A 72,089-nucleotide genomic window follows, 5' to 3' on the forward strand; every position below is an offset into this window, starting at 1 on the left:
GAGTGACAGGCATGCTAATTTCCACATTGTTTATACTGTGCCGTCCCGTCATGTCTAATGTCAAAATAAGTAAATAACTAAAAGACAAAGTCAAAAATAATAAAACGGTCCCACTCACACGTTTGACTGTAACATAATAAGCATCAGCATATGAAAACGGCACTAATCACACCAGTTTCATACACCCCTCAGTGCTACAACAAAAGAAAAAATGCTGCCGGTTTAATTCTAACATGCCCATCAACAGAATAGTAAGGTGCACATGTCTGAATAGACAATTTGTGTGACTGCTGCTCTTTTCTGAGTTGATATTTGGAATGGTTGAAATATTGATGGCTTGAATAAAATTACTATGAATTTTACTATTTTTATGACTTCTGTGCTTTGACTATTCATACTTTGGAGATTAAACTGTGTGAATTAGAATAGTTTTTCTGACTTAAACGGTATGACTCAACTAAACATTTGTGTGCCTTGGTATGCTTTGATTATTAATACCGATGCTGCCTTGCCATGGCAGGAGCCATGTGAATATTCATGCAGGTGCAGGGTCATGTGAATATTCATGCAGGTGCAGGATCCGTGTGGCTGGAGGCATGTTTGGGGTGGGATTTGCTACTGCGCATCCTGCAAGGTACATTTGGGGATTACCGGAAAGTGGGTCCAACACAACAATGACACCAAAAGAGAAGCACTTGAGGAACATTAAAAAAAAAAAAAAAGGGGGGGGGGATGACAAAGTAGAAAAGGGCAGGCACTGTGGTGGTCAGGTAACCCTACAGTACAAGACCCACTCACCCATCTTTCTTACTCATCTTACATAAAAAGCAGCAGAAGCAAGCATTAGCAAACCAGAAAGTTAGATACTAATTCTTACTGACCCCCCCCCCCCTCAATTAAGTTTCATATTTCTACATTTCACAACAAGGAAAGCAGTCCTGTGTGGGGAGAAAGTATTTTTTTAGAGGTTCCTGGCCATTTGACCCCCTAAAAAGCAAACTGGCTCTTGCCTCCACCCACCATCTGCGTGTGGAAATTGCCCAAGGGCATTGCCAGGCATGTGCACACCTATGCATTAATTTTACACAATAAGATTTGTTAGCATTTAAAATGAACAGACACTTCTGACATAAATGTCACCGTTTATTAAGTTAATACTTTATCCTTAAACCAAGTGTTTGCTTAAGCTTCTCAGTAAAAGTAAGTCCAGAGGCATCCACTGCTCAGAATGGTATGTGAAGTCTTATCTGAACGTTTTGGTATAACTTCAAAAATCATGATCCAAATACTGAAATGATAACTCTACAAGACAGTACAATCTTAGTAATTAATGAAATTGTTGGAGTACTAGGCATGTGAGAACAAATAGAAGCTTTACTGCTGGGAAAAGGCCACCGATCAGTTGATGTTGGAAAATTTTACATCACTGAAGTGTTTACCGTCACAGATAAATATGACAAACATCCTGATGTAACCGCTCTACCAATTTCAAAATACCAATCAACAACTACAGTAAGCAAAAGCTAACCTCATTGATAAAGGGTAATCTACTCATACATATGCAAGACAGAATGACACTGCTATCTCACCCAGCATATTTCAGCCATCTGATGCACAAGCTGTTGAAATCGCTGTTTCTGCGTCTCTACCTCTATAAACTGCTGCAGTTGTGGGTCGGTAGTTAAACCCTGTGTATCCATTTTCTTGCTACAGTCAGACTTACTCAAACAGAACCTACAAGGACTACCAAGCGCTATTCTTCCTAGTTGAGAAGTTATAACAGCCACCGACCTTCACGTGTTCCTCTGCGGCTACATAACACCGGAACCGGAAACAACTCAATAACTTTTCGGAACGACGAGATATGGAGTGGTAATCTAGTACATGCTCAGTAGCAAACATCGCGCTTTACCGTAATTTGATTGCTGTAGTAATATCCCACTTAGTACCCTACACGCCCACGTTATAAGCATTATTACCCAGGAGAGAGATGTTCAAAGTCTGCAAAACACAGTGGCATCTTTGGAGAAAACGGGGGAAAGTAAACAAGTACCCACCAGATGTGCTTTAGCAAAGCCCGCATACACAATATTAAACCAGTGGCAGCTACATTCCCATGACAGAAAGGACCCCGTTTATGTCACTACTAACATTACGGGACGGGCAAAAGGGCTGGGTTAAGGCTCTCGCGCTTGAGTTAACTTATCTACTGGCTGTGCTTTGCTCTCTTCTTTATGAAAAACTAATGGCTTTATTTTACAACAGTACCCCACTGGCCGTTTCGCGCATAAATGGGCGTGACCAGAGTCATTGACATGCCTAGTGGCTGTGATGTGGAGCATGCAAATGATCCATGATTGACATGCCAAGCAGCTTCGCTGGTGACATCACGCCTCTTGATTGAAACCTGGTGAAGCCACCTCTTGCTGGCTGAACTAACCCGGAAGAAGAAGTTTCACCAATACGAAATAATCAGATCAATAATCAATCAAAATCAGAGACACTTGAGAGTATACTTCTTAACCTCTTAGTGCAAGAAAACTGTATAAAGATTGACAAAATGGGGGGGGGGGGGGATTGCTATAGTAACATGGTTTGTGTTAACATGCATTTTCTGAAGGATTTGAAGTTTGAAACTCAAAAAACAAGTAATCTCTGTGGTATCCCCAAAGTCTCAAACAACCCAGTACACAGTTATAGTTTGTCCAAAAACAAAACAGTGTTAAGAAACTTCTCTGTGTGGAACATACCTCTCAAGTGTACCTCATTACGAAGAACATTCCTCATTTTGGGTCTCAAAAAACAAGTATAATGCGGTGAAGTCCCAGGGCTATAGATTAGCTAGAATTATCACCGAGATGGAACCAAGTTTGAGAAACCTGAACAACTTAGAGAATGATTTCCTAGTGAGAGGCTACAAAAGTCAGATGTTAAAAAAACATCCTGGAACCCATTACAGAACTGAAAAGGACTGACCCACCTTCACTCACCCTCCCCAGTAGGAGAATGTTAAGAAATTCCATGAGAATAGCAAATGCAAAAATAGCTGCATCCTGACATACACTTTGGATTATCACAGTATAAAAAATGCTGTTAAAGAAAACTGGGTGTATAAACAAACACCTGCACGTACGGATGTGCACGGACCAAACCAACAACAATGACTGTGAAAAAAAAAAAGGTCCAGCACAAAAAGGGTGATAACTTAAAACTCCTTTATTGGGGTTTCTCCAAAAACAAACAGCCTACCGGTTTCGGCAACAGCCTTCCTCAGTGCTTAATAACAGCATAATATCACCAGTCCCTTAAATAGAGAGCATCATTAGCATACAGAAATACCATTGGTTGGTTAAACAATCTAGGACAACTCATTAAGGCCAGGTTTAAACAAACCCCCCAGCCGAATAATCCAACCTGATTCTTTATTATTTAATAACGTGTGCCAACCAATTTTAGAAATACATTGACCCTGTCAATAACAGTAAATATAAACCTGGCCATTTTGTGAATTAAAGGTGCTTATATAAAGCGTTTGTAGGCCTCCTATTCCTGATCTCACTGAGGTGGCCTTAATGAGTTGTCAAGGAGTTATCTGTGTATGCATTTTTCAAGAATCTTGGCTATGGGAAGGATGAGAGCAATTGGCCTGTAGTTTGAGAACTCAGTAGAGGAGCTGCCTTTTTGAATAGGGCTGATGTAAGATACTTTCCAGAGTTTGGGGATGTACTGCTCATCTATGGAATGGTTCATTTGGATAGATATAGGATAAGATATGGCATCTGCTGGTAGCTTTAGAAATTCATTAGGGAGTTGGTCAGCTGTGAGGGAGGAGGGCTTAAGTTTGGAAAAATGTTTTTTGATGGTATTAGTTTGAACTGGTTTGATTGAAAAGGAATTGAGGGTTCTGTCTAATTCATTAGGAATAAGATAGGGGGTATTGCTGTTGTTTTTTGCTAGGGGGAGTATAGAGTTGATAAAGTGTGAATTAAATTTTGATGCAATGTTATCTGTGGAATTTGTTGTGGTTGGAGCTGGGGTTGCAATCTGTCCAGACTTTTGTAGTTGTTTGATGGCTCCCCAAAATTTCTGGGGATTGTGTTGGTATTTTTTTGCATTGTTGTATAGTATAGCTTTTTGTCATGCCTGACTTGTTATTTAGCAAGGTTGTATAATTGATGGTAGGTAAGAAGGGAGTCCTGATTTTTGGTCTTGTGGTATAGAGACCAGACTCTGTTTCTCTGGTTGAGAAGCTGCATGGTGTCATTGGTAAACCATGGCATGTGCTTGGAGTTAGAATGGGTCTTTCTTAGGGGAGCTAGGCTTTTTAGGATAATAAGGAATTTGTCAGTGAAATATTGAACAGCTGAGTCAAGGTGCAGATATTTTAAAGGGGACCAGTCACATTGTTGCAGGAGGGATTTGAAGACTTCAGGTGGAAATGTCTTTTGTTGTGGTCAAGTCTGTGAATGATATTTTTGGTAGGGCACATGCAGTGCCTAAGAGGGTAAGTGTGTAAGTGATCACTTATACTGTCAGGGAGACAGCCAGATTTATCGCAGAGAGAGGTTTTGTTTGTAAGTGTCTGGTATAAGATTGATTCTTTTTTGCTATGTTTATCAAATTTGGTAGGGGATTGTATAATTTGACAGAAACCATGCAGGTTAATAAAATATGAGTGATTTTCCAAGGCGCAGGTGTACCAGTCCATGTTGAAATTAAAAGTTGAGGCACACCAACAAAGAAGGTCTTCAATAATGTCTGGGTTGTTACCTGGGAGTATATAAATAGGTATTATAATGATGTTTTTGTTGGAGTTTATTTGAAGGAGGGTGATTAGAGTTTCAGAATTCAATTTTGATTTGGTTGATTTGAAGCCTTTCTAGTTTGATGGTATTTTTATGTATTACAGCTATGCCCCCACCTCGTTTATGAGTCCTGTCATGTCTATGGATGTTATAACCATGGGTTAGAATTTCACTATCCGGTATGTGGGGTTTTAGACACATTTCTGTTAGGTCTGCTAATTCAGGAGAGTATTGGGTGATAGTTGCATGAAATTCATGACTTTTATTTAGGATGCTTCTTAGGTTCATGTTTAATATTAAGAGATCAGAGCTACCTCATGGGAGATTAGTGATGTTTGGGGAGTAAGGGGTGTTTGGAGTGAGAGGGGCTTGATTAAGGGGTTGTGGTCCTGTATTAGGATGTCTGTCACCACTTAGTTAGATCAGGTAGAATTGAATAGAAATAGGTATGTGAGTTGGTAACCAGTTTCATAGGTTCATAGGTAGATACTAGGCTATCTGCCCTAGGGCATTCATAAGCCTAGTCAGAGTGTAATTGGCTTCTGCCTCCCCATTAGATTAGCCCACTGTGCCTCTGTAAAGTAGGTCACAGAAGGTACCCTTTTAAGATTAGTTTACTGTGCCTCTGTCTAGCAGGGACACAGGAGAGATCCCAGGGGTGAATTTGCGATTTCCCATCCATGCATCCAAATTTCGCTTGAAGAGGGTCAGCAAGGGGCTATGTCTAACATGAGTGGGATTCTATTCCAGAGTGAGGGGAGCCTCTGGGAAATGAATCTGTCCCTCCAGCATGTCCTATTTATTTTTGTGTTGAGGTTTAGGTCCCTGGAGCGTGTAGCTCTAAGGGACTTGGATTTTTTGAGGTGGAGCATGTCCATTAATTCTGGGTTTGACATGGCTTTGTACGTCAGGCATAGATTGCCTCTGAGTAGGCGGTAAGCAACTGAGTAGAGCTGGAGTTTCTTTAGTCGAGCTGCATAGGACATCTGTTTGTAGCCCATGATCCTCTTGGTGAGGTACTTTTGGGGTCTCTCCAGTTGCTGCAGGTGTCGGGTAAGGTACATCCCAAAAGGGGCATTGTATTCAATTATGGGCCTGATGAGTGATGAGTAGAGGGGCACAATGACCTCTCTTGATCTAGATGCGAACCCTTTCGTGATAAGGTGGGCTATATAGAAGGTCTTTCTAACCACTTTGGCAACGTGATTATCAAAGGAGAGATTACTATCTACGTTGCTCCCCAAGTCTCTAATTACTTCTTCCATACTTAATGGATTACCACCTATGTGGTAATTTGTGGGTACCTTGTTTTTCCCAAAGGGGATGACTATGCACTTTTTAGCATTTAGCATGAGGCCGTGGCTCTGGCACCAAGCATCCGTCTCTGTGAGACCCTTTTGGAGGATGCTTGTGTGAGCTGGAGATTCGATTATGGCCCCAGTTTGCAGTCATCTGCGAACTTTGTCAGCCATAATCCCCCCGTGTTAGCCTGAACCTCAGAGAAGTATATACCAAACAAGAGAGGTCCCAGAACTGAGCCCTGTGGGACGCCACTTGTAACTGGTTTGGATTCAGACATGGCACCTGTGATTCTGACCATGTGGGTTCTATCTCTGAGCCAGTTTGCAACCCATCTTGTGATATAGGGGTTGATATTTAAGCTGGTACGCTTATTTATGATGCCTGAGTGGAGTATTGTGTCGAAGGCTTTTGCGAGGTCCAGGTAGACTGTGTGGACTACCTTGCCCTCATCTATGGCTTTGGTAACTGTTTCAAAGAAATCAACTAGGTTTAAGAGGCAAGATCTGCCCTTAACAAAGCCGAATTGGGTAGGGTCCAGTGTCTGGAGGCTCCCAATGTCTTTGTTTATGAGCTCCATGATAATATGCTCCATAGCTTTACAGACCAGACTAGTCAGGCTTATGGGGCAATAGTTTCTGGGGTCCGTTGTGGCACCACCTTTGTGGAGTGGGACCACTGTAGCTGTACGCCATTCTTTGGGTACATATCCTGTAGTAAGGCTAAGTTTGAACAGTGACTTAATGTGAGGGTTCAGTTCTTCTTGGAGCTCATGTAAGACACAGCCTGGGACACCGTCCGGTCCCATAGATGCTGTGTTTTTTGCTTTGGAGAGGGCAGCTTTCACCTGTGCATCTGTGATGTCAGGGAGGTTACATTCAGTTGTGACAGGCATTTGCTCCTTTGGGGGGGAAGGGGGGGAGAAGTTTGCGCTGAATCTGTCTGCCAGGATGTTGGCTATGTCTGTAGGTTTGGTATATTTTGTGCCATTATGCAACAATTCAGAGCATATCTGGGAGTTTCCACCCATGTTTCTGACATAACTAAAGAAGGCCTAGTGATTATCTTTAGTGTCTAGGGCAATTTTTCTTTCGAAACTGGCCTTTGATGATTTTATGAGGGATCAAAGTTTCTTGCTAATACTGATCAGAGATGCCTTCCCTTTTTGGGATTTTGCTCTGTCATGTAGTAGCTTTCTCCTTCTGTTGTATAGCTTATTTATGGCCGGGGTCCAGCAGACTGGTCTCCTGTTTTTGGAGGAGTGAGTCTTGGTTTTATTTGGGATAGCACGATCCATGCATTCCTGCAGGTGCTCATAGAATGCATTTGTAAAGGATTCTGCGGATTGGGTTGTATTATCCTCTAGCCCAGGGGCTTTGAAGGATTCCACCTCAGTCTTGAGAAGTGCAAAGTTGGCTTTTGAGAAATTCTTTACAGTGATTTCCTTGGCTGGGGGTGGGGACGGGATATGGATGTCCAGGGAAATTTGTTTATGGTCTGATCTTACCAATGAGGGGTTTACCTCTGGTGTGGAACATAGAGTCTCCATGTTGGTGATGACCAGGTCCAATATGTTGTTCCCTCTTGTGGGAGTGGTGACCAGTTGTTCCATTGTGTTAGAGTTCATAAATTCAAGGAACCATTGGGCGAGGGTGTTTGGGCTTGAGTAGTTTTCCCAGTCAATGTTTGGGTAGTTGAAGTCACCCAATAACATAGTGTTTGGAGAGACCTTCATATTCTCCAGTGTTCTCAGGAATGCCAAGTGGGGTTCCTGTAATAGGGAGGGTGTTCTGTAGCAGGCTACAAACTGAAAGGCAGTTTTGCTTGTGTTAGTTGCACATGGATGGCTTCCGATGCTTCGTGCAGTGCCACTAACCTGGAGGTGTAGGTATCTTTGATGAATATAGATACTCCCCCTCCTTTTGTGCTTTGGACCGAGTTTTGGGGCCGAAATGCATGGTATGAGTTATAACCTGGTAGTGCTGGGGTGCTCTCAGGAGCCTTGAACCAGGTTTCTGTTACTGCACAGACATCGATATTCTCCATACTGAGGAGAGCCTCGAGTGCGTGCATCTTGAGGTTTAGACGTCTGGCATTGAGTAGCATTACCTTTAGTTTTTTATCCTTGGGTTGTCTATGGAGGTGGGTTTGTCCTTTGAGCCTTGCCTAAAAAAGGCACTATGGGGGTGGCAAGAGCCTCGGCCAGTATACGAAAGCCTAAGGGTGCCAGAAAACCGCACATTTTATGAGGAATAGACCAAAAATATGAGACAAAAATCTGGACAAATGAAGTGCACGCATGAGAGACATGGGCAGGATACATAATTTTGCCTCCTGTAGCAAATATTGGGAAACATATATTTTTTAAAACTTAGTTACTGGTTCTTCAGTGAAGAAAAAAGTATATAAAAATGCATTGTTTGCCATATGGGTTGCTTAATTGTGCCTTGATTTTGTTACCACATATGTTTCATTTGAATAATAAGACATGAGTTTTGTTTTTAAATTAAAATTGCATGTTTTATTATAGATAAGGATAAAGATATTAAATTTGGTTACAGTGAGTTAGTACTAAAACTAAAATTGTTATGTTGCAGAACCCATTTAGCAATTAGGTAAAGGAAAGTGTTTAAATCTTTTTTCTTTAATTTGTGGGAAAGTGAGTGTAGTGACAGAAATATATATTTTTCCTGTGTGGTGATCTGTAAAGTTGAATTGAGATTAAGTAAGGAATTAATCCAGAAATCAATTTTTGTCTTTTTTGAGGGAGGCATTATCACATTTTTACTTACAGGTTCATAGTTTCATAGTTTCTTACTAGGTTGTCAATCTGTGGGGATTGTATGAAGCCTATATATATAGTCCTTGTACAGTATACATACTGGTGGCCATAGGTGTTTATAACTTGTGAATTTTTGAATGTTTACATGTTTCCACTGTCCATAAGGGGCAAGGATGCTAAATCAGGGTGAATTTGCAATTTCCTAACTAGTTATCTAAGTTGTGTTTGAACAGAGTAAGACACTTGCTTTGCTTAGCTTGGAGTGGAAGGCAATTTTGCAGAAGCAGGATTCTTTGTGATACATACCTAGCCTTCCTACATAGTTTATATCATTCGGGCTGCTGTTTCTAACACTAGTAGACTTAACAAATGTTTAGTAAGACTGGCAGGATAGACTCATTTGAAGCTCTATTTGCTAGGTAGATGTCACCTCACAAAATCCTGTAAGATACCAGGAAGAGAGATAGGGCCATGAAGCAGGCAGCATAGCTTTTATGATTTATGCCCCTGATTTCTTTTTTTTTTTTGAGAAAGTGTTGTGGGCATTCTAAGTGTGATAGGTGTCTGGATAAATACACACCAAAATGGATATTGTACTTATTGATCAATGTAATGTGTACTGAATACAGTGGATCTATGACATGTCTGGACCTGGACACTACACCTTTTGATATAACCTGTGCAATGAATGATACCGCAGTACAAGGACAAAATGATTGAGTTCAACAATTGGCTAAGCTTCTGGTGTCATTCTAAGGGGATCCAGTATCTGTCTGCTTGGGATGACATGGTCGACAGACCACGATGCTTTGCCACAGATGGCCTGCACCTGTTGCCCCTGGGATTCCGGATACTGGCTAAGGCTCTTGCTGCCCCTATAGTGCCTTTTTTAGGCAGGGTTTGAATAACAAATTCACCACCATAACAGAAACAGCCAAGCAAAAACTGAGGGTAATGCTACTCAATGCTAGAAGTCTAAATCTCAAAATGCACTCACTCAAGGCACTCCTTAAAATGGAAAACATTGATATCTGTGCAGTGATTGAGACCTGGTTCAAGGCTCCAGAGAGCACCCCTGCACTACCAGGCTATAACTCATACCACACTTTTCGGCCATGTAACTTGGACCGAAACACCAAAGGCAGAGGTGTGTCCATATTCATTAAGGATATCCACACCTCCAGGCTAGTTGCCCAGCATAATGCATCCGAGGTTATCCAAGTGCAACTAACTCTGGGCAAAACTGCAATCCAAATTGTAGCTTGCTACAGATCCCCCACCATGCCCCAGGATTCCCACTCCTCTTTTCTTGATGTACTGGAAAATATTAGGGTTCAACCAAACACCCTAATAATGGGTGACTTCAACTACCTCATCATTAACTGGGAAAACGACTCATGTACCAACTCCTTAGCTCAACGCTTTCTGGAATTCATAAACTCCAATGCCCTAGATTAATTTATCCACACCCCCACCAGGGGCAACAATATCCTAGACCTAGTCATTACCAACATGAGTGACCGGTGTTCCACACCTGAAGTCAACTCCTCGTTGGTCTGATCCAGCCATAAGCTTATCACCCTTGATATCCACATCCTGCCCCCACCCCCCCATTAAGGAAACCACAGTAAAAAATTTCTCCAAAGCCAACTTCATGCTTATTAAGACAGAAGTGGTGAACTTCATGACACCCATGCAAATGGACAATACAGTTACAACTGCTGAATCCTACACAAATGCACTCTATAAGCACTTACACGAGTGCATGGATTGTGCTATCCCAAACAGAACCAAGACGCTATCCTCCAAAAAAAGGAATCGAATCTGGTGTTCCCCTGCCATAAACAAACTGTACAACAGAAGGAAGAAACATTTGCAAAAGAGAGTAAAATCCCATGAGTGGAGGAGCTCCCTGGTCAGCCTCAGTAAGAAGCTGAGATCCCTTATAAGATCCTCCAAAGCTAGCTATGAAAACAAAATCGCCACTAAATCCAAGGACAACCACAAAGCATTCTATAGCTATGCCAAGAATCTAGATGACAACACATAGATCTGCTCTGAGTTACAGCACAAAGGCACGAAAATTACAGAACCAACTGATATTGCCAACATTCTGGCAGATAGGTTCAGTGCTAACTTTACCCCCCTCTCACCCCCTAAAGGGCCCATATTTATACAGGAAGAATGCAGAGTCCCTGTAATCACAACTGCGCAGGTAAAAGCTGCACTCTCTAAAGCCAAAAACACTGCATCCATGGGACCGGACAACATCCCGGGCTGTGTTTTACACGAACTTCAGAACAAACTGGCTCCCCACTTAAGCACCATGTTCAATAATAGCCTCGCATCAGGCTTTGTGCCCACTGAATGGTGCACAGCAACAGTTATCCCACTCCACAAAGGGGGAGCCACCACTGATCCCGGGAACTATCAACCTATTAGCCTGACAAGCCTGATCTGCAAGGCCATGGAACGCATCATCATGGAACTCATAAACAAAGACATTGGTAACCTCCAAGCTCTGGATCCCACCCAGTTCGGGTTTGTGAAAGGCAGATCATGCCTCCTGAACCTGATCGACTTCTTTGAGGCAGTCACCAAAGCCATGGATGAGGGTAAGGTGGTTCACACAGACACAGCCTATCTTGACCTTGCCAAGGCTTTCAACACCATCCAAGTAGGTGCAGAAATACGAAGATGTAAACCACAGATGTATGTCCAAGCGTTTAATGTAACCACAAAAATGGAAAAAAATACAAAACTGCCAGACATGAATGCTTTTAAAATCCTTCATGCGTTTTCGTCTATTCATTGACTTCATCAGATAAATACAAATGCAAACTTCCTCTACTCCACATATATATAGTTTAAATCATTAATATTACAGCCAATAGAATTCATTATCTGATCAATTTCCCGCTTTTTTGTTTAAAACAATTAAATTAATACATACAAATATTATGTTGAAATTTAATGTTTTGTGTCACTTGTTAATAAATTTAAAATAATCTTAATAGTTAAAAACATTTGTATTCACTTTAATAAAAAACCTTTGTTTATTTAAAAACACTCGTTTTCCTAATTATATGAAATTGATCAGATAATGAATTCTATTGGCTGTAATATTAATGATTTAAACTATATATGTGGAGTAGAGGAAGTTTGCATTTGTATTTATCCGATGAAGTCAATGAATAGACGAAAATGCATGAAGGATTTTAAAAGCGTTCATGTCTGGCAGTTTTGTATTTTTTCCGTTTTTGTGGTTACATTAAATGCTTGGACATACATCTGTGGTTTACATCTTCATATTTCTGCACCTACTTGGATTTTTATTAGTAACTTTTGTGCAGGTTCCTTTGGTTTAGTTCTTTCAACACCATCCCCTATTCTGGAATTATAGCTAAACTAGGTATAAATCCCTACGTCACAAGATGGGTTGCCAACTGGCTCACAGACAGAACCCACACTGTAAAAGTTGCAGACTCCAAATCTGACCTCAAAGCAGTGACAAGTGGAGTACCACAGGGTTCCTTCCTGGGACTTCTCCTGTTTGGTATCTACTTCTCTGAAGTACAGGCTAACACAAAAGGCCTCTGGTAATGAAGTTCGCAGATGACTGCAAACTAGGAGCCATAGTCAAGTCCCCAAATGATGTGGACATCCTACAGAAGGGCCTCACTGAGACAGATGCCTGGTGTCAAAGCCATGGCTTCAAGCTCAATGCCAAAAAGTGCAGTGTCATCCCCTTTGGTAAAAACTCTGTACCCATGAACTACTACATAGGCAGGAATCTACTTAATACCGAATGTGTGAGAAGAGACCTTGGGACCCAGGTGGAGAGTAGTCTCTCCTTTGATAGTCACATCGCCACAGTAGTCAGGAAGTCCTTCTGCATGGCACACCTCATCATTAAAGAGTTCTCATCCAGGAAAAAAGATGTCATTGTTCCCCTCTATTCATCACTCATTAGACCCATTATAGAGTACAACACCCCTTTTGGAATGTACCTCAAGACATCTGCAGCAGCTGGAAAGGCCACAGAAGTACCTCACAAAGAGGATTACTGGCCTCAAACAAATGCCCTACACTGACTGCCTCAAAAAACTCCAGCTTTACTCCATAGCATATCGCCTACTCTGAGGTTATCTCTGCCTAAAATATAAAGCTATGTCAAACCCAGTGCTGTTGGACATGCTACACCTAAAGAAATCCCAATCCCTCCGAGCTACACGCTCTAGGGACCTAAACCTTGTCACCACAATAAACAGGACACATTGGAGGGATAGACTCCTGTCCCAGAGACTTCCTATACTCTGGAACAAGTTACCCATCTATGTCAAGCAAAGTTTTTCATTAGCACTCTTCAAGAAAAATCCTGATGAGCGGATGAGAAATAGGAAATAAACCCGGGGATCACTTCTGTGTCTCTGCTCGACAGCGGCACAGGAAAATAACTTTTTCAGGTGGTGTAAGCTATGGAACCTTGCTGGCTAGGCTTACGTAGGCCCTTGGGCCGATAACCTAGTACCTACCTATGAACCTATGAACCTATGAAAAAGGACTTGATTCCAATAGTGAATACATGGTGATCAAAACAGGTACCCAGATCCCTAACTACATGATCAGCTTTCAGAGGTAAGTTGCCAATGTGATAGTTACTCAGAGTGTGTTGTTTGCTGAAGGCTATGATTATATGTTTCTTGGTATTCGGTTTTTAGCCCTTGGATCTGGCACCAGCTGCCAGTCTAAGACAGGCCTTCTTGGAGGATTTTTGTGTCTTCAGAGGAGTAAACTTTGTAAGGCATAAGCTGTTTGCAATGGCTGTGACCTCTGAGAAATGGATGCCAAAGAGGAGTGGCCCAAGGACTGAACCTTGGGTACTCTGTTGGTTCAGATATTTTTTAAGTTGATGGAGTTGCCCATGCATATTTTCTGTGTTCTGTTTGTGAGGCAGTTTGCTATCCATAGCTTTACATCAGATCTAGTTGTGAGAGTTTATCTGTGATACATGAGTGTGGAATAGTATTAAACACCTTTGTGAGGCCTAGATGTGCACTGTGCATGGGTTTGCCCTCGTTCATGGCATTAGTTACTTTTTCAAAGAAGTCTGCTAGGTTAAATAGGTAGAATCTGCCATTAACAAATGGATACTGGCATGGTTCAAATGTCTGTAGGATATCCATTAATTCTATAACAATTCCTTCCATGGCCTTGCAGATGAGGCTGGTCAGGCTTATGGTTCCATAATTAATTTGGGTCTGTTGAAGCCCAGCCTTTGTGCAAGCAGATAACTGGAGGGTCCTCTATTTATTCATCACAAAGCATGACTTGAGGCTTATACTGAATAGCTTTTGCAAGAGCTCTGATTGGTCATATTTCAGACTCACCAGAAGATGAACGGTATGTTATCTGGCTCAATAAAAATAGTGTTCTTGGCCTTCGATGGTGCCTTAATAACTTGCTCTTGGAAGATTTGGTGGGCTAGTTACAGTTAATAGATTAGGAAAATTAGTGGGAGAATGAGGCTGAAGTTTACATTAAAATTATTGGCTAGTAGATCTGTTATGTTCTCTGGATTTGAGTAAGTAATATTTACTATTAGTTCTGAACAGTGCTGGGCATCTTGGGAGCTGAACTTGTTTTTGCATCTAATGAGTGTTTTGTTTTATATTATTTTGTTGTAGAACTTATTAATTTTAGGATTACTTCATAGGTTCACATATGTATACTAGGCTAACTACGACTAGGACCCTTATAAGCTTGCCATCCAGCCTAAATGTGAGCCACAAATTTGATTTATGTAGGGGTGATTTACTGACTGCCTATGTCCATCAGACATAGGCACCAGACCAGGGATGAATTTCCAGTTAGCCATACATAGGGAGGAACTCTGCTTGGAATGGATGGGGAGCCATTTACACAGAATGGGAATTCTCTGAGAACCATATCTGACTCTCCACCATGACTATTTATATTTTTAGCAAAATGTAGGTCTTTTAATCTAGTAGTTCTGATGCTATTTATTTTGCAGATGTGTAAAAGGTTCATCAAAACAGGGTCCAGGGATGCCTTGTATATTAGGCAGAGAGCAACACTCAGCAGTCTGCATGATACAGAGTAAAGAGACAGGGTTTGAGGCAATCAGCATAGAACATTGTATTTACTCCTTGTATTCTTTTCATAAGGAACCTTTGTGGACATTCCAGTTGCTGCATGTGTTTGGTCAGGTACATACTGAAGGTGCCATTATACTCTATGATGGGTCTGATGAAGGCTGAGTACATAATATGATGACCTCTCTAGACCTGGATGGCATGCTCTTGCTTATAAGTTGAGCAACATGGTAGGATTTTCTTACTACCATGGACACATGTTGGTTTAAGGCTAGGATACTATCTACACGAGTTCCCAGATCCATGACTAATGAATCAACATTTAGGGGTGTTTTATTGATGACATAGTTATTGAGGATGGCCGACTTCCCAAAAGTTCCTATAATGCATTTCTTGACATTGAGTTTTAAGCCATGGCTTTAGTTCCAAGCATGTGTCTGTGTTAGACTTTCTTGAAGGGTGTTCTCATCTTGGTGATTCAGTGACTGCTCCCACTTTTTAGTCATCTGCAAACCTGGTTAGCCTGATGCCTTTGACATTGGCTTTGACATCTGAGAAATAGATGCCAAAGAGGAGTTGGCCTAGCAGAGAGCAGTGGGGGGTTCCACTAGTAACTGGCCTCTTTATGGAAGTGACCTCACTGATTCTAACCTACTGGGTCCTATCAGTGAGCCAGCTGGCTGTCCAGCATACTATAAAGGGGTTTGTACCAAGTTACATAAGTTTGTTGACAATGCATCAGTGGACTATCGTATCAAATGCTTTAGCCAAATGTAAGCAGGTAGTGTGCAGCATTTACCCAATTCTTTTTCTTAGTGACCTTTTTAAAGAGGTCCACCAGATTCAGTAAACATGACCTTCCTTTGACAAAGCCAAATTGGCATGGATCTAATGTCTGAAGGTTTTCTACATCTTTGCTGATAATGTCTATGATAATTCTTTCCATGGCTTTGCAAATAAAAATAGTCAGACTAATAGGTCTATAGTCTCTAGGATATGATGAAGATCCTCACTTATGAAGGGGGGAGTAACATCTCAGTCCTCTATTCACATGGCACAATTTATTTATTTTTTTATTTATTTATTTTATTTATTTGCAGTTGGTTAACCAGGATAGTCCTTTGGGCCAAAATAACCCGTTTTCAATGGAGTCCTGGGGAGAAAAGCTCCAACATAAAGATTACACAAAAGATAGCAACAATTTACAGTTTAACTATTTCTCGTTCTAAGAGATAACAAAAGTTACTGTGATTAAATAGACAAAGGTGTATATATATATATATATATATATATATATATATATATATATATATATATATATATATTTATTTTTTTTTTTTAAGAACAATGCACTAGTAAGTTTGTGTTTTCATAAGATAAAAAATAGTAGGATTAGGTGAAAATAGGAGGTTGGTTGAAGTAAGTTGGAAGTAGATAGTTGAGAATAAGATGTTGATTGCTAGATGTGAAAAATGGAGTTGGTATTTGAAGTATGTGAAGTGGAAGACAGTACGGGATGGAGAATAAGTTAAGAGGGGTGGGAGCAGGAACATTCCCATGTGGATGTTAGATGGGAGTAAAGTGATTTTTTAAAGGATGGGAGGCTAGTGATGGTTCGAATGGAAGGAGGGAGGGAGTTCCATAGGCGTGCTAGGAAAAAAGATAGTAGGTTTTGTCCTGGGGGGGGTGAAGGGGTTTATATACTTCGATTAGGTTTTGATTGCTAGATCTTAGGAGTCGTTGTGGGTGGTGCATTTTAAAGGTAGAGGAGAGGGAGGGACAAAGGGAAGGTTGGTAAATGAGTTTGTGTACATAGGTTAGCTGAATATAGGAGAGGTAGTTGGGAAGTTCTAGCCAGTTGAGTATGTGGAGAGGTACACAGTGATGGGTTGATGGTCTGTTGTTAGTGGCGAATTTGGCTATTTTGTAATAACAAGAGGACAGTTTTGTTTCAAGATTAGATTGTAGGTGTGTAAGGAGAGGGGCACCATAAAGAAGGGAGGGTAAGAGAAATGTAGTAGAGAGAGTGAGCTTAGTAGCTAAAGTGAGGTATCGGTTGTGTCGGTAGTGCATACCGAGTTTTTGGTGGGGTTTTTTTTATGTTTAGTAGGAGATGGGAATTGAATTTAAGCTTGTCATCAATCTGGACTCCTAATAGTTTGGTTTCGGATACCAGCTCAAGAGGTGTATTATTTTGGCTGGTGATAGAGAATATTTTTTTGTCAATGGTGCTAGTTTTGGAGGGGGTGAATATCATAAGTTTTGTTTTTGCTGCATTGAGTGCTAGATGATTGTCTTTCATCCATTGTTCAGTGGCGGAGAAAGCGTTTTGAGTTAGTTATAAGAGAGTTGGGATGGATGAGGCAGAACAGACAATTGTAGAATCATCTGCGTATTGAATAATGTTAGCATAAGGAATGGATCGGAAAAAATCATTGATGAATATATTAAAGAGCAGAGGACCTAGTATGGAACCTTGCGGGACACCAGTAGGGGTGTTGAGGAAACAGGAGGTAGCTTTTTTCCATTTGACAGCTTGTTGCCTGTTGGAGAGGTAGCTGGTGAACCAATTGAGAGATGAAGGTGATAGGTTTAGGCTAGATAATTTAGTAAGTAGTAGGTAATGGGAGATGGTATCGAAGGCCTTAGAGAGGTCAAGTAGGATGGTAGATACCATAAGACCAGAATCTCTAGCTTTATTAACTATTTTGAGGAAAGAAAGGAGGGCGGTCATAGTGCTGTGATTGGGTCTGAAGCCGTGTTGGGTGGGAGTTAATAAATTGTTGTCCAAGAGATAGGGAAGGAGTTGAAGATGGATACATTTCTTGTGGAGTTTTGAGATGGGAGAGAGAATGGCGATGGACCGAAAGTTGGTGATGTTAGTATCAATGCCTCCTTTGTGAAGGGGAATGATGAAAGCCTTTTTCCAGAGTCGCGGAACAAGACCTTCTTGGATAGAGCTGTTGATTAGGATGCTTATTGGGAAGGCAATGGCTTTGGCAGCTATACTGAGGAAGTATGAGGGAATGTTGTTGGGGGCATTGGTGCTAGGTCTTAGTTTTTGCAAGAGTTCTTTTATGGTAGAAGTAGGGATGGGTTTTATGGGGAATGGTGGTGTTTGAGAGGAAGGGAGATTAGAGACTGGAGATGGAGGGGGTGGTGGAGGAGGAGAAGTGGAGGTAGGAGGTGCAGTATTATTGGAGAAGGAAGAAGTTAGTTTGGAAATAGAGTTTATGAAGAAAGAGTTAAACTGAGTGGCAAGATCTATGTCTTGAACATTTGGGTCTGGACTTGGGTTAGCAATTGTGCCAGGTTTAAGTAGGTTAGAGACCCCTTTCCAGAACTTTTGTGGATTGGTTTTATGGTTGCTTTGGAGTAGGGAGAAGTAGTTTTGGCGGTCTGCTTTGATAAGTTTTTTTACTGAGTTGCGAAGAGTTTTGTACTCATTAAGGGTAGAGGGGGTTTTATTCCTTCGGTAACGTGCCCAAGCTTTGTCTCTAAGTTGCATGTCAGTTAGTGTGTTTTTTGTTAGCTAAGGGGCGGTTTTGTTTTTAATTCTTTTGTTTTTTGTGGGCTCATGACTATCTAAAAGGTTTAGGAAAATTGTGTTGAAGTGTTGAATAGCATTTTCCAGGGGAAGAGTTTTTAAAGGGTGCCAACTGAGTGATTTTAGTGAGTCAGAGAAGGCTTTTGGGTTGAAGTTTTTTAGGCATCAGGTACTGATATAATTATGAGTTATTTGTAAGAGAGAAGGAAAACGCTGAGCAAAGGTGGGAAGGTGGTCGCTGAGGGAGTCGGGAAGAGTACCACTGTCAGGGTAGTAGTGGGGGTGAGAGACTAGGATTCAGTCTAGGATGCTGCCATTGGTAAAGTCTTTAGTGGGTCATGTAATGGAGTTGATGAGTTGAGAGTAATTATATAGGTTGATGTTTAGGGAGTGTGCAGGGGACTGAATGGAGGCCCAATTAATGTTTGTGTCTCCCAAGATTATAGTTTCATTACTGATATTAGTAGAAAGCCAGGAGAGGATATCTTCGAGTACTGAGATGTTGTCTCCAGGGGGAATGTAAAGGGAGGCTATGCATATCTGTTTGTGTTTATTTAACTGAAATAGAGCTAGTATTAATTCAGTGCTAGCAAATTGGGGGATGGGTTTATTGTAGGGAGTTATGCAAAGAGAGGATGAGTAGAGTATGGCTACACCACCACCCTTTTTGTGGGTTCTATCTTTTCTGATGATGGAGTAATTAGGTGGTACTATTTATGCATCTTATATGTGGGGTTTTATCCAGGTTTCAGATATGGCTAAGATGTCGGGCTTATTGTAGAGTAGCCAGGCCTGTAGGTTGGGGATTTTGTTAGTTATGCTTTGGGCATTAAAAGCTGTTAGTAGGATGGAATGAGATGTAAAGGTAGGGGTGGTTGGGCCAGGGTTGGGATGTGTATCTCCGGATAAAAGTATGTATGATAGAAGTTGGATTATGTATTGAAGGTGTTTGGATTGATTTGTTTGTGTGTTGTGAGTTATGAGATTTCTGAGGGATATAGGAAGCAGAGTGGGAAATGAGGTTGTATGGGGAGTAATGAGTTTGTAGTGAAAGCAAAGGTTGTTGTTGATGGGATATAGGGAAGGATGTATTGAGATAAGTGAGTGTGACTGAGATGTGAGCAGTGATGTTGTTGTGTGACAGGGTGGTATGTGAGTTAAGGGGTTGGGCTGGGTTAGGTAGTGGATATAGGTGAGGTTCAGAAGAAGTAATAGTGTAGTCGAAAGGGGTGTATAGTTTGTAATCATGGTAAGAGTATGAGGAAGCTGTATATGGTGGTGATTCATGTGGGTGGAAGATATGGGATGTAAGGATGGTGGGCGGGGGAGGGAGTAGGAAGAGGAGGGGTGTAAGGGGGTGGAGTTAAGTGAAGGATAGGAAGTGGGAGTGCTTGTGTGGGTATAAATGTAGATGTAGTGGGGGTGGGTGAGATTTGGGGGTAGGGTAGGGGAGCGGAGTGAGCCCACAGAGCGAACGGAGCGGGGAAGAAAAAGACAAGAAAAAACAGCGTAACAAATCCTGTTTTAAGACTATAATTAAACAATGACACCACATGTCTTGATAAGTCATATTCTAAACTGTTCAAGACTAATCTTGGGATGTTATTGGGGCCCACTGAGGCTGTGGTCTTGATTTTATAGAACACAGACAGTACATGCTCCCTAGTTATAGTTGGATGGGTTATGTTTGAGGGTATTTTTGGGGGAGATGGTTGGTGGTGATAGGAGGTAAAGTTGTAACAGAGTTTGTCTGCTAACAGGTTCACTATATCACCAGGCTCAGTAAATGTGGCACCATTAAGCACCACTTCAGCACATTGCTGTGTGCTATGCTTTAGGTTACTGACATAAATGTAAAAAAAAAACAGCGGCACAAAGCCTGTTTTAAGACTATAGTTAAACAATGACACCACATGTCTTGATAAGTCATATTCTAAACTATTCAAGAGGAAACTTGGGATGTTATTGGGGCCCACTGAGGCTGTGGTCTTGACTTTAGAGAACACAGACAGTACATGCTCCCTAGTTATAGTTGGATGGGTTATGTCTGAGGATATTTTGGGGGGAGATGGTTTGTGGTGAGAGGAGGTAAAGTTGTAACGGAGTTTGTCTGCTAACAGGTTCACTATATTGCCAGGCTCAGTGAATGTGGCACCATTAAGCACCACTTCAGCACATTGCTGTGTGCTACCCTTTAGGTTACTGACATAAATGTAAAGCTTTATGCTTATCTTTCACCTGGGAGCGTATCCTAACCTTAGAGTTGCCTTTGCTTAACCTAATTACTCCTTTTAATTGCCTATTTGCTTTGATGGGAGAGTTTTTGTTTTTATGGAAATTATCCTGCCTGATTTTTGCCATATTTTTTTCCCTTTTGTTGTATATCCTGTTTAATTTGGGATACCACCAGGATGGCTTGTTTCTGGGGCAAGTCCTGGGATTGCTTCTGATACATACAGCAGCCTCTATGCAGCCATTGACATGGTTGTACCAAATTCCCTGAGAGCAATTCAGCATAGGCTGCTGTGTTCTTGAGGTTTGGAGTGGCATTGACTTATGACAAAGTATCACTTAATAAAAGCTTGTTTGCCTTGGAATTGATTGATAACTGTTACTAGTTTTAATGTGATTACTGTATTGATTTTAATTTCAAGGGAGACAGCGTTATGGTCAGAGCTTACTAGGGAGGGCAAGGCATTGGGGATGTGCAGCGTTCTCCCATATTTGTGAGCACAAGGTCCAGTATGATGGGGCCCCCTAGTGAGCGTATTCACTATTTGGTAAAGAGTGTTTGTATTTACAAAGTCTGGGAATCTCTTTGCATATAGATTTGAGGCCATTTAGTATTCCCAATCTATAGAGGGCTGATTAAAGTCTCGCATGAGTAGGGTGTTAGGTTGGATGGTAAGTGTCTCCAGTAGGTTCAAGTATACATTGAACTTCTTAGGACATGGCAGGTTACCTATAGCTGGCTAGGATATCATATGGGATTTTTTCTATGGAAATCTGCATGTAGAGAAACTCCAGGATGGCATACTGTTTGACCACCCAAGAGGTATGCTTGTTACTGATGTATATTGAGACAGCTCCACATTTAACCCTTGTCTCTGCAGCTACTGGTCTAAACATGTGAAAGGCACTGAAACTTTGCACTGCTGGGGTACTCTACTGCTTTGAAACCTTGTCTCAGTAAAGTACAGTTGTGCAAAATCTTACCATAACAGTAAATGCCCTTCTCTTTACTGTTACAGTATTCTTAACAGAAGGCATCTCTTACCAGGATAACCCAATGTCCAGCCAGTATACCAAAGCTTTTGGATTTTATATGTGCCATACGTCACATGTATGCTCCCCACACAAGACTTAAAGCAAAAAGGTGATGTATGGACACAATTACCCAGAATCTAACTGCCCCAGGAGAGAAGGCATCCTCCTAAAGACAAAGGGGCACATGCACATCCTGAAGAAAAAATGTAGATGGAAAAAGGAAAGGGAACCCCCTTGGCCAGGAGGGCAGCCAAAGAGAGGAACTAAAAAGGAAAGAAGGGAAGGGCCAAATATGCACAGTCAAAAGAAGGACATCTACTGTTATGGTAACATTTTACACAGCTGTACTTTGTCTTTCCATATCTCTGTTGCAGTATTCTTAACAGAAGGGAGAGTACAAAAGCTTAGGAAGCTGACTGGGAGGAGAAAGGCTGAGAAGAGCCCTCAACAAACCCATGCAGGATGGCCTTAGCAAAACCTGCCCTGGGCCTAGAAACAACATCCAACTTATAATGTTTAGTAATGTTTAGTAATAGTTTAACTATGAACAGAAGACCAAGTACCAGCCTCAAGGATGGAATTGGTGTCCAAGCCCTTGAAGAAAGCAACTGAAGAGGCAACTGCCCTGGTAGAATGTATCTTTACAGAGATAGAAAGATATTTTCCTTGAAAAGACTAACAAAAGGAAATGGCCTTAGAAATCCAGGAGAAGATAGCTTACTTGGAGACAGCCAAACCCAATGTCCTGGGATGAAAAGAAACAAAAAGCTGCTCAGACTTGTGAAAGACCTTAGTTTTATCTAAATAATATCCAAACAGTCTGCGTAAATCTAAGGTGTGAAAAACCTTCTTACTAGCAAACTGTGGGGGGGGGTTGAATTGACTGATTAAGAGACAGCTCATTTAACATCCTGGGCATAAAAGAGGGATTGGTCTGAAGAGACACAATGTCTCTATGAAAGACTAAAAAAGGAGGAACAACTATAAGGGCCTGCAGCTCTGAGACCCTTTTGACTGAAGTAAGAGCCAACAACAAAACAGTCTTCCAAGTGCAATGTTGCAGGGAACCTGAATCAGTTTTTGCAAAACAAAATTAAGGTCCCATGTGGGAGGAATGTGCTTTCTAGGGGATGTGATATGTAGGACACCATTAAAGAATTGTTTATCTTAAAACAAGCAGCCAATGAGGATTCAAGGGCAGACAGGCAGAAATTGCAGACAGATAGGTCTTGACATAAGAATAGGCCAAACAAGCCTGGAGCAGCTCACACAGATAAGAGAGAACCAAAGGGACCCCCATTAGAAAAGGATCTGGGTGATGAAAGAGGCACCAAACAGAAAATCTCTTCCATTTGGACAAATATTATTTTCTGGTAGTGGGTTTTCTGGCTTTCTGGAAAACCCAAAGCACATCCTCAGAAAAAAAAGGTGCCTAAAGGGGATCAAACTCCTATAGCCTACAAACTTGCTTGAGGAGTGTCAAGTGAGGATGGATAAGAGATCCCTTGTGTTGTGACAGTAGATCCACCCACTGAGGTAACTTGTGGTGATTGCCTTTGGCCAGATGGAACAAGAGGGGGAATTAGTGCTGTCTGGGCCAAAAGGGAGTTACTAACACGATTTTTGAGGAGTCTTTCAGGATCTTGTGCAGGACCATTGACAGCAGAAGAAGAGGAGGAAAAGCATGTAAAACCATCCTCCTGTATGAAAAGGATAGAGTGACCACCTTCTAAATCAGGGGACTTGATGCTCTTAAACATAAAACAGGAAGTTGCCTATTGATAGGGGAGGCACAAAGATGAGGAATCCCCCACCAAGTCACCTGATAGCTGATAGCCAGATCCTAGGCCCGAAGAGCTAATCTGCAAATAAGATAAGACCTTGTGCCCTACTGCTTGTTGACATACCACATCACAGTGGTGGTGTCTGTGAAAACCTTTAGAGGGCTAGGAAGAAATAAGGTGTGAAATGTGTTGACGTGATCTGACTTCTGGTGAGGGGACCAGAGACCCTGAACTTTCATATGGCTGCAAGAAGCCCTTCATCCCAGGTCTGAGGCATTTGTAAACAACTCTTGAGAAGGAACCAGAGCCTGAAAGGACAGACCTAGATTGAGAACAATCTGCTAAATCTACCACTAGAGTTCAAGATTGAGACAAGGAAGGAGGGTTACACAGAATTCCAGAGGACGACAGTTTTGAAGCCAAACTGACTTCAGGTATTATTGAAACTTTCTTATGAGGTGTGATGAGAGGAAACATGAAGATGGTGGAAGCCATGAACCCCAGAGCATGAAGAAATTCCCTGGCAGAAATAGAGGATGGGAAAGAATAGACTGGAAGAAAACTATCAAGGACGGGACCTTTGGAGAGGGAAGGGAAGCCAGCATTGGAGTGGTCTGAATACTGCAACCAAGAAACGTGATCTTAAAAGGGTGAGAGGACAGATTTTTTTTTAGCTTGATACTGAACCGCAAGCTCTGCAGGAGAAGAGTGGTGAAATGGAGGGCCTGTAAGAAGCTGCTAGGAGAAGGATCCAGAATCAACAGCTCATCTAGATAGGGAAAAATCTGAATGCCTTGAAGCCTGCAAAAAGCAATCTGAGAAGTGAGGCATTTGGTGAATACCCTTTGGACAGTAGAGAGGCCAAAGGGCAAAGCAGAGAACTGAAAATGAGAGGGAAAAACAGAGAAGCATAAATATGTCCTGAAAAGAGAATGAATGAGAATATGGAAATAGGCATTCTTGAGATCCGGAGACACAAGAAAAAGCCTGAAGGAGCAACAGAGGAAATGTCTGAAGATTCAGCATCTGGAAAGAAGGCAACTTGAGAAAGGTATTGAAAAAAGAAAGAGATATCCAAAATACATCTCCAAGTGCCCTCTTTTCAGGGAACTAAGAAAATTCTAGAGTAAAAGCCCCTTCCCAGTCAGAAGAGGGGAACTGCTGAATGGTGGTTCCCTGGTCCAGAAGAGACAGACGAACCTCTGGAAAATGAGGAAGTTGATCCAGAGGAGGCTGAGGAATGCCTTAGAAACAAGGGAGAGATTTTCACACCATGAAGTAGCCCTGAAAGGTGTGAAAATCTCTCCCTTGCTTCTAAGGCATTCCTCAGCCTCCTCTGGATCAACTTTCTAATTTTCCAGAGGTTCTTCTGTCTCTTCTGGATCAGGGAACCACCAGGTAACCCAGCCACTGGGGATGCACAAGCCAGTGCATTTCTTTGTGCTGGTCCCAAGCCCGGATAAATGGGGAGGGTTGCGTCAGGAAGGGCATCTGGAGTAAAATTTTGCCAAATCATACATGCAGACAACAGTACAGATATACATACCAGATTGATCAAGGCCTGGGTTAACAACGACCACCACCAATACTGTTGGCCAACAGAGTGGTGTCGGAAACTGGGCTACTGTTGGCCGAAGGAGGAGAAAAGGGGGAAGGCATGCCCGAAGGCAGGTAAAGGCTAGGACTGTGGTAGTGAGGTTAGGAACTTTGAATGTAGGCAGTATGACTGGTATAGGGAGAGAGCTAGCTGATAATGATGGACAGAAGGAAGGTTGGTATATTGTGTGCGCAAGAGACCAGATGGAAGGGGAGCAAGGCTAGGTGCATCGGAGGTGGGTTCAAATTGTTTTATCATGGTGTGGGTGGGAGGAGAAATGGTGTAGGGGTTATCCTGATGGAACAGTATGCTAAGAGTGTTTTGGAGGTGAAATGAGTGTCGGATAGAGTGATGTTTATGAAGCTGAAAATTGATGGTGTAATGATGAATGGTGTTAGTGCATATGCTCCTCAAGTTGGGTGTGCTATGGATGAGAAAGAAAATTTTGGGGTGAGTTGGATGAAATGGTGATAACTGTACCCAAGGGTGAGAGAGTGGTGATTGGAGCAAATTTCAGTGGGCATGTTGGTGAAAGGAACAGAGGGGATGAGGAAGTGATGGTATGTATGGTGTTAAGCAAAGGAATGCAGAAGGTCAGATGGTAGTGGATTTTGCAAAAAGGATGGACATGGCTGTGGTGAATACATATTTTTAACAAGAGGGAAGAGTATAGGGTGACATTCAAGAGTGGAGGGAGATGCACACAGGTGGATTATATCTTATGTAGAAGGGCCAGTCTGAAAAAAGATTGGAGACTGTAAAGTGGTGGCAGGGGAAATTGTAGTTAGGCAGCATAGGATGGTGGTTTGTAGGATGACATTGGTGATCAAGAAGAGGAGGAGGGGTGTGAGGGCAGCACCAAGGATCAAATGGTGGAAATTGAAAAAGGGTAATTGTGAGGAGGAGTTCAGGGATATGTGGCAGTGTAGAGTTACCAAATAGCTGGGTAACTACAGCAGAGCTAGTGGGGGAGATGGCTAGAAAGGTGCTTGGTATGACATCTGACCAGAGGAAGGATGACAAGGAAACATGGTGGTGGAATGAGGAAGTACAGAAGAGTATACAGAGAAAGAGGTTGGCAAAGAAGAAGTGGGATTGTCAGGGAGATGAAGAAAGTAGACAGGAGTATAAGGAGATGAGATGCATGGCAAAGACAGAGGTGGCGAAGGCTAAGAATAAGGCATATGAAGAGCTGTATGAAAGGTTGGACACTAAGGAGGCAGAAAAGGACCTGTACCGATTGGCTAGACAGGGGGACCGAGCTAGGAAAGATGTGCAGCAGGTAAGAGTGATAAAGGATAATGAGGGAAATGTACTCACAAACGAGGAGAGTGTGTTGAGCAAATGGAAAGAGTACTCTGAGGGACCGATGAATGAAGAGAATGAGAGAGAAAGAAGGTTGGATGATGTGCGGATAGTGAATCATGAAGTGCAGTGGATTAGCAAGGAGGAAGTAAGGACAGCTATGAAGAGGATGAAGAATGGAAAGGCTGTTGGTCCAGATGGCATACCTGTGGAAGCATGGAGGTGTTTAGGTGAAATGGCAGTGGAGATTTTAACTAGATTGTTTAATGAAATCTTGGAAAGTGAGAGGATGCCTGAGGAATGGAGAAAAATTGTTTTCTTACCGATTTTTAAGAATAAGGGTGATGTGCAGAACTGTAGTAACCACAGTGGGATTAAATTGATCAGTCACAGCATGACGTTATGGGAAAGAGTAGTGGAAGCTAGGTTAAGAAGGGATGTGATGATTAGTGATCAGCAGTATGGTTTCATGCCAGGAAAGAGCACTACAGATGCGATGTTTACTCTGAGAGTGTTGATGGGAAAGTACAGAGAAGGTCAGAAGGAGTTGCATTGTGTCTTTGTGGACTTAGAGAAAGCATATGACAGGGTGCCTAGAGAGGAGTTGTGGTATTGTATGAGGAAGATGGGAGTGTCAGAACCGTATGTAAGAGTGGTACAGGATATGTACAAGGGTAGTGTGACAGCAGTGAGGTCTGCGGTGGGAGTGACAGATGCATTTAAGGTGGAGGTGGGATTATATCAAGGATCAGCTCTGAGCCCTTTCTTATTTGCAATGGTGATGGACAGGTTGACAGACGAGATCAGACAGGAGTCCCCATTGACTATGATGTTTGCAGATTACTTTGTGATCTGTAGTGAGAGTAGGGAACAGGTGGAGGAGACCCTGGAGAGGTGGAGATATGCCCTAGAGAGAAGAGGAATGAAGGTCAGCAGGACTAAGACAGAATATATGTGTGTGAATGAGAGGGAGGATAGAGGAATGGTGAGGATGCAGGGAGTAGAGGTGGTGAAGGTGGATGAGTTTAAATACTTGGGATCAACAGTTCAGAGTAATGGTGAGTGTGAAAGAGAGGTGAAGAAGAGAGTACAGGCACGATGGAGTGGGTGGAGAAGAGTGTCAGGAGTGATTTGTGACAGACAAGTACCAGTAAGAATGAAAGGGAAGGTCTACAAGAGGGTAGTGAGACCAGCTATGTTATATGGGTTGGAGACAGTGGCATTGACAAAAAGGCAGGAGTCAGAGCTGGATGTGGCACTGGGTGTGATGAGGGTGGACAGGATTAGGAATAAGTATATTAGAGGGTCAGCCCAGGTTGGAAGGTTTGGAAACAAAGCCAGAGAGGCAAGATTACATTGGTTTGGACATGTGCTGAGGAGGGATGCAGAGTATATTGGGAAAAAGATGTTAAGGATGAAGCTGCCAGGTAACAGGAAAAGAGGAAGGCCTAAGATAAGGTTCAAGGATGTGGTGAGAGAGGACATGCAAGTGGTTGGTGTGACAGAGCAAGATGCAGAGGACAAGAAAAAATGGAAACAGATAATCCACTGTGGCAAACCCTAACAGGAGCAGCCGAAAGAAGAAGTAGCCCTGACAGGTAATGGACAGAACCTAAGAATCTGAGGTAGTTAGTTGCCAAGTTGGAAGGGATAGGGAAAGCCTGAGGGATAAGGAAACCTGGTTGAAGGGAAGGGATGAAAAAATGTCAGATTGATTTGTCTTGAAAGGAAGATTTCTGGGCAGAAGGAGTCTGAGTAGACATAGCAGGAGGAACCCTCCTGGATCCCTTTCTGCCTTTAGTGGGCTGATGAGGCTGCTTATGGACAAATGCAGACTTAGAAGGATAGTTAATCTGGAACTTGGGGATAGGAGAGACAAAAATATGCTTAAGATCCTGTATAGCCTTGCTGTTATCCTGAAGGGATTTAAACAATGAGCAGCAGCAGCCCCCCAAAAATGTTTATTACCCAGAGGGGTCTCCATCAACTTGGCCTTAATGTCCTCAGCAAAGCCTACAGGTGAAGCCAAGAATACTGCCTCATAACGAACCTGAAGGCAGCAGACCTAGAAGAGGCATCAGCAGCATTATAGGTGCATTTAATGGATTGGCAAGCAACTAGAGAAGTGGACTCAATCATGGAGAGCACAGAAACTTTACCCTCATTATCAGGGAGGTCAGAAACAACCTTAAAAATCTGAGTCAAGAGGGCCAAAACATCCCTGATCATATGTGTTTGGTAATTAATGGAACAAAAAGTCAAAATAGAACCAGTATACACTTTTTTACCTATTCTTTTCATAGCCATACTATCCTTATCTGAAAGAAGGAGCTTGGAAGAGAGCAAGAGCTTAAAAGGCTTGTTCAGTAGAGACAGAGGCCACAGAAGGGTCAGCAGAGGGACACTTAAATACTTGCAGTCATCCAACATCTTGTATAACTCATCAGGTTTCTTAGGGGTATGTGACTGGGAATCAGAAGCCACTGAGACAGCTGAAAAGGCATCCAGAAGAGCTGCTAAAACAGGAGGAACAGCAGGAAGTTTAGGAGATAACATCTCCAACAGTTCATAGTACCTTTTTTGAACGTCATAAACTTGGGTAGGGTCTCATTTGAAATACTCCTTCATCCAAAAAACTGTTTCCCCAAAAGATAATTTCTCTAAGGGTGACTCAGGTCTCGGAGAATCCTCCTCCTCAGATCCATTATCCAGGGGTGAAGGAATTTGAGAAGAATAAGCAAGGGACTCCTCTCTTGAATCCGAATCCTCTGTAGATGAATCAGTTTCCCTTGCCCTCTTGACTGGAGTAGAGGACTGGAAGAGCAGGGAATGAAACACCTTGATGAGGTTTTAAGGTCATTAGGGCATTGAATAAACCTTGAGTAAAGTCTTGTCATACCCTTTGAAGATCCTTAAAACCAGCAGAGGTGTTCTTAGATGTCCTTCTTTATCACTGTTGCAGTATTTTTACTATGGGGATCTCCAGTCCAGGGCAGCCCAACGTTCAGCCAGTATACCAAAGCCTTATGATCTTGTATGTGCCGTAGGTCACACATACTGTATGCTCCCCAAACAGGACATAGGGGATAAAAGTGACACATGGATGCAGTTACTCAGAACTTCTTTGCCACCAGTCCAAACACCATTATTGCTTGTTGGTCTGAACATCTTATTGTTGTGCTGAATACCAAGCTGTCAGATATGTGTCCGGTTGGGGTTGTTTTTCTTTTTTTTTTCTTTTCTTTGGTCTTGTATTTATTTTACTTACCTGGAGTTCATGTCATCCAAGAAGGGAAAATGTCAGTGTTTGTGGAAAATTCCCCATAACGATCATCACAAACAGTGTCGCTTTTTGTTTGGGTGCTTCCCACAACCATACCCCTTGTAGTATCTGTAAGGCATTTGTGCCCAAGACACTCAGAAGCCATTTGTCTTCTCTGGCTATTTATCTTGAAAACCAATGGCTTAAACAATTAGCTCAGGGTAACATGGTGAAATCCATTAACCCTGAGATACTTGCATTAGGTAAGAAGAAGGCAGAGAAGTCTTGACCATATTCTTCAGTTATTCAGCCTCCACTGGATATCCCTCTAGAAGCAGGTAATAGCTCTGTAGGCTGTTCAGTATCCACATTGAATTAATCTGTCATGACCCTGAAGGTGACAGTTATGGGTCCATCTTTTTGCACATCCTCTGAGACTTTGCACGCATCTGTTCCAGACGTTGACGGGAGAACCATGGTTGATTTATCTTGGAGGGTCCTAGAGGGATTCTGCAGATACTGATCAGGGAGGAGGTTCTAGGTACTCTTATTAAATTTTGCTAAGGGCAGAACCTTTAGTATTTGTTAGGGCTGACATCCCTTCCAAGAAATGACAAAAGATGAAGCATGTTTTGGTACATCCTAAGGATCCTCAAAGGGAATAGCAAAAGTTTACTTAGGGCTTGTTTTCTGCCTTAATGACCCTGAATCCTCCTTAAAGGGTTTGAATGTCTGCTTCTCTTTGGATCTCTACCCCTTTTAAATGGCCTAGGGAACCAGATTTCTCAGATGAGACTGATGAGGGATCCTTGTCCTATTCTTCTTAGATGCCTTTGGCTTATGGTTCTGATGAGGAGGAATCTATTATCCCCGAGTCTCCTTTTGAGGGATTGTCCTTTGGGGACCCAGTTGCTAAGATGATGGAATACTTTAAGTGGGATTCTTCTGAAGTGTCTGACATTCAGAGAAGATATTATGAATTGCTTCAGGTGGATACTCATAAACCATCTATAATTCCTTCTGTGTTGGCTGCCTTCTTAGTCACTTTCATTGCTGCTTCCAAGTCTCCTGATTCTCAGCCTCCTGCTCTTAAGAGATCTTCTAAAAGGTCCCTGAAGATTGTAATTTTTTGTTTAAGTGTCCTGCTTTAGGGTCAGTCTCTTCTGACAAACCTTCCAAGCTTTTGCCTTCTGATAAGGTTAGTAGGGCAATGGAAAGGATTGTTAAGAAGATTTACACTGCTTCTACTTTGACCTTTTGGGCTATTAATTACCAGACCCAGTTCTACTTTGATCTTTTGGGGTATTAATTACCGGACTCACAAGACCAGATATGCTCTGGCATTGATTGCTCAGGCTTGTCAGGTTATTTCTGACCTTCCTAATTTTGAAGACAAATCTTCTGCCTTATCTATTTTAGGTTCTACTTCTCAAGTGGCTAGCCACTCTAACAAGTGTAGCTATAATGATGCTGCTGATGCCTCTTCCAGCACTACAGCTTTTGGATCTGTCATGAGGCAATATTCTTGGCTTCGCCTCCAGTCTTTGCCTGATGGCATTAAGACCTGCCGCTGCTGACATGTTTAAGACTCTTTAAGAGAAAGGCAAAGCTTTGCAAGACTTTTTTATTTATTTTTTTTATTTTATTTTTATTTTACATTTGTTTACCAGGGAGGTCCGACTGGACAAAGCTGTCCATTTTCAGTGGAGGCCTGGGGAGAAAAGCTCCAGAACAATTGCTAAATACTATACATAAGATATTTACGTGAACATAGTGGTTTAGACATACAATTAAAAGTATAGCAGGTTGTAACATATGATTGTTGTTCATACAGTATGCTTAGTAGAGATAATCTTGAAGATGTAGTGAAGATAAGACAAGAAAGGAAAAACTAAAAAATACTAACCAGATAATCTTGAAGATGTAATAAAGATAAGAGCAGAAAGGAAAAACTAAAAATACTAGCCAGTTTTTCAAAGGAAGAGAATATAGACAAGTTCATATGAGGTTCATTGACATTTTAAGGGAAAGCTTTTCAACTTAGTCTAGGGGAGAGTTAGTGGTTATAGATGGAGCAGTGGGGAGTAGGCGGCAGTGAGCTGGTAAGTAATGTGTGATAATATATAGTGCATCTGTGGGAGTTTTAAAGAGGAGGTTGGATAGTGGGTAGGGGAAAGGAGTTAGAATATGTCAGCCAGGTGCTAGGCAGTTACAAGTAAAGTGATAATATATAGTGCATCTGTGGGAGTTTTAAAGAGGAGGTTGGATAGTGGGTAGGGGAAAGGAGTTAGAACATGTCAGCCAGGTGCTAGGCAGTTACAAGTAACGTGTAATAATGTATAGTGCATCTGTGGGAGTTTTAAAGAGGAGGTTGGATAGTGGGTAGGGAAAGGAGTTAGAATATGTCAGCCAGGTGCTAGGCAGTTACATGTAATGTGTGATAATATATAGTGCATCTGTGGGAGTTTTAAAGAGGAGGTTAGATAGTGGGTAGGGGAAAGAGTTAGAATATGTCAGCCAGGTGCTAGGCAGTTACAAGTAACATGTGATAATATATAGTGCATTTGTGGGAGTTTTAAAGAGGCGGTTGGATAGTGGGTAGGGGAAAAGAGTTAGAATATGTCAGCCAGGTGCTAGGCAGTTACAAGTAATGTGTGATAATATATAGTGCATCTGTGGGACTTTTAAAGAAGAAGTTGGATAGTGGGTTGGGGAAAGGAGTTAGAATATGTCAGCCAGGTGCTAGGTAGTTGCATGTCCAGAGTTGTTTACGTGGGAAATAAGCTGTTTTTTGAAGATGGTTTTGTTATGTTGTACCCTGATTTGTAGTGGTAGGGAGTTCCAAGTCTTGGCAATGTTGCTAGAATACAAGGAGTCACCAGAGCTGTAATTGCTTTTGGAGATTGCGACTAGTGCCTTGTTAGTGGATCTAAGTTCTCGGTTATTGGAGTAGAGGGTGATCAGGTCTTGTAAAGCTGGAGTTTTGTCAGGTTGATACAGTATTTGGTGAGCTAGAAGAAGTCAGTTTAGAGCTAAAGTGTTTGGGAGTTCCATCCAGGAAAGCTGCTTTAGGGCTAGACAGTGGTGGGTGCGGTAGGGGGGTTTGTGGCAAATGTTGCTATTTTGTTGTAGCATACTGATAGCTTGCTTAAATTGCTCTTGTTTAGATTAATTTGGACAGGAGAAGCATACAGTAAGGTAGAGAGAAGATGGGTATGAGCTAGGGTAACTTTACTGTTGCTGGTTAGGAAAGTTTTACATCTGTAAAGAGTACCTAGTTTTTTGTTGACTTTGGTTATTGTATGAGCTATGTGTTTGTCAAATTTCATATTATTGTCAATAATGATCCCTAATAATTTGGTTTGTATGACAGGGGAAGATAGAGGTATTATCTGATCCAGAAATAGAGAATGGGGGAGTAGGTACTGCTACTTTGTAAGGATGGATGAGCATAACTTGGGTCTTTTTAGGATTTAGTATTAACTGGGAGTTTGTTAGCCAGGTTTCGATGGATGTAAAGGTTTCTTGGGTCTTAATGTGAAGTTGTTGGAGGGTGGGGGCAAAGCAGATTAAGGTGGAGTCATCAGCATATTGAACCAGGTTTGCTAGTGGGGTGGCTTTGTGAAGAATATTTGTAAATATAGTGAAAAGTAAGGGTCCTAGGATTGATCCTAGTTTTACAGGACGTGGGGAGTTTTTCCACTGAACAGCTTGTTGGCATTGGGAGAGGTAGTCCTGAAACCATAATAGAGTGGGGATAGTTAGTTTTAATTCTGAGAGTGATGTTAGAAGCTTTGTATGGAAGACTATATGAAACGCCTTTGATAAGTCAAGGAAAACTGCAGACACTAGTTGGCCGTTGTTGCATTGCATATTTACTAGGTTACTAAAATGGATGAGTGCAGTGGTAGTGCTATGGTTGGGGTGGAATCTATGTTGAGTTTCAGCAAGAAGATTGTTGGAGAGGAGATGTGTTAGGATCTGGGTGTGGATACATTTTCCAGTATTTTAGCCAGTGGAGAAAGTATAGCTATATGGCAATAGTTTCTTAGGTCAGTGGAGGTGCCCCCTTTGTGTATTGGTATAATATGGGAGATTTTCCAGAGAAGTGGCACTTTTTGTTCTGAGACTGATCTGTTAATGATTATAGAGATTGGAAACTTTAAGCATATTTTTGACTTTCATATCCATAAGTTTCAGAGGAAATTTTTTTTTTAACATTTGCTATCCAGGAAAGTCCGACTTGGAACAAAGCCAATTTTCAGCGGAGGCCCAGGGAGAAATGGTCCAGATGCGTGTCTTTGTAATGTGGGAGGAAACTGGAGCACCAAAGGAAACTGACATGAACACAAGGGGGACAAGCAGACTCCAAACAGAAGGCACCCCAGCTGAGAATTGCACCATAGAAACTCTTGCTGTGAGGTGACAATGCTACCACTGCACCACTATGCCATCCTTATTCATCTACATTTGTTCACAGGCAACCTTGCCAGGCCTCCAAGGGCAGGAAAGGTGGTAGGCAAGCTTCCACTGCTAAGGCTTATCACACTTCTTTGGCCCATAAGCTTTCTTTATCTGATAAGCCTGCTTCTCTTTGACAGTTTGCCCCCCTTTCTCCTTAGACCAGGTTCCTTTGTCCCTTCAGCTTTCCATTTGTCTTCCAAATTGGCTTCTTATCACTTCAGACTCTTGGGTTCATTCTATCATCCACCAGGATTACTTCATATTATGGAGGTCTCTCCCTCCTTTTTTGAGGGATTCCTCAATCTCCTTTAGAGCAACTTCATTATTTCCTGGACATCCTAGGGTCCCTGGTGAACCAAGGAATCATTCATTTTGTTCCTCCTTCCCAAGTTCATAGGTTCATAGGTTCATAGGTTTATACTAGGCTATCTGCCCTAAAGCATTTATAAGCCTAGCCCAAATTTTTGTGGCTTACGCCACCCCTTATATGAAAAAATACTGTGCCCATTAGTTTGTTGTGCCTCTGTCCAGCAGTGACACAGAGATGATTCCCGGGATAAACCTACGATCTCCCATCCACAGGTCAAGATTTCTCTTGAACAGAGCCAGCGAGGTGCTCTGCCTCACATGGATCAGGATTTTATTCCACAGCATAGGAGTCTCTGAGTGATAAATCTATCCCTCCAGCACATCCTATTTATATCCGTGCTAAGGTTTAAGTCGCTTGCTCTAGTGGTTTTGGTGGATTTGGATTTTTTGAGGTGGAGCATGTCCATTAATTCCAGGTTGGACATGGCCTTGTATGTCAGGCACATGTCACCTCTGAGCAGATGGTATGCAACTGAATAGAGCTGGAGTTTCTTCAATCTGGCAGCATATGACAGATTTTGGAGTCCCTTTATCCTTTTGGTGAGGAACTTTTGGGGTCTCTCCAATTGCTGCAGATGTCGGGTGAGATACATCCCGAATGGGGCATTTACTCGATCATTGGTCTGATAAGTGAAGAGTACAGGGGAACAATGACCTCACTAGATCTGGATGTGAATCCTTTCATGATCAGGTGGGCAATGTAGAAGGTCTTTCTAACCACTTTAGCAATGTGAGTGTCAAAAGAAAGGCCACTGTCAACCTGGGTCCCCAGGTCCCTGATAACCTCTTCTGTGCTTAGTGGATTGCCACCTATATGGTAGCTTGGGGTTACCTTGTTTTTCCCGAAGGGTATGACTATACATTTTTTGGCGTTTAACTTCAGGCCATGGCTCTGGCACCAGCTATCTGTTTCCGTGAGTCCCTTCTGAAGGATATCCGTGTCCGATGCACTTTCCACTATGGCCCAGTTTGCAGTCGTCTGCAAACTTTGTCAGCCAAAGTCCTCCCATGTTGGCCTGTACTTCTGAGAAGCAGATGCCGAACAATAGGGGGCCAAGGACCGAGCCCTGTGGGACACCACTTGTGACCGGCTTGGAGTCTGACATAGCGCCAGCAACTCTAACCCTGTGGGTTCTGTCCTTAAGCCAGTTTGCAACCCATCTTGTGACATATGGGTTTACATTTAAGCTGGTAAGTTTTTCTACAATACCCGAGTGGGGTATTGTGTCGAAAGCCTTTGCAAGGTCAAGGTAGGCTGTATGGACTGCCTTTCCCTCATCAATGGCCTTGGTGACTGTTCGAAGTCGTCGACCAAGTTCAAAAGGCATGATCTGCCCTTGACAAAGCCAAACTGGGTCGGGTCCAATGTCTGCAAGTCCCCTATATCTTTGTTTATGAGCTCCATTATGATCCTCTCCATAGCTTTGCAGACTAGACTTGTTAAGCTTATGGGGCGGTAATTACCAGGGTCCGTAGAGGCACCACCTTTGTGGAGTGGGACCACAGTTGCTGTACGCCACTCCTTGGGCACGTATCCTGTGGTAAGGCTGAGATTAAACAGCTGCCTTATGTGTGGGTTTAATTCCTCATTTAGCTCGTGTAGCACACAGCTGGGGACACCATCCAGTCCCATTGATGCTGTGTTTTTAGCTTTAGAGAGAGCAGCTTTCACCTGCGCATTTGAGATGTCTGGGAGGCTACACTCTACTGGGATAGTTATCTCTCCTTTAGGGGAGGGGGGTGAAGTTTGCACTGAACCTGTCTGCCAGTATGTTGGCAATGTCTGTGGGTTCAGTGATTTTTGTATCATTTTGGACTAATTCTGAGCATATCTGGGAGTTTCCACCCAGGTTCCTAACATAGCTGAAAAAGGCCTTATGATTGTCCTTTGAATCCATGGCAATTTTTCTCTCAAAATTGGCCTTAGTTGATTTTATGAGTGCTCGTATTTTTTACTAATAATGATCAGGGTGACTTCCCTTTTATGGATTTTGTTCTATCATGTAATAGCTTTCTCCTCTTATTGTAAAGTTTGTTAATGGCTGGGGTCCACCAGACTGGACGTTTGCCCTTTGTGGAAAGAGTCTTGGTTTTATTTGGGATTGCCTGATCCATGCAGTCCTGGAGGTGTTCATAGAAGGCATTTGTAAGGGCTTCCGCAGCTTGTGTTGTGGTTTCCACTGGCTCAGGGGCCTTGAAGGATACCACACCAGTCTTGAGTAGTGTGAAGTTTGCTTTAGAGAAGTTCTTCGCTGTGGTCTTTTTTGTTTGGGGTGGGGGCGGGATGTGGATTTCCAGTGAGATTAGTTTATGATCAGATCTCACCAATGAGGGATATGCTTCTGGTGTGGAGCATTTTGTCCCCATGTTTGTGATAATGAGATCTAGTATATTTTCTCCTCTCGTGGGAACAGTGACTAGCTGTTCCATGGCATTTGAATTTATGAACTCCAGGAACCATTGGGCTAGAAAGTTAGGGCTTGAGTAATGTTCCCAGTCTATATTCGGGTAGTTGAAGTCACCCAATATGATGGTGTTTGGAGATACATTTATACCCTCCAGTGTCTTCAGGAAGGCTGTGTGGGGTTCCTGAGTTTGAGAGGGTGGCCTGTAGCATGCTACAATTTGTAGAGCAGTTTTGCCTATGGTTAGTTGCACCTGGATGGTTTCGAAGCTTGTGCGTTGCCACCAACCTGGAGGTGTGGGTATCCTTTATGAATAAGGATACACCCCCTCCTTTTGTGGTGTGGTCCGGGTTTTGGGGACGGAATGCATGATATGAGGTAAAACCTAATAGTGCCGGGGTGCTCTCAGGAGCCTTGAACCAGGTTTCAGTTACAGCACAGACATCGATGTTCTCCATACTGAGAAGGGCCTCGAGTGCGTGCATTTTGAGATTTAGACTTCTGGCATTGAGCAGCATTACCCTCAGTTTCTTCCCATTTTTGTTTTCTAGGGTGGTAGGTTTAGAATTTGAGCCTTGCCTAAAAAAGGCACTATGGGTGTGGCAAGAGCCTTAGCCAATATCCGGAATCCCAGGGGTGACAGGTGCAAGCTGTCCCTTGGCAGCGTGGCTTGTCAAGCATGTCATCCCAGGCAGACAGACACTGGATCCCCTTTGAATGACACCAGACATTAAGCCAATTGTTAAAGCTGATCATCTTGTCTTTATATTGTGGCATCATTCTTGGTGAAGGAAGGATACTGCTCAGGGTCAGGGTCATACCTGCCTGGGCTACATAATCAGGGAGCTCCTCTATGTCTCTTTTCATGTAGTCCAGGGAGGTATGTCTCAGGTCGTTCACACCAGCATGGACAATGACTGTGTCATATTTGTACTTGCCGTGGAGTGACCAGAGTGCTTGTGTTATGTGGTGGATTCTAGCGCCCGATAGGCAGCTTACTGTGACCCTCTCCTTGTTCAGCCTGGTGAGTGGGACGTCAGTGTGTCTGACTATGGAGTCACCTATGACAAGTATGTTTGGTGTTGTATTTGGCCTTAAGGGCTGTGACTGCTTTGCACACTGCTTTTGTGGTTTATGTGTTGCTTGTGGGGTGTCTTGAGGTAGCAGTTGTTTGGGTGTCTGCTTTGAAGGCCTCTGCTGTTTAGGTAAATTTTTACTCAGAGCCTCTGAGTATGTCTTTGTGTGTTTATGTGTTTGATTCAGTGGTGTGGTAGCATTATGTGAGGCTGGTTTTGTGGTGTGTGTAGTTAAGAGTTTTTAGATGTTCCTTGTTTGTTGAAAGTAGAGTACTTGGAGACCTATTCTAGATCTCTCCCTGGTCAACACCTTTCTCAAGATCCCCTCTTTTTGGATGCTTACTCTTCAAACCTTGTTTCTTCTTTTACTAACCTAGGCTTTTCTGGTGTCTTTCAATCTAAAAGATGCTTACCTTCATATCCCATTCACCCTCTTTTCAGGAAATGTTTACATTTTTCTGCTTCTTCCTTTCAATTTCAGTTCTTTGCTTTGACCTTTGGCCTCCATACTGTCCCAAGGGTATTCACAAAATGCATAGCTCCTGTGACTGCTTTCTGCAGGCTCAAAGGCATCCAGATTTTTCCTTATCCAGATGACCTGTTACTTTAGGCACCTTTTCCCAGTTGACCGTTACAGTTCACCATCCCTCTTCTTCAAAGTCTGGGGTTCACTATCAACTTCCAGAAGTCTGCACTGACTCCCTGTCAGGATCATGTGTATCTGGGATACAGGCTTCAGACAGTGCCAATGTTGGTCTCTCTTCCACCTTCAAAAGTTTTGCCATTGACAGCCTTCTTTCATCCTCGTCTTCCTCTGACTGCCATTCCAGTCAGAAAGATATTTCTGGCCCTGGGATTCATAGGCTCTTCTATTCCAATGCTCCCTCTCACCAGACTGCATATGCAGTATCTTCAGTGGCACCTCAAGTCAGTTTGACTGCAACATTGCCACTCTGTATTTCAGTGTACCTCACCTTTCTTGTCTAAAGAAGGAATTTGAGTGGTGGATTTAACCGTTTTCTCTCAACCCCAGCCTGCCCTTTCAGCCTCCAGTCCATTCTCGAGAACTGTTCACTGATTTTTCAAACTTGGGATGGGGGGTTCCAGTGTTCAACTGAAATTTCAGGGTCTCTAGCACCCCCATTTCAACATCAAAGAGATGAGAACTCTGATTCTCTCGTCAACCTTTTCACCCCATATTATTTCCATGCCTCTTGAAAGTGTACACAGACAACACTACAATGATGTGGTATGTCAACAAGCAGGGAGGTACAAAATCTTACCCACTCTGCAGGATGGCTGTTCAGGCTTGGGAGGTGGCTCTCAGTTATCAGTTAACTCTTCAGTCAGCTTACATTCCTTCAGAGCACAATCTAGTGGCAGACTCTCTGAGCAGGTCCAAAATATAGGTTCACAAATGGATGCTTCACAGTGACATGTTTTTGGACATTGTCCATCAGTAGGGTATTCCACAAGTAGATCCTTTTACCTCCCCTCTGAAAAGGCAACTCCCTCTCTTCTGTTCCAGAGTGCCGTGCCATCTGGTACGGAAGTCTTTTCCTTGGAAGAGGATGTTTCTCTATGCTTTCCCTCCTCTTCCCCTACTTCCAAGAGTCCTGCAGAATATTCAGATGGACTCCCCAAAAATCTTGTGACTCCCTTTTGGCCAAGAGAACACTGGTTCTACCTCTTAATGCATCAGGATATGGATAGTCACCACAAGTTACCTCACCTGTTGAACCTCCTCACACAGGACAAGGAGTCTTTCATCCATTCTCACTTGTTCACTCTTCAACTGACACTTTGGGCAATAGGATTTTGTTACCTCTGATGCACCTTTTTTCTGAGGATGTGCTCAGTGTTTTACAGGAGGCAAGGTAATCCTCAACCAGAAAATCTTAAATGTTCAAATGTATAAGATTTTCTGTCTGGTGCCATGCTCGTAACCAGGACCCTTTTTCAGTGAGGGTCCCTTTGGTTCTCTCTTATTTGTGTGAGTTGTTGCACTCTGGCTTGGCCTGTTCTTCTGTGAAGGCCCATTTGTTAGCCATTTCTGCTTGTATACTCTTGAATCCTCCTACTTCACTCCTAAATGTTATGCCTAACACATACATTTCATTCACTGTAAAATATATACTCCTACCTTTACCACATCACATAATCCTTTACTTTTCTCTGTACTTAAAGCCATCCCTATCACTTCTAGACACTCATTTGTAGAAATCATTACTTCTTTAATCAAATTTTTTTGCAATTATAATGTCATCTGCATATGTTAACAGAACTGGAATTTTTAAGCCTTCAGGTGTTATATACCCAGTCTCCTTATTTTGCAATTTATTTCACATACTATCCCATCAATAACTAATGCAAAGAGTATACAATTCATTGGACATATCTGTCTTACACCACTCTTTATATTTATCTTTTGGCTTAACCAACCATTTTTACTTTATTATTACTATATCCTGACATACATAATTTCCTAACTTCTCACCTGTATTACATTCTTTCATTATTACCCATAAGATTTCATGTCCAGTTGTGTCAAATGCCTTACTAAGGTCTCCTATGATAATTTCACCTCTTCTTTTCTATTCATGTCATCATACACAATATCTCATAACCCTTCCCCTTAATAATAATAATATATATATATATATATATATATAAATATATATATATATATATATATATATATATATATATATATATATATATAATGTCTATATATATAATGTCTATATATATATATATATATATATATATATATATATATATATATATATATACCTTCCATAATATTTTGCATTTTAGCTTCAAATCTCTTGATTATTTTCACAGAGGTCTTATAATCATTACTCAGTACTATCAGTCTCCAGTGTTTTAATTGTCTTCTATCTTCCTTCTTCCATACAAATTTAAATATTCCACTACATAATTCTTTCTACATAAACCCTCATTTAATCATTCATTCAAAATCTTTAAAAAATTTTTTTTCTGCCAATTCCTTAAATTTTTATATAATTCATACCATATTCTATTGGTCATGAAGACAAATCTATATTTATTTGTCCTAATACTTTTTCTAGTTTATTTAAAGAAATTCCCTTTTCCAACTCTTTATTCTCTTTTGCTATTAACTTTTTTACTTTACATGCTTTTTCTCACTACCTGCTTTTTCTTTAAACATTTCTTGCACATATTGTACTACACTATTCATAATATTTTCGGAGTCCTTCCTATTTCTCCTTTTACATTTTTTTTTATTTCTGTTATTACATTACCATCTTCATTTACTAATTTGCTTAAGTCTTTCCTTCTTTGGTCTATGCTTTCTCATTTATCCTTTTTATTTCTTTGCCTGTTTTTATATTCCTTGTTTTCCTTTATTTCTAGCCATATTGCAAGATGATGAGAAAATCCTGTTTCAACTACCTTACCTTGTCCTATAACTAAACCTTCTGAAACTACAAATCTATTTCAGTTCTATAGATACCCCTTTTGAAAGTCCATGAATTTTTGTCCCATAGTTTTAACTTGCACATCTTATGATTTCTAACATTTTTAAATCATTTCCTTTCTTTTTATGCTTGTCTCTTAAATCAAAATTAAAGTCTGTTGTTGCTATAGTATTCATAGTTATCACTACATAGTCTAAAATATGATTAAATAAACTTTCATTTTCTTTACAATTAGTTCAGGCATATAATAATGCTTTATACCTGTTCTTTCCATTTTAAATCTACAATGGTTAATCTTCCCATTTTTCCTAAAGTAACATCTGATATCTTTATTGTATTTCTATAGAGTACAGCTAATCCAGAATCTCTCTAATTTCCCAAATTCCAAATTATCTTTCCACCCCATAGTTTCTGTTTGTAAGCTTTCTTCATTTGTTCAAAATATTGTGTCTTCTGATATACAAAAGAAATCCAGAGACAGCGCACACAATCCGCACTTTATTCAAAGAATAAAACGTCCAAAACTAGATCACTGAGTTCGTAAACGCTATTACACATCCAGTACATGCGTTTTCGTCAGCCTGTAGCTTAGACTTCATCAGACAAAATGAATTAACTAATTAAGCATTATATAAGCAAGTACATTTAAAAAGACCAATAAAATTCAAGCATCTAAGTTAAAACCAATGAAAATGGTGACAGTCTGAGGAGCTCATTATAATAAAATGTAAGTGATTTAAAATCATCTAATAAATATGTTAAAAACTTTTTCCTTTAAGATAATTACAATGTTTGGAAGCAGAGGTGTTGATTAAAAAATATTGTAATTAATGAGGTTTCTAGAACCCACAATATAATGAAGCTATTTGGTTAAAAACTGATGAAATGTATTTATGTGCACAGTAATTGTAGTAGGTACATAAAAAGCAGAAGCTTAGACAACAGTGCCCTCTACTGTTCATAGAACTACTTAATGAGTTTCAAACTTGAATTGATCTCAGTTTGAGAGCTGGAATAATTGAGATACATTCATTTAAGCCTGGTGATTTGTTGGCCTCTAATAAAATTTGCCAATACAGTTCCCTGTATTCAAGCCATTCTTCCCAGGGACCTCCTCTTATTTCTTTTTTAACTTGTTCTAAAACAAAAAAAGAGAATGTGGCTTCTTTACAGTTCTTTGTATGTTTGTACAATGCATTGGTGTCCTTTGCTTTTTGTATCTCATATAAATGTTCATAAATCCGCCTCTTCAATACTCTTTCTGTTTTCCCAACATAATACGAACTGCATTTTGTACACATTGCAAGGTAAACCACTCCCTGGGACTCGCAGTTGAATGAACCAGTGCTATATATATTAATGTCCCTTGTTTCAATGTAAATTTCTCTTTTGTTGGAAATGTAGGGACATTGTTTACAGTGCCCACAATGAAATGTTCCATGTGAGGTGTTATTAAGGCATGCCCTCTCCAAGTAGTGATGAGGATCTTTTGTGAGATTGTTCTCTAAAACTTTTTTTATGCTACGTGCATTTTTGTATACCATTTTTGGTGTTTTTCCTTTTATGTTTGGTATATCTGAGAAAGAGATGAATTTTTCCCACTCATTGAGGATCATGTTTTTTATCTTGGAGTTGAAGCCATTAAATTCCAAGATAAGTGCTGATTGATAGTCAGATTCAACTGGGGTATGATTTATGTTGATGTTTGTCTGACTCTTAGTGGTGTGCTCACTTAGGGCTTTGTCATTTAGACAGCCTTTTATGGGTTTAAATTTGGTCTTTCTGTGTTGTTCAACTTCCGTTCTAATATTTTTTATGAACTCGAGTGGGTATCCTCTAGCAAGGAACATGGCTTCTAGCGTGTTACATTCCACATAAAAATCTTCGTCCTTGCTTGTCATTCGACTACCTCTAACAAATTGTCCTTTGACAATGTTTCTCTTGCAGTGGGGGGGGTGTGCACTAAGAAAGTGTAGGTAGGAATTGCAGAACGTATTTTTCCGGTATATTTTGGTCTCAAAATCTTTAGAAATTTTGTTCTTTTGGACCTCCACATCCAAGTATTGAAGTCTGTCCATCGAGCTTGTGTGTGTAAAGCTCAAAAAAGAGGTGGTGTGGTTGATGTACTCCAAAAAGAGAGATAGTTGGTCACTACCCCCAGTCCAAAAGATAACAATATCGTCAAGAAAACGTCGATATAAGGACCAATATTGTCGGAATTCAGAATTCAAAATGTAGTTCAGTTCCCAACCTGCAAGGACAATGTTAGCATAAGTGGGCGCACGCCCCCATTGCTACCCCTTTTGTTTGCTGGAAAAATTCTCCATTAAATGTTAGGAAGTTGTATTTCAAAATGTTGTCCATAAGTCCCACTACGGCAACCTTTTCTATGTGTGTCAAGGTATTGTCCATAAAAATAATGTCCTCAAATATCCTCATTCCTTCATTGTGTGGGATGCAAGTAAAAAGGTCCACCACATCAATGGTAACAAAAATTAAATTCTCCGAATAGAGGGTAGATGTAATGTTCCTAAGTAGGTCCCATGAGTCTTTCAGAATGTGACTAAAGTTGTTGCAAATATGTTTGATCTTGTTGTCCACAAATTTGGCCATAGGCAAATCCAGAATCCAGAATCTCTCTAATTTCCCAAATTCCAAATTATCTTTCCACCCCATAGTTTCTGTTTGTAAGCTTTCTTCATTTGTTCAAAATATTGTGTCTTCTGATATAATTACATCTACATCACATTCATTACACTGCTTCAAAATCCTTATTCTTCTTACAGTATTCTTAATACTATTCACATTTTACAGAAAGCACTCTAAAATTTAAATTTTCCCCTTTCCTTAGATTCATGGTTTCATAAGTTCATAGCTAATTAGGCTGGCTTTCTCAGTAGGCCATTCTAAGTCTAACCAATTTCCCTCCCAAAGGTGAGAATCAAACACTGTACCTTGTGTGTGTGAGTCAAATACTTTAACCATTATACCAACCCCCAATCATTGCCCGATATATTCTTTTTCCGCTATTTCCTTTCTGTTTTTGTAGTTATCCTTTTAAATTTTGTTTTTCTGTGTTTTACCCTTTTACCAATAGATTATTTTCTTTTACTACCTCCAGTTTATGTCTTTTCATCTCTTGTTTTCCAAACCTTCTTCTATGTCCTCTTTATTATTTTTTCTCATCTAAATTTTCTTCTATTTCTACCACTACTAAAATCTCTTCTTTGCTCATTTTCCTTTTCTTTACTCTTATTTTCAGTTTTGCAATCCATCCATAAATGTCCAATTTTGTTACATCTATAACATTTCAATTACAATTTATTTTGCATTGCAATCTGTTTCCCCACAAATGTAATATTTTCTTTTGTCACAGTTACTTAGCAAATGTTCTTCTTTTCCATAAAAAAGCATGTTTTGGATCGTCCCCAGCATTTTACAACACCCCTATTCCCTCCATATTTATCATGCTTGGTATATGTATATTTTTTCTCTTTCTGCTTTTTTAACACAATTTTACAATACCAGCCACCAGTCCATAAACCCCTTTTATCATAAACCGTTGCAATATCAAGTACTTCTTTACATAAAGCTTCCAGATGTCCTTTCTAAGTCTCTGTCTCTACCTCTGTTTAAAATTTTACATGAATTTTCTTTTTTGCTTCCCTGTTAAATGTTTTTAGCATATATACAGTCCATGGGTTACAGTCTTTCTTTTTTCATATTCACCATTGGAAAAAAAACAGTCTGAAATATAATGTTACAAAATGGTTCTTTGTTAATACGAATAAATGCTCTTACCTCATGTGCTTTTACACCCAAAGAAGCTATTTAATTGTCCCACCCTTCATACCTGCCCATTTCTTTGTCTTCTTTACTTTGGATCCTTACCAAGTATTTCATTTTTCATTTTCTTTTGCTTTCTTTTCTGCTACTTCACTTTTGCCTTCTTTTAGGTTATCTGTATATCTTTTATTTTATTTTCTATCTCACCACTATTCTTCAGGATTGTCTCTGCATCGTCCTTTCATATTTTCTCCATAATATCACCCCAGGAAACATCTCCTTCATTTTCTGGCTCACTCTGCACCACCATTTCTTTAAGTAAATCCTCCTACAACCCTCCTGACTGGAGGGTTGTAATTATACATGCATCATTTGCTGACTTATCTCCATCAGATTTCTTTGAAACAGTTCCTCAGAATTCTACACACATTCTCCAGTCTCAGTATTTGCTTCCTCCTCCATTTCTTTCACCACTCTATCATCTCCTTCTTTCTCCATCTGCCTCCTTGTTTGTCAGGACCGCCTCTGTGCTTGAAACAGAACAGAAAGTGCTCCTCCAAAATGGGTCCCACTCACAACAATAATGAGTAGGGGTACTTTAAAAATGATACTTATTTACATTCCGTGTGTACAATTTCTAATATCTACAATATGCTCATTTACAATAAAAAAACCCCTTCAGACTACTATCTCTTAAAAAATGTTTTATATCATGTGATCCCCAACTCTAATTTCCATAACCAAAACCTTATTTTTCTAACATTGTAGCTAAATCTAATTTTTCATTAAGCATACTTTCCTTTACTCTTTGATTCCAAATCAACCATATTATATAAAACATATGTATCAACTGTTTTAACATAGGTTCTACTTTTGTTCTTATAATATCCATATTCAGTTATATCCATATTTAATTTATTTACCTCTGTAACCCCCTCTAAATAGTTTAAACCCACAATCTTCTTCCATATCCATATTTAATTTATTTACCCCTGAAAACCCCTTTAAATAGTACAAATCCACACTCTTCTTCCATAAAATTTTAATTCTTTTACATTGTAAAAAATATGTTAACTAGTTTTGAATTCATTACAATAAAGGCAAGTTCTATACTCTTTACATTTTTAAGGCATATTTGCTTTCACTGAAATGTTTTGTATAGCAGGGTTGCCACCTTTCATTGTGGCTAAAACCTGTCCAAGGCCACACCCCTTGCATCACCTGCAACTCCACCCATTTCCACCCCTCTTTCTCACCCAAATTTCGCCTATTTTTGTGACATCATTGTGATGTCAGCTGATGGGAACGTCCCATTTTTTCCATTCTGGATGCCTGCTTTCTGCCAATTTACTATGCTTTTGTGTAAAAAAGCATAGTAAATCCACCAATTTTATAAACTCAAATAGCCTGTTTTCTTTCTTGAAACAGAATACCAGAGTTTGTGCAGTATTTTACAGACTACTGGACAGTAAGTTTGATTTCCAGATAGTACAAAAAATGGATAGGTGATACCCAGCAGTGGCCTTAGGTCAACTGGTGCCCTAGGCAAAAAGGCTCCACGGCACCCCTCACCATACCACCCAGTGTCCCCATCCTGGTCTATCTACATTAAATAAACATTGAAAAAGGGCCCCTGTTAGAGCAGCGCCCTAGGTGACTGCCTAGTTGGCCTATGCCTAAGACCAGCTATGGTGGTACCCCTATTATATAGTCATTCTCCATAAGAAATCTTGACACTCCAGCATATCTTTACATCTTTCTATTCTTGCTTGAATTGCTATCCTTTTATCTTGATGCAACTCTTTCCATGGATATAGATAGCAAACTACTTATCCATAACATTATTACACCATTTTTTCCTCTAATTTTCAATCTCATTAATTTTTATTTTCCAAAGTAAGATTTTATCTTGATAATAATTTATCTCATTATTAGGACATACTCTCTTTCTTTTGAAATTCAAAAGATTCATCCACTCTGTTTCATACTTAATCTTAATATCTGTGTTAATAAATATGCATTGTTATTCTTTAAACATTTTAATAATTTATATAAATGTCAAAATGATGTATGCACTATTGGATTTATCAATCCTAAACCACCTCCTTCTGTTTTTATGTACAAACCATCCCTTTTAACTGGGTCCAATGTAGATCCCCAAATAAAAGAAAAAATTATATTATACACTTCCTTCAAATATATTAAGGGTACACTAAAAACCCTTGCTAAATATGTAATTCTTGAAAGTAATATTGAATTAATTGGATATGGGTTTTTTTAAATGATTTCCAAAACATGCAAGTACTTTTCATTACTTCTATTTTTTCTTTCCATATCAGTTCTGTAATTTTTTTTTGTTTTCCAAAGCTTATTCCAAGTATATTTATACTTGTCAGATTGAATTTAATACCTCCTAACATACCTTCAAAGCCTAATCCTTGAATTTTCTCTTCATTAGTATAAAATCCTATGACTCGTACATTTTATTGTAAATAATTTACCACTATACTCATTCCTTTACTATTTTTTGCAACAAGAATAATATCTGCATATTTTCTTTTTTTACTGCTTACCCGAACAACATATTTTTTTCTTTACTTCCTTCATCTTCATCTTCTCTTTTAGCTCCTTCGTCCACCATTTGAGCATAGGATGTTTTTCTGGAACCATCTCTGGCTCTTTTTCCTTCTATTTTTCTCCCTCTTCTATTTTTTCCATAATGTCACTCCAGAATACAGCAGTTTCACTTTCTGGGTCACTCTGGTTAATTAGCTCCTCCAGATAATCATTCCACAACCCTCCCAACTGGAAGGTTGAAATAACACATTTTTCTCTCATTTCAAACAGTTTTTTTCTTTAAAATTTCTTCTAAATCCAACTTTACCATTGCATTTAGCTCCATCTTCTTCCCGTCTCCTCACCATCAGCAGACAACATTTTTTCTGCTCTCACATCACCTGAAAACATTTCTGGTAGTGATTCTACAATTTTTACTTAATTTTCAACACATTTAACTTCCAAATTGTCTTGGCTCTCAGCAGCCATGTTTCTCCCTGCTCCTCCTGGCTGCTTCCACGTCTGGACAGAAAACAGGACATCAGAATGTGTAGCACCCAATCTCTTCCCCTTACTGAAAACATATAAACAGATGCATCTACATCCCTCAGAAATAAATTTTATTTATTAATAAAACAAATTTTATTTTTTATTTATTCTTTGTTGACCAGGTTCATCCCACTAGGCAAGTAGCATCTTTTCATAGGAGACCCAATGTGGTATTTATACTACTAGAAGAAATTTGGTCATGGCATCAGGGAATAAATAAAAAATAAAATTTGTTTTATTAATAAATAAAATTTATTTCTGAGGGATGTAGATGCATCTGTTTATATGTTTTCCACAACCTTGTGATTGTGGTGAAGGATTTTGCATAAGTTTTGGGGTCATGTAGATAAGGCTTTGGAGTTTAGCCAGATCGTCATTCTATTTTAGTAGATTAGCCTTTGCATAATCCCTGAATATTGAAGTATTAGTGGCTGATACAGACTTTAGTCTTAAGGTGAATATGCTAATTCCGGTTCTGATTTAACCAGGAAGAAGATTACAATCGCTGTGGAGCACAATTGTCCCATATTGTTTATGACAAAATCAAGGATATTATCTTTTCTGGTGGGGGTGCAGGGTAACTGGCCCAGTGAGTTATTATTTATGAAGTTAAGAAATTTCTGGACACACATGTTTGAGGCTGTATAGGTCTCCCACTATATAGAGTGGTAGTTGAAGTCCCCTATTAGAATGATACATGAGTAACACTGGGTGGGTCAAGAGTGGTGTGGGCTCAGCTTGGCCTGGAAGATGTTCTTTGTGTTTCACTGTTGCAGTCATCACATTTGGGTTATCTGCTTGCAGTAGCCCTCAGTCAGCCTGATTAGCAAAGTCTTGGGTCCTGCCGGTTGCTGTTTCTTCTTCCATGATGTCAGGTAGTCAGGGGTATAAAACATGCAGCCGATGCCATTACATCAGTCTTTCTTGCCATGCAGTGCCCGAAGCAGAAGCAGTTTGCAAGTGCCGGTTGGCCGACTCCTGAAATTTTTGTTTTCGAGTTTCAGAACCGAAGTCTTCTACTTAAAGCTAAGTACCCCATTGGGGAAACTTTTTATTTCTCTAAACCGATGTCAGTTTGTTTGTATTTTTCGGCTTTTCCCGGTTAGGGGTCGCCACAGTGGAACTCCGGTCCGCTAATGATTGACAGTTGATTTTTACGTATTGGCTTGCCAGGCTTGACTCACAACCTTCAACAAAGGTATGCCCATTCACGCATGTCTCCCTGCAGAAGACGCTCTAGCTGAGAATTGAACCGGACAGCGTCTTACTGTGAGGCGACAATGCTACCGCAGCACCACTAAACCGATGTCAGTAAAAGTAAATAATTACATTTCTTGTGGAAAGCAAATACCTCATAAAGATGTTCATTCGTATTGTATTCCTTGCCTAGGCCCTGACCACGATGTACCTCGCTGTCAGTTTTGTGCCTTATTTAAACAATGAACTATCAATCGTGAATATATTTTCGCTTCTAAATATTTTGGTGCTCGGTTCAATTATCCAGATATGTCTTCGGTAAGCCATCCGACTACTGACATTCTGAAAAAATGCAAAGATAAAGACAGAGACTGGCTGCCTAGGTTCAAAGCTGCCAATGACGCTTCTCCTAAGCCAGTCACCAGTTCACTGGTACTCAGTGAGATGCTTTCGCAGCCCCTGATACCTGCTACTTCAGATTTGAAGGCCTCTACTGAGACCCATTCAGAGTCCGGTATGCCGCGGGATGCTTCAACTGTGGAACCTGCGGATGTCTCTACCTTGGATGGGTCCAGAGCCGCTGTGCAGGCACTGGTTTCTGAGGGTGTATTCAGGCCTACTGACTTGCATATTAAACTGACGCCATCTTCTTCTTCAAGGCCTAAAACTCGAACCATGCCTAGAAAACTGACACCCAGACTGCATGGTCAGGCCTCTATGCTTAAAAAACAAATGATAAGAATGGCTGAAGACCTTATTACTTTAATCAGGGGAAGCCACTGCCTCTTCTCTCCAAAGTACTACTAAAGATCAAACAGGACAAACCAAGGATGATATTGATTGCATCAGTCTGGTCACACCAACACTGGTACCCTCTCTTGCGCAGTGTGTCACTGTTGGCCCGATGGCAGCTGCCTCAGACCCCTACCCTGTTGTCTCAGGAGGAGAACCAGATTCTGCACCCTCAGCTTCAAACCCTGAACCTAGCAGCCTGGCTAATTACCTAATCTCTTCTTTACCATCCCTCAGTAAACCAGTGATGGCTATCATTTTAGAGGCAAGGAGGCCTAGTACTAGAAAATCTTATGCTGAAAAATGGAAAAGATTCTGTGTCTGGAACCAATCTCAAGGGATGAGCACAGCAGTGCCCAACTTACCTCAGATTCTACAATACTTAACTGAGATGCTTCACAAGGGCCTTTCCTTTTCCTCCATCAAAATTCACGCCTCAGGCATTTCAGCAAATTATAACACAGAGCCTCCCCTCTTCTCTCATCCACTGCTCAAGCAGTTCATCAGAGGGGCCAAACATTTAAGACCACTCAGGAAAGTCCCAACTTCAGCCTGGGACCTTAACTTTGTATTGGAGAAACTCACTCTTCCTCCTTTCGAGCCAGCTGCTAGTGCAGATTTAAAATTCCTTTCTTGGAAAACAGCCTTCCTTTTAGCAATCACTTCAGCAAGAAGGGTATCTGAATTACAGGCCCTTATGGCAGTGGAGCCTTTTATCATCTTTCATGTGGACATGTTGTCCCTCAGAACCGATCCCTCCTTCATGCCCAAGGTGGTATCCAGTGTGACTCTTAATCAGTCTATTCATTTGCCAACCTTCTTTTCTAATCCACAGAACAAGGGGGAACAGATACTGCACTCCTTAGATGTGCACAGACAACTTAGATTTTACTTGGACAGGACTAAACTTCAAAGGAAATCTGAACAACTGCTGGTGGCATTTACTGCAGGGGTAGAGGGGAAGGCTATTTCAAAGCAAACCATTTCTAAATGGATAGGCCATTGCATTCATTTCTGCTATAAGCACCATGGAAAACCTATCCCACAGGGGATCAGACCCCATTCAACCAGGGCTGCATCTATCTCTACAGTTTTTCTCAGAGGTGTCCCTACCGAGGACATCCTAGAAGCTGCTACCTAGAGTTCTGTACATACTTTCACCAAGTATTACCATTTGGCAATTTTCTCTAAATCCAGAGCTGGCTTTGCCACTGCAGTCTTGCAGGGCCTTATAGCTGGCCCTAATGCTACCTAAATTCCTCCTCCCTTCCTTAGCTTTGAGAATCTACCCAAATGTGATGACTGCAACAGTGAAATACAAAGAACATAGTACAGTTGTGTACACTTACCATAAATGTAGATGTTAGAGTGTATTCACTGTTGCAGTCCTGGTTACCCTCCCTCCAGCCCCTTGCCTTTTTTTGACTATACCTGTACTCTTCTTTACTATGCTTAAAAGCGTTTTGGTGTATTTGCTTTTTTATTGGAGGTATATCCTTGTATATATTTATATTTATTTTATCGCTTCCCATTATGGGGGCACCTGACATCTGGGACAAGAAAAACTGATGTAATGGCATTGGCTGCATGTTTTATACCCCTGACTACCTGACGTCATGGAAGAAGAGGCAGCAACCAATGCAGGACCCAAGATTTTGTTAATCAGGCTGACTGAGGGCTACTGCAAGCAGATAACCCAAATGTGACGACTGCAACAGTGAATACACTCAAACATCTGCATTTATGGTAAGTGTACACAATTGTACTTTCTTGTGGATCCATGGTCATGGAAGTCTATAGAGATAGGAACACCTGACAGTCCAGGACATGAGTGCCACAGCCATGCTAGAAGGACAGGGTGTTGGGCTCTACATCCAGATGGTGGAAGTCCATAGTGGAGAGAGTGGTGCACAGTAGGTGGACTGGAAGTACTATGTCTAGGGAGGAAAAGTTGTGTGGGGGCTAATCTCCTGGAAGTCCAGCTACATGAATTAACAAAAAAATCTACTTCATGATTGTCTATATGATGGTGCCTGGGATTTCTCTGTTGGCCAGAATCTCTAGGATATTATCCAAGTTTATATGGCCTGCTACTGGGGTGGTCTCATGGATTGGGGTGATGCAGATAAAGCCTGGTGAAGTCTTAGGGTGAGCTAGTGTCAGGGGGAAAGAGTGCCTATATGCAGAGAGGAAAACAATGTAGTTGTCAATATGGGGGTGCCGAGTGTTATAAAAGGGTGGATGCCTGGTATTGGAAGTTCCCAGGAAAGGAATTAGTGGAAATGTTACAACCAGGGAATGAGAGTATGGTTTTGGGTGCTGATATCCTGGATGTCCAGCTGCCTTTGGAAAAATTCAAAGTCGCTCTTGGTTATTGGCTGTATTATGGTATATGGTACTGTGACTGAGCACTCTGAGTATGATGGACTGCCCAGGGATGAACAGCCCAGGTTCCCGGGGTCAATGATGGTGCTTTTTGGCTGGGGTTGAAGACCTTGTGGGAGCCAGGGTCATGGAAGTCTTGAAGAATAACTCATCTGTGGCCATGGAAGGAGTGCTGTGGCTGTATATGAAGAGTACACTGTTGGGCAGAGATCTGAGTGCTGGAAGTCCCAGAGATGGAAATATTGGCAAGCAGCTCAGGCTGGATTGCTGTGGTAGGGCACTCAGAATAGGCTAGTGGAGTAAGTGACCACCGGGAGTGCAGCTGCCTTATAGAAAAAATCAAAGTCTGTCTCAGTGACTGGTTGTATGCTGGACCCTGGAGGGTATAAATATTTTCTTTATTTATTGGCCAGAACCTCTTGGCACTTATGGAAGGTGTTTTTTAGCTTGGAGACAGGGGGAACTCTGGGTGAACTACCATGGTCCCTGAGGTTGGCAGCAGTGTGTGTCCAGCCTAGAAAGGAAGCTCTCTAGGAAGCCAGGGTTATAGAAATCCTCAGTGAGAGGAGTGTTTCCTTGTGCCTGGGAAATGAGTATTTTATGGTTGAAAATTGAGAGCAAGGTCTTGGAGTGGAAGTCCCAAAGTCTGGGAGCAATTGCCAGTGGACAGGGCAATAGTTACAATGCCAGACAAGGAGGGCATGTTGTCATGTGCATGCACTTTGGAAGTACAGCTGCTTAGAAAAAATTCAAAGTCCTTCCCTCTCTTTTTCATTTGTAGTGGAGGGTTGGGGGGGTCTGAGCATTTATATAGTTATTGTACAGAACCACTTAGCCAATTGTGCAGGGGTTTGCATGTTGGTGGATTGCCTGGGTCAGTTGCTGTGGTCCCTTGGATTAACACTGGTGTGGGACCATCCTAGAGTGCAAGCACTGAGAAGAAATGGTTATGGAAGTCCCAAGGATCAAGCTTCTCTGTCTGCAGTCAGGCCTTGACAGGAGGGTATTGGAAGTGTGAAGGTTCATGTGCTGGATGTTTCCAGGGAAGGCAACAGTAGCCAGCAGATGGGACCAGAGTGGTGTGGGGGAGCATGGTGGTGCTGGCCAGCATCTTAGAAATGCAGCTGCTCTGAGAGAACTTTAAAGTATCTTCTGTTGGTTGGGTGTATTGTAGAGCCTGGAGTCTTAGTTTTTTAATATGTTTACTAGGTAGAATGCCTGGGCAGTTTTCAAATCCTGAGCAGAGCCAAGGTTGAGCAACTTCCAAAGGGAGAAGGGTGCTTATCTGCATCTGGGAATAGGCTGGTACTGCTGGTCAAGGAGAGAAAGGTGTTGGAGAGTGGAAGCGGTGGACAGGGCTTGAGTGGTGCTTCCAGACAGGAAGAGAAAAGTGACGGAAGTCTGATGCTCTCAGAGTGCTACTGACATGGGAACATTCAGTCCCATTCCTGATGGATGGGTGTTTGGTAAATTCTGGCTGTACAAGTATGTATTTAGTGGGTCTATATCATAACATTGAATCCGTAAATATCAAACGCTTACATGAGTGAATATTCACATACTCAAAAATGGTATTGTGGGGGGGACTGCACCCCCTACTCGATAAATATATATTCTTACTCTGAGATCACACTACAGTGAGGAAAGGGCAAAAATCTCAATCTTCACTGTACCCCCCAAAAAAATTCATAAACTTCGAGGACGTGAATATTCACTCATGAGCATTTGACATTTACTGATTCAGTGATGTGATATAGACCCTATTTACTGGCCAGAACCCATGAGCAGTTATGCAGGTGGTTGTGGTTGGATGATGGGGTGCCTTGGGTTGAGCAGATGTAGTCCATGTGTTTGCTGGTGAGGTGTGTGTGTGTGTGTGTGTGTGTGTGTGTGTGTGTGTGTGTGTGTGTGTGTGTGTGTGTGTGTGTGTGTGTGGCACGCGAGTGCATGTGTGTCTCCTTCCCTTGAGAGAGACGTGGTTATGGAAGTCCCTAGAGGGAAGACTGTCTATCTGTGGACAGGAAAGGTGTGTTGTGGCTGGGCCTAGAGAGCAGGGTGTTGGAGATGGTGGAGGCCTAGCTCCTGCAAGATTCCAGGAATTGGAGTGGCAGTCACCTACCAGGACTAGAGTGGTTTGATCAGGCAATGAGATCAGTGGGTGGGGACTGATGTTATGGACTTGTAGCTGCCTGGAGAAAAAAAATCAGAATTCCTCCTAGTGGGTAATTACTCATTTGTGTGGCATTGGGCCCTGTGTGGATTCCAAAGTCTAAGGGTGGTAGAAATCCCCAGGTGGAAGAGCACATTACTAATGCCATTAAAATAGTAAAGACTAAAACTATGGTTGAGCCGAGACACAGACTAAATTTTATTGAAGACTAAGCACTTTCGACTTGCATCATGCAAATACGTCATACAACTATGAATCCATTGAAACATTCACATTAAAGTAATCAAATGAAACTCACATAAAAGAAAATACACCAATAAGATTAATCCTAAAGGGCCACTACCCTGTAAAGGGGTGTGTCAAATTAGTCAAATCCCCTGGCAACCTCTTAACTTAAAAATGATCCTGTATTAATATGAATAAAAACATTCTCTTAGAGTACATATTTTTATCTTTTTAAAGTTCTGAGTTTTAAAAAAAGGTGCGGCTGTCACCACTTCATTTTATCTTGGCCAAACATATGAATTCCAAAAAATCTGCCAGTATGCTTCTCTGGCCTCGAGAATCAGTTTCCATGGACCACCTCTTTGGTCCCATGTGATATGTTCCAAAGCCGTAAATTTAAATGAATGTACTGGAAATTCAGAAGTGTTACGCACAAAACTAAGTCAGGACAGAGTAGACAGCTTCAATACAATGTCAACACAAGCATTTCCAAATAAAAAAACAAACCTCACACAACAGAGAACTTTAATTTATTAAAATATAAACAAGATAAACGCTTTCGGCTGAGCCTTCTTCAGATCCATAAATTAAACAGAAACTATTCATGACTTTTAAAGGAGGTGTGACCAATCAGATTCACCTCTTGAGATGACACCTTCTCAGCAATGGCTTTAAAGGTAACACATCATTTAAACCTGGGTCACGATCTGGCCTTAAGTCAGCTATCCATTTAGCTTCTTGTAACTCAGTAAAATCCTTAAGATTGCCCTTCCTCGGGTTCTCATAAATAATTTCTAATATCATAAAATAAAACATGTGAGTTGTGAACTGAATTATATTCTTTGACAATGCATTACTATTGACCTTGTTTTTAATATCTTTGAGGTGTGCTATCTGACCCTGAACTGGCAGTTGATCTTTCCAATGTAAAAGCAGGAGCAATCTTTACACAGTGCAGCATATATCACATTTTTCATGCCACAATCAGCAAATGCTTTCAGTCTATTAGCCCTATTGGTAATTGGATGCTGAAAACAATTTCGAGTAAAGATGTATGGACAGGCTTTACACCTGGCACATCTAAAGGTTCCTTGTCTCCTGGTAAAATCTTCTCTTTGAGCCATATGAATATCTCTACATATTAGCTGTTTCAGGTTAGGTTTATTCTTAAAACAAAATCGAGGATGGTCACCTACTATACTTTTAATGAATTTGTCTGCTGTCAGTATGTTCCAGTTACTCTTATGTCACAAATCTGTTTAACATCTTGACTATAAGTAAGCAAACACCTCAACAAATTGGATGTTGGTCTACTTAGGTTCTCATGAGTATTCTACTGTATATTGTCCCTATGAAAATAAGGTTTGCCTTTGTTGATTCTCTGTGATCTGATATCTAATAATGCTTGACTGACTTCTATTGGTTTATAACCTTTTTCATGAAGGATGTTTCTGGTCCTCATGTTCTCCAATTCATAGGTAGTATTGACTGTATTTAACCTGGAGTTTCAAAAAAACTGACTTTTAATGACCTGTGGGAAAACGTGTCTGGGATGCATACTGGTCCGATGTAGGAGATGATTTTTCCAAGATGTCTTCTGGTATGTCTGTGTATCAGTATTGTCATTTCCATCCCTCAATAAAGTGACATCCAAAAAAATCTATATTGTTCAATGAACTGCGGACTTCAAAATCTAAAAAGCCGGTGGTGTTCTTCAAATATTCAACAAATGAATATAATGAATCCACATCTCCATCCCAAAGGAGAAATACGTCATCCACAAATCTCTTGTAAAAGAGCAAATGTTCCTTCTACATGTTCAGCTCATTAAAAACACGTCCAATTCCCACTGTACCATCACAATGTTAGAATAAGAACTGGCACAAGAAGTGCCCATGGCTACACCCAATTTCTATATAAAATATTTATTGTCAAAAAAGCTGACGTTCTCCAATATAGTTTCCAGAAGAGCACATAGTTGTATTGTCAGAGTGCCCCCATAGACTTCATTTATTCTCAGAAATCTTTGCACTGCATTGATTCCATACTCATTAAGGATAACCGTGAATAGGTTCCTCACATCCATAGTTACTAACAGAATGTTGCTATGTATGAAAAATGTTTGACAATGCCTAGACAGACTCAGTAAAAAATCTTCAGTATCCCTTAGCACAGTAGGGGCTTTATTCAATGCCTTTTTTACTCTGTTTTCCACGTAGATATACATCAGTTCTGTGGCCCATCCATTTCCATATACTATGGGATGCATCGGTGGATCAATACTGTTCTTATGAATTTTAGGCAAACCTTTAATGATTGGTATGATAGGATTCTTCACTTGGAAAAATTCATATAGCTCTGGGGTAATTATGTTTGTAATCACAAGATGATAAATGTCAGCTTCAATACCAAGTATAACCTTATCCAGTTCATATCTTTGTAACACTTTATAGGTCTTTTCTTCATTTAAAAGTGCTAACATTCTGTATCATACCAAGTTTTGTCCATAACCACTATCGCCCCTCTGTTGTCAGCTGGTCTCACCACCATATCTTTGTTAGCTAGAAGTTCACTCAATGCTTGTTTCTCACTGAAATCACACATTCTGAATTCAATGCCCATACTTTAGAATATGCTTGGGTGTTTAATAGTATGGACTTTAAGATTCAGTCCATTAAGAATACTAATAGTAAAAAACTGGAAAGGAATAGGATGGCATATCAATGCAGCCAGGCCTATCCAAGTCCACCTAATGTACCACCAGGGAGCAGAAGAAAAGTGATAGACAATTATATATATATATTTTTTGGGTAATAACAACAAAGAGAAAACTATTACAGACAATGGGGAGAAAATCATCAACAACAAAATAATTATAGCCCTAAAGGATTATACCATTTATGTGAACATCCATTAAGGAGATCTGAAAGAATCAGGAATTGGAATAACATGAACAACCAATGTGAAAGGAGAGAAGGGAATGGGCCCCCTTTGAGGAACCTATCCAAGCCATCTGTTTGGAACCAACCCCACAATCACAACCAATCCTGGACCAACAGGAACTGGAGGAATTAATGAATGAAAAATCATTATCATGGAGAGGATTAATGACTTGCAACAAAAACAATTAAGGATATTAGCTGCCAATGAAGGAGATTTCAAGATATATAACTTTTCTAGTTTAAATATAGATGGTAACAGTTTGCAACTATTTTAAGAGGGTTTTCATTTGTGCCTGATCGAATGGCAAATTTGACAGAAACCTTAATTGACTTAAAACTTTAAGGAAATTGAATTTGGTGTTTTTGTTTAATCAAACACCACAAGTTTTAAATACACTTAGGGTAGCACGTACTTTTAATCCACCATTGCACCCATGGTTGGTGTTGTATGAGAGAATTTATAAAACTGAGTTGAGAAAACACTAACAAGTGATCATAAATTAAAGAAATGGAATATGACAAAGGATGAAAATGATTTAATAATTTTTTGAGAGGGCAGAGAATACGCATAATAACCAGAGATAAGGGAGGTGGTTTGGTAGTTATGGATGTGTTGGATTATGACAAGATCCTCACTCTTTTAAAAGGACAAGCATATATTCAGTATTAATGAACTTAATATACCATAATGGAACATTGGGATTCAAATAAAATATATGTTCATTGATGGAAAAATAAGTTTGGCTGAATTTAATTATTTGAATACCCTAGCTCCAAGAACACCTATCAGATTCTGGGTTCCTAAATTACACAAAAGCATTCAAGAAACTCTGATGAGTTCAATTGTTGACAGGAGGGGATCTATTACATATGCTAGTGCAAAATTCTCAGATTTCAAAATAAAACCATTATTAAAAGAAGAAATACACCTGTGTAGATATTCTTGGCAATTTTTGGAATGCATCAATCAGTCATATTTTCATGCAGGAGACATCCTGGTGAATATTGATGTCTGAAACCTTTATACAATCAACCACCATTCGAAAGGGGTTTCCTGGTTTGTTGATTATATAGCAAAAAAAGGAGTGTCACAACAGCAGATTAACTTATGTGAAAAACACATGGAGATTATTTTAAAGAATAATTTCATGTGGTTTAATGAGGATTACTTCCTTCAGAAAGAAGGGGTAGCCATGGGTTCACCAGTTGGATCCCTATTTGTTAATATTGTAATGCTTGTATGAGAACAATGGTATGTTTTAAACACTTATTTTCAGGCTAAAATCAGGTTATACCAGTGATATCTGGACATCTTTATTATTTGGAAGAGGAATGAAGAAGAAATCAGGGCCTTTGTTGATCACCTCAATGATTCCCATTACATTTTTGTGCTTTACTTATAACAGTAATCATACTCAACTACCATATTTGGATCTTTTGCTGTTTAAGCACATGATTAATAACCAGTACGTGTCATGAATTTATAGAAGGAAACATGTTCAAATACCTACTTACATTATTCTAGTTCACATCCGTTTCAGCAAAAGAAGGGTATCGTAAAAGGGCAGTTAGTTTGGGCTGCCTGTATGACCACGATGGACCAACACTTCGAAGACGAATGTGAATTTATGAAGAATATGTTCTTGAACAGAGGTTATCCAGCATTTCTGGTGCATGCAATAATGCATGAAGTTACTATAAAGAGGAATACTGGTCATTTCATCCTGTTATTGAATGGCACTACAAAACTTTGTTTTGAGCATAATCAGGAACAATCCCTTTCCTCTACTTCTTTTTCTACAATTTTTTTATCATAACATTTGGGCTGGACAGTTTTATCATAACGTCCATCTTGAATAAATACTGGGGTATTTTATATGAAGATTGTGACCTCAAAGACTTTGTGGGAGAGGCTCCTTTGATGGTTTATAGAAGAAGATGTACTCTTAAGAACTTATTACAGAGGAGGGAACCGCAAAGAACATCTAATACAGGTACATTTAAATGTGGTTGATGTATATATATTGTAAATGATTATTAACAGGAAACAACTTCATAATTAATGATAGACAGTTTCAAATGAAATTTAAACTGGATTGTTAAAGTAAAGTGTTGGTTTATGTGGCCCTTTGCCAGCAATGCCACTGCTTTTATATTGGTAAAATGGAACAGAAGTTCTGCGACCAAATTTATGAACATTTCTACTATATAAGAAAAGCGAAAAATAATGATGCACTCTATAAACACACTTCTAAATTTCTGGGACATTTATTTAAATTTACGGCCTTGGAACATATCACATGGGACCAAGGAGGTGGTCCATGGAAATTGATTCTCGAGGCCAGAGAAGCGTACTCAAAGATTTTTTGGAATTCATGTGTTTGGCCAGGATTAGATGAAGTGGTGACAGTAACACCTTTTTTAAAACTCAAAACTTTAAAAAGATAAACATATGTACAATAAGGGAATGTTTTTTATTCATACTAATAGAGGATCATTTTTTTTTAAGTTAAGAGATTGATAGGGGATTTAATTGACTAATTTAACACAACTCTTTAGAGGGTAGTGGCTCTTTAAGATTAATCTTGTTGGTGTATTTTCTTTTACATGAGTTTCATTTGATTATTTTAATGTGAGATTATTTTAATGTGAATGTTTCAATTGAGTAATAGTCTGATGAAGTTTTGTATGTTGCAAGATGAAAGCGCTTACTCTTCAATAAAATTTAGTCTGGGTCTCGACTCAACTGTAGTTTTAGTCTTTAGGTTCAAGTGTTAGTCATTTTTGGCTTCTTTTTGGAGCCATTAAAGTAGTGCCATGGTCATAGGTTCATAGGTTCATAGGTAGGTACAAGGCTATCAGCCCTAGGGCCTATATAAGCCTAGCCAAAGGTACCCTGGCTTTCGCCACCCAAGAAAATTATTTTCCTGTGGCTCTGCTCGACAGGGGTGAATTTCCTATCTCCCATCCAATCATCAAGATTTTTCTTGAACAGTGAAAATGAGGAGCTTTGTTTGATATAGATAGGTAGTTTGTTCCAGAGTATGGGAAGTCTCTGGGACAGGAATCTATCCCTCCAGCATGTTTTGTTTATTGTGGTGATGAGGTTTAGATCCCTGGAGCGTGTGGCTCTGAGGGATTGGGATTTCTTTAAGTGGAGCATGTCTAAAAGCTCTGGGTTTGACATGGCCTTGTATGTTAAGCAGAGATCACCTTGGAGTAGATGATATGCAACAGAGTATAGCTGGAGTTTTTTAAGGCGGTCAGCATAGGACACTACCCAGTACTTACATCCCATGCTGAACCCATACCTCCACTGACCCCTGATACCCATACTACAAATAGCCACATACAGTTATATAAGTGCCCAGGTTAGCAATAAATAGAGCCTCAGGCAACAAACATACAGCCAAACACTGAGTTGGACTTTCAATTTTTAGCTAGGCAACTGCACATCCAGGGTACCTAACCACCTACCCCACTCCCCCTTGCTGGCCACAGCACTCCCAACCTAGCTGCTAGTTCTCTCTCATCCATGCTTCTTTTAAACCTCATTCCTTCTTCAAAACATTATTCTGCATGTATTGTTCCCACAACTCCCATTTTTTATATGTAATTTGCACCTACCCTTTTTTAAAGATCCCATTTCCAGTTGTTTCATCTCTGTTACTATATTGTCTATTTCTAGTACAGTTGGTCTAGGCTTTGATTTCTGTTTTCTAGTAATTGCTTTTTTTGCAGCCTCCATAATTAGACTCAGCAAGGCCTTACTGTATCTAGGCAATTACAATTCTGTTTCATAGCTCAAAAAATCATTTCCTTAGTTTACCGGTCTTTTGTGTGGAGATATGCATGAATGGGCGTACCTTCATTGAAGGTTGTGCATCAGGGCTGGTAACTCGGCACATAAAAATCAACTACCAATCATTAGCAGACCGGAGTTCCGCTGTGGCGACTCCTAATCGGGAAAAGCCGAAAGACACAACAACCAATTTATTCACCCAATATTTCTGATAGAGTAGTCTGCAGGGATTTTTTTAAAGTCTGCCAACTCATTACACTGCTAGAAAATATTTTTCTAATTACATCTTTCTTCCCCATAACACCTCTAACGTTGGCTATTTACCCGAGGAAAAATTCTTTGGAGTCCACTTGGGGTATAAAATACTTGTGTAAACACTTCCAAGCAAAGATCTTAAATCTTCTAGCCTTTGTTGCATATTTGGGAAACATACATATATCCCCTCATTGTTTCTTTGTGAATTGCTTATCCAGTCTCTCTTCCCAATCCTTTCTAAACTCCTCTGATCAATTCTTGTAGTTATTGTGCAATGTTTTATATGCTATGCTAATTATTCCTTTTTAACAGCAGCTTCTGTTATAGATTCTACTAAAACTCTACCAGTGCTGGTCTTTCACGTAGGATCCTCTATTTTTTTCTCTTTGCCTATACTCTAATATCAGTCCTCACTAGGGAAGGCAGTCTCTAGCCTGCAGTCCAAATAAATCCTTGGCTTTTTCACATTCTGTTACCTTTCCCTCTCTAATTATTTGCTCCTAATACTTTAGTTCCTTTGCCAGTTTTCTTCAATAAATTCCAGTCCCTCTTGATTTTGTCAGTATCCCTAATTGCAGTCATCCTTATGGGCAGAATTTTCTTTCTCCATTCCCGTGTTGGCTTAGTTTTTACAATACTTTCTATTATTTTATGAATATAATATTCTGTATGGTTATTGTTCTCCTTAAGCATCTGCATCCAAAATCCCAGTCTGTCCTTGTTCAAGATGAGCAGTTGTTGTTTTTGAAGTCAGCTGTGATATGGGTCTGACCCAGGTCATGGAAGACCCCTGGGGAAGAGTGACCATCTGTGGCTGGAAATGGATTGTTATAGAGACAGTAACAGCTAGATGTTGGGGTGGATATCTAAGAGGTGGAAACCTCAAGGGGTGGAACTGGTGGCCAGCAGCCCAGGTGAGGAGGTGTGGCAGGCAAGAAAAGCAGGCTGATGGTGGTGTCATTATCATAGACATCCCTAAGATAATAACTAAAACAACTTCTTAGTATAAATCAATGTAGCTGTGAGTTTGTTTAAGCAATTTAATAATTTATTTATTCTTCTTTATTTATTCATCAACTGTAGAAGCACTTAAGAGAAGAATTGTTGCAACTGGGTATGTGTAGTGCTTTTGAAGGATGGATTTAAAATTCAAAAGTTTTAAAAAAAACTTGGAAGCAGTGTCTTGCAAATGGCGCATGTTTTCTTATGCCTGAATGTCCTATTCATGTACAAGATGAAGTATTTGCTAGTTTAGTTCCCTTTTTATTTATTTTTAATTTCTTTGTGTGCAGTTTTTGGACTGATTAACTGAAGGAATGTGAAGTAGAAGTGACAGTGGACGTCTGTCACCAAATCTGAGGTTCTGAATGGAGTTCTGTGGATTTGTCTGGATCTGCCAAGTTCATCCTTCTGGAAGGCCTGAGGACAGGCATGATGCCATATGCATGTGCATTCTCAACAACAAATGAAGGTGGAGCAAACCATGGAGTCAGATTATATGCAGACTCAGACCTCTCAGCCAGGCAGAAGAAAAGACTTCTCTATGGGAAGGTTCAGTAGTTGAAAGTCAGTGTTGGAGTCCTTCAGCCAGAGTGAGGTTTCAGGTGGTGCTATCCTTAGAAGATCTGTAGGTGGAAGTCTGAGTGAGAGTAGATATGTCCACCTGTGGACAAAGGGAATTCCACAAGGTCAATGATGATAGAGTCTCTTCCCCCAAGGGGACTCATGTGTATTATCAAATGTGGGAAGACAGACACCAAGAGGCACAGATGTAGGGCAGAATTGTAGCAGCAAACAAGATATAGGCATGAGGGACCTATTGGCCTAGCAAGGGGAGCAGACGCTGGAGACTCAGCCTTGTGGAATTCAATAAGGGAAGGCTTGCTGATACACATTCAGGGTAGGGGTGCTAGGATCAATGTCAGAAGGGATGGGTGTTACTCTTCTTGGAAATCCTACTGGTGGAAAGCCAAATGGCAACAGAGCTACCTTCTGCCTTCATTTTGCTGAGGGATGTTCCCCAAGGTCAGCCATGGTCAGAGCTCTCTTCCTGGGAGGCTTGAAGGCACTCATGATCCAACACATGCATATAGCCACCAGGTGATAGGGCGGTGGGGCTGATCATTGCAGTGGCTAGCCTATAGGCATGGACCCCTCTCACCCAAGTACTGAACTAGCATGTGAGGGTTGCAACTTCCAGGACATCTTTAAGGGAAGCCACAGCAGTCCAAGGCTCCAGTGGCAGTGTTCTGGTCTGGATGAGAGCAGTTAGGATGAACACCTCAGAAATTCTGCTGTGGAAGTCCAAATGAGAGCATATTTGCCTTCCTGTAGCCTCTGAAAATTTGTCCTAATGAACAGTCAGTTCAACTGGCCATCTTCCACTGGCAGTGGACCTCTATGTCATTGCTGTTGTGGTCACTGTGCACAGAATTGGTTTCTCTACCAAGAAAGCCAGTACAGATTGGGGTTCTGACCACTTAATGTTCCCCATCATACAAGACAAGAATGATGTGTCCAGACTGGAGTGAAGGGGGTCCTGTCATGCACAGAGGTGTGCTACATTATGGGTGGTAGTTGTATCTTTTTGTTCTGATCACCCTTTTGCAGAAGGGTCTAATTGTACCCCTATATTTTACAAGGTTCATTTCTAGAATGGCTGACCTATAGCTCTTGAATGCAATGCTGGCCTCTGGCTAGCATCTAGGGTGTCCTGCATAGCTAGAGGCCCCTCTTTTAGTAGAGGTTATGGTTCCAGACCCAACTTCATTCCATCCTGTGGTGTTTCCTGTGGTTGATATAGCCAGTAACATATGCTTGTTTCTAAGATTAAGTCATGCAAGTCTCACTACAATGAAACAGCAAAAGACTCATTAAGTCAGCTATGATTCCTTTGATCACTGTATCATTAGTTGGATAAATAAGGCAATGCCAGAGTTAATATATTCTGACATCACTGATTCCTTTGGTCACTATACAATTACTTAGTTAACTGTGGTGATTCTACAGTTAATGCACACAGACAACTGCAGACCTCCACGAATGCAAATATCAGACCAAAACAAAACCAGGTCTCAACCCAGTAGTCTCGGTAATTCTAGGTAAAATTTTAGTGATTGTGTGTCCTCATGATAACGACAGAACACTGTAATGTCTGTCATGTCATATTTCCATGGTACTGTCTGTGCAAACTATGGTGACCATAGGTAACAGGGAATCATAACAACTCTAGAAGAGTCTGAGAAATAGTACCATATGCAGGAAAGCCAGAAGGCATGCAAATTAACCACACCTAACACAGAGAGGTAGTAACAAAAAAATAATACAGGACTCACTTCTGGTTCTATAACTACCATCCATACACTTTAAATCAATTATTGAGGATCTGTTGCAGGGATAGTCTGATGCCAGCAGCATTGGTAATTTCTGGTCCAATAGTATATTAAATTAGCTGTAGTTAAACATTCTTGCTTAAATGTTTGGTTGGGCTCGCAGTCTACAGTGACGTGAGCTACTAACTGTACCATCCCCTCCCTGCTAGCTTATTCTTCCTTGATGCTCCTGAGTGTCCCAAGGGGTCTACATTTTTATTTTTCAGAAAAGGTGTTTAAAGCATGTCATTTGATTGCATAGTTCATCCAAGAGTAATATGATAGGACTCAGTTTCTATTCTGTTCTTTTTGGAACTGAGGCCATGATTAACAGGAACAGCCACAGACTTCGTACAGTGTTGCTTAAGGCAAAATTTTTGGACTGGCACATCACTGGGTCTTTATAATAGCAGGCCAGGAGTGAGTCTTCAATTGTTTTAACTGACTCAGCAGTCTTTCAACTACTTCCCACAGCACCACTGGTAAAAGAAACACCCTTTCTAGAGATCTAAACTTGTACTACCATATTAACACCAGATGGCATGACATGTACCCAACCCAACTTACCCTGCTTCTGAAATAGCCTGTCCTTATTTAGCAGGCAAGCGGAATACCTCCCTCTAAAATCTGTCTGGACAAGTGGATAGGTGATCATTAATTCTTACCAGTATGATGTGGCTATGCTTGCTGATGATCTCCTTAGTACTTCATAGGTTTATAGTTTCCTGTGAACATAAGTCTGTCAGCCTTAAGAGACTAAGTCCTCTTTACGGAAGTCCAGATGAGCAGAGCTGGGGCTGAGTGGAGCTTCACAAGTTCAGTCTAAAGAAGTAGGCCCCTTCCCCATGGAAGGCTGAGGGTCAATCTTGATTAGACACATGTAGGTAGCCTATGGGGAATGTAGAGCTGGAGTGGACTTTAGAGGTGTCTAGCATGCTCAATTGGGATTCTTTAGCTGGGCAAAAAAGAGGTGCTTAAAGATAGCAACCTTTTGAAGTCTGTAAAGGATGGCTTGGTGGTTTGCAGCTGTGGTAGCAGTGTTTCTGCTGTTTTGAAAGAGGTTTAACTTTACTTCCTTGACATTCCATGGATGGAAGTCCAGATCAAAGTGGATCTTCATCTGGGGCTGAGGGGAGTTCCACTCAGTTAACCATGGTCAGAGAATATCTCCACTGGGAAGGTTTGACAGCAGACAAGTTTTAGCATAGCTAGGTAGTCTATATGAGAATGTTGGGTTGTAGGGACATTGGCTTGCCCATGAATGCAGGAATGGAGGGCATGGCATGATTATTCTTTCCCACAAGTGGTAGACCTCTGGCAGCTGTAAAATATATTAAGTCTCTAAAAATGTCTTGGAATTATGGGTTCTGGAAGTCCTTATGAAAGAGGATCTGACTATCTTGACTATGGTAAATTCCATGTTTTTACATGAGGTGGTGGATTCATCCCTCTGATCAAATCTGGTGCACATGTGACCCAACATAATTAAGTAGCCTCCATTGGAAAATGGAAGAATGTTGATTTTGCAGTTACTGCATACACCATGTGCACATTTTGAATGTCTGGTGTGTTGTTGCATGCACAGTGTGTAGGTGTTTACCTTGGACCTTTTACATCTCATCCATTATAGGGGCTTGATACATTTCACTTTTGAGCTGGGAAAGTTCCCTTCCCTTAAGGGCAGGTGCATGTCTTGTCTTTTTGTTTTGCTAGGTCCATTGACAAAGAATTTTCCTTGAAGGCAATGTCTGCTGATGGTGAGAATTTGTTTGGTTATTTCAGGAGCAGGAAGTGGTTCTCTGTTGTCTAGCATTCTCTTCCCTTGAGAGCAGGTACATAACTGTCCTCCTTATTTTACTAGGTCTGTTGCCACAGACTGTTTTTGAAGACAGTGTTGGCCGATGTTGAGGATGTACTTGCTGTATGAGCAAGAGGGTGTCTGCTGTGGGGCTGACATAGTTCCTACCACTTAACCATGCACCTGGGTACCTGCTTGTATCTTCCATGTTTTGCTTGGCCCTTTGATACAGGCTAGACTGTTTTCTGAAGACAGTGCTATCCATTATAGGAAAAGTGAGGCACTGTCTCGGTAATCTTGTATTCAAGAATGTGCTTCTATTTTAAAGGTACAGTGTTTGGTATGTAGAATGCCTGGATATTTGTTAACACAAGTTTAAATTAAAATGGTTTGAGGTGGAAGAGGTATGTGGCCTAGAGGATAATAGATGAGCTACAGGAGGTACAGACTGTAGTGGTTTGGCTAGTCTTGCAAGTGTAGGCAACAAGGAACAATATATGAGGGGACAGCAAGTAGAAAGGGTAGGAAAGAACAGGCATAAGCAACAGAATGTACAGTAACTGTTGGTGGGAAATAGTCTGAAGAGTAGAAGCAAGACAGGTTGATGGGAGGACAGATGAATGAAGCAGTATGATAAGTGATCCACAGGAAACCAGTAGACAAAGATAGAAGGTAGGGAAGTCAGAAGATGAGGTAGACAGTTTATGAGAAGCAGGTCAATGGAGTAAGACAAGGTGAAGTTATGGTAAATACAGCCATGGCCAGGTATGAGGAAGCATGTGAAGGAGATCAGTGTGGAATTCAACAGAAAGAGGAGGGTGATGCACATAGGTTGGAGATAAGATGAGCAGATGGCCAGGAGAAAGATTATCATGGGTGATCAGGAGGTAGGCAGATATGACAGGAAACAGGCAGGTGTAGAGTGAGAGAGATACATGGGTTACTTATGGTGAGGGACTTATTTGCTAAAGATTCAGTATTTGGTGAGATCGGAAAATGAGAAGGACCTTGGAGTAGGTAGCCAAGGCTCTAACACTTAGAGGATATAGCTGAGCTCAAAAAGAGCAGGGATAGCTTCATATGGTAGTTCATGTAGAAACAAAGGACCTGGTGGTTGGGACCTTACAATTGTTCTTACAGAAGAGTAAGAACATAGTGGCAGTGTGGACACGCTTACAGAGTATGGCAGTATGCTCAGAAGTGTTCTGTATCAGGAGCCATTACTGTGGTGGAGTATCTGACAGTTCTGCTGGGATAAATCAGAGAGGACTGTGGTAACAGGGGAATAGTAGAGTGTGGGAGATTGGCAACTTCATTAAGATATGAATGCTGGAATTCATTTGGGAGAGGCTTGATGATCAGTAGGCAAGGGGCAAAAGAGAAAAAAGATACTTTGTTGTAGCCTTCAGAAAAATATCTGTTAAAGCAAGAGCTTAAAAGTTACATATGAATTATTGCACCTTTAAACCAAGCTGGAAATTGTAGGTTTAAGCAGAATGCTGGTCAATGCAGATACAGGATGGTAGTAAAGGGGACTGGATGACAAGGAGAAGGAGGAAGATACCTAAGGAAATAACAGGGAGTAGATGTAGGTAGGGGCAAGGATACTGGTAATAGGAGTAGTGTGACTACGCTTTGGGAGTACAGAAAGGTTGCATGGGAAGGAAGTAGTTGAAAGAGATGGTAGGAAGAGCAAAGAAGGTTATGGTAACAGGGAAGGCGTCAAAGGGCAGCTGGACTAAGTATGTGACCAGAAAAGGGCAAAGAGGATAAATATAGCTGACAGATGATTATAAAAAAAAATTGAGATGGGAAAAGACTGGTAATGTTTGGAATTAGAGGACTGAAATGGACAAGGTAATGAGCAACTGAAAAAGGTAGTACAGGCAATAATTATTGCAGTATGAAGGCCTAGGTGCAAAGATAGCTGAGCTGGGAACACTGCTACTTTTGAATCGAGATAACGTGATTTGGAGAAGATGTTAGACTTTGGAATTAGGGATTTGGGTTTAGTGTGCTAGGTATGCAACCATGATGGGATGGCAATCTACATGAGGGAATGTTTTAAAGGGGTGATAGAAGGTATGGGAGATGGTGAAAGTAGGGAAGAAGGCTAGGTCAGCAAGTGAAGGAAGAGGATGATAATGAACCAATAGTAATCATTTCGGCAGTAGAACTACATGAGGCAAATGGGGGATAGTTGATACGATAGCATCCTCATAGATCCCCTAGCAGTTGTATTATGGTGTAGTTAGGAAGAGAGCTGTGGAATGGACAGGAACAGATTGGGTTAAGATAGGAGATAGCGTTCCATATACAGGTTGGAGTATCTTTTTCATGGTATGCAGTGAAAACTGCCTGCAGTATTCCATTTACAAGGCTTTGAGTAAAAAATGGTGGCTGAAAGAGAGATGCAGATTCTGGCATGTTCTGTTTAGGCAGGAATGAAGTAAAGGTTCTTTGGATCAGGTACATTGTCTGTTATTGACCTAACAGTATTATGGTTTTCACTGGCTAGAAAAAAGAGGCCATAGACACTAGAGAACCTGGATTATATGGTGTCTGACTATGATAAAGATTAGGATAGGTAGGAATGCAAAGGAGCAGAGCATAGCAGCTATTGAGTACCATACTAGAGGAGGTCTAGGGAGGTACTAAAAAGTGTACCAAGCCATAGAGGAAGAGAAAATTTGTGTCCATAGTGAAATAAAGTATTCTGTAAAACAATGTAAAACACACAAGGACAGAAGAGTGGGGTGGCCAGTGGAAGAATTGTACAGAGACATGAAGTAAAGTACTAAAGTGTGTTAAAAGGGAAAAAGCAGAATGGAAAAATTCTTTTTTGAAGGAGCAGTGTCTGTTTTTTTCTGGTAGGAAGTACTACAAAGTAGGAAGGTAGGGACATTTTTTGACTAACTTTGAAGCAAGTAGAAACATAAATGCATGCAGAGTATCTAGTCCTCTAACAGGCCACAGCAGGAAGGCACCCGGGGTGTAGTCCTTATCCTTCCAGATTTTCTGGTCTTTGCCACAGTGAAAGCAACATTTCACTGTTCTTAATCTAGAGATGGCATCAAAATAAAGCAATATGTGGTTCTTCTTGGACCAATACTTGGAGTATGGAATAGAAATCTGAATTTTACATCCTTAAGATTTTTGAGAAAACAGTGTTTGGCTGCCTCATACTTGAAACTTCAGTATATTCCTGCCTCCCTGGGACAGTGGTAGTGAACCAGGGTGAAACCATAGACTTCCCAGATCCTACAGTTTTGGTCTTGGTGTAAGCAATGTGGGATATCTCAAACTGTAATAAGACACACATATCATTTGACAGCCTCCTGCTGACTACAGTTGTTATTACAGCTCTTTTTGACTATTTTACACCTGGGATCAGACAAGTCTGAAGTATACCGTCCTTCTAGAGGTGGTGGTAGGGAACCATAGTGTGAATTGCCACCTTCTAGACCACTATACTCCCAATCATTGTGAGAATAGTGTTGGAATGTGTCACTCAGGGCCAGGAACAAGGTGGTTAGAAATACGTTTTCATTCTATGGAAAGTTGTTGGTGGAGACCCAGGGTGAAAGTTTGGGCCTCCCTTATCATGAACATCGGTCTGAGTGCTAGGGAATGACAGTGTATGCTGTCTTCCCTGGGGTTGAAGTTCATAGCCATGGTGTGAATCTTGGCCGCCCAGACCCTACTGTCTCAGTAATGATGACAAGAATAGAGTTCGCCAATTTCAAACTGAGCAATGAGTGCAGAAGCTGTGGTATATGCATATCTTCCTGGGCAGTACTATGGTTTGAATCTGGGCCTTCCAGATTCTTGGGCCTTGCTCTCAACTACAGCACCATTGGATTATCCTGAGCATATGAACAGGCACTTGTGGGGCAAGATACAGACTTCCCATGACTGTAATAGGGAACCAGAGTGGTAATTCGAACCTTTCGCACACTACATTCTTGAGTACAGTAGCATCAGAGTATCCCAAACCATGGTTCAGCTGTGTTGTCTGGCAGTATGCATGTTCCTTCAAAGAGCAGTGACAGGTTGAATCTGAACCTCACACATCATGTAGTTTCAGTGATAGAGGCATCACACTATCTTAGACCTTGGGACTGGGCACAGAAAGCAGAAATATATGCCTTCCAGTGGCCGTGGCAGGTAGCAAAACTGAGAATCTTCTCCCAGATTCTGTAGTCTCTGTTTTGGATAGTCTGATGTCATACTGTCTCAAATTAGAGCCTAAGCACAGTAGGCAGTATTACACTTTGTTCTTCTAGGGACAGTAGCTGGAGGCCATAGTGCAATTCACCCAGAATTTACATTTTCAGCTAGACTGTAGTTGGTCTTTAACCTAGAACTGGGAGATGGAAAGAGCAGTGATATATGCACTCAACCTTGGGGCAGTATCAAAACACCAGGGTAGAAATGGGCCTGTAAACCCCTGCAGCCTCTGTCTAATTTATACCATCATTAGACCATTACAGAATTAGGGCATTCAAATATGAGGTTCTTCCAGAGTAGGTCATAAGGGCTGCAGATGTGAAGAGATAAGAGAGTGAAAATGTTTTTTTTATCTGGTTCCGGGTACAGAATGAATGACATAGGGTGCCTTCATTCCATGTATAGTGAACAGGACTAGGGTACAAATCTGGGCCTGCTAGACCATTCTTTGGGTTTGGTGAAACTTACATTGGAACATTTCAAAGCTAG

General features: G+C 40.9%; 1 protein-coding gene across 1 annotated transcript in view; it reads right to left on the reverse strand.

The window, feature by feature from the left end:
• TIMM8A (translocase of inner mitochondrial membrane 8A) overlaps positions 1 to 2,176 on the reverse strand; it is a 17,364-nt gene extending 15,188 nt beyond the window's left edge. The window contains exon 1 of the mRNA XM_044057122.1: positions 1,590 to 2,176. Within this exon, the coding sequence (XP_043913057.1) occupies positions 1,590 to 1,700 (111 nt within the window). The 5' untranslated portion in view covers positions 1,701 to 2,176. The remainder of the gene's footprint in view (positions 1 to 1,589) is intronic.
• Between the last annotated feature and the right edge of the window lie 69,913 nt (positions 2,177 to 72,089).

The sequence above is a fragment of the Protopterus annectens genome, chromosome 15.part0 (assembly GCF_019279795.1).
Source record: "Protopterus annectens isolate FY-2018-M chromosome 15.part0, PAN1.0, whole genome shotgun sequence".
Lineage (NCBI taxonomy): Eukaryota > Metazoa > Chordata > Ceratodontiformes > Protopteridae > Protopterus > Protopterus annectens.